General features: G+C 50.3%; 1 protein-coding gene across 4 annotated transcripts; it reads left to right on the top strand.

The window, feature by feature from the left end:
• The first annotated feature begins 15,819 nt into the window (after positions 1 to 15,819).
• Positions 15,820 to 63,189, top strand: RBM19 (RNA binding motif protein 19). 4 transcript variants are annotated; one of them, XR_016472046.1, is made up of 27 exons: positions 15,824 to 16,015; positions 16,764 to 16,946; positions 17,668 to 17,799; positions 18,024 to 18,062; positions 18,658 to 18,874; positions 19,387 to 19,667; positions 20,145 to 20,237; positions 21,013 to 21,091; positions 21,812 to 21,883; positions 21,977 to 22,042; positions 22,562 to 22,762; positions 23,248 to 23,378; positions 24,087 to 24,208; positions 24,952 to 25,048; positions 25,555 to 25,665; positions 26,146 to 26,346; positions 27,226 to 27,343; positions 29,744 to 29,892; positions 31,156 to 31,216; positions 32,951 to 33,030; positions 34,739 to 34,794; positions 36,069 to 36,185; positions 51,566 to 51,671; positions 55,992 to 56,112; positions 59,493 to 59,604; positions 61,419 to 61,545; positions 62,909 to 63,189. XR_016472046.1 is itself a non-coding variant. In XM_031592079.2 (26 exons), the coding sequence occupies exons 1-25, from the start codon at positions 15,980 to 15,982 to the stop codon at positions 59,582 to 59,584; spliced, it is 2,961 nt and encodes a 986-aa protein (XP_031447939.2). In that variant the 5' UTR covers positions 15,825 to 15,979; the 3' UTR covers positions 59,585 to 59,604; positions 62,909 to 63,185. The 4 variants fall into 4 exon arrangements, 3 of the variants coding, with proteins under 3 accessions (XP_090008592.1, XP_031447939.2, XP_031447940.2); XM_031592079.2 differs by lacking the exon at positions 61,419 to 61,545 and having other exon boundaries at positions 15,825 to 16,015; positions 62,909 to 63,185; XM_031592080.2 differs by lacking the exons at positions 21,977 to 22,042; positions 61,419 to 61,545 and having other exon boundaries at positions 15,827 to 16,015; positions 62,909 to 63,184.
• Positions 63,190 to 69,663: the final 6,474 nt, after the last annotated feature.

Raw genomic sequence — 69,663 nt, 5'->3', positions numbered from 1 at the left:
AATAAATAATTCCGTTATCTCTGATGAATTTCTGCCTTTGATCTGGTTTTTCCTCTCCCTCGCGCTGCCTTTGCACTCCCTACCTCCCCCCATCCTTCGTGGTGTGATTTATCCTGCGGCCAGCCAGGCTCAGGGCACCTGATGGGCGCTGATGGATGGGCACTGCCCCAGTCCTGCACCATGTCGGGCACACACTCCCAGTGCCCCACGTTCCCCACACCCGCTGTCCCACAGCACGTGGTGCACAGGCTGTGCTGGGCTGCCCTCTACCAGGGGATGGATGCATGGAGTGCAGCTTTCCTGGCCTGGGGTTACCGGGCTTAAAACTGACAGCTGCTAAATAATTGGGTGTTTCTTCCACAGCCAGTCCCTCCCTTTGGAGCCAGAGGAGGCCACATGGGTGCCTCTGATATTTCCCTGCAGTGTTGCCAAAAAAAGAAAAAAAAGCTAGAGTTCTGGAAGTGGGCACCAGCAGAGGAGCACTGCCAGTTACTGGGAATGATCAGGAAGGGATTACTACAGCCTTTGTGACGGACCAAAGCTCGCTCCACTCACAGCTCCTCAAGCTAGAGGCAGCCTGTGCCATGAGAAATGCTTCCCTGCTCGTGATGTGCTGGGATGAGAGGGAATGGCCTCAAGTGATGTCAGGGGAGGTTCAGGTTGGATATTAGGAAAAGCTTCTCCAAAAGAGCAGTTGGACATTGGCACAGGAAGCTGAGAGTTATGGAGTCACTGTCACTGGAGCAGTTCAAGAGCAGTGAAGTTTTGGCACATGGGGACATGGTCAGTAGGCATGGTAGAGGTGGGATGGGCTTGGACTTGGGAGTCCGAGAGGTCTTTTCAGGCCTTCATGATTCTGTGATTCTATGGATAAGGAATAAACATCTGTATTAATTTTAGAAATAAATAGATACATTTTTTATCCACAAATAAGAGATTTCAATCTCAATAAGAGATTAATGAAAAGTTCTGATTTAGGATGGAATATTTTTACCCCTGAATTTTTCCCTAAAGTGATCATTTTAAGACACCAATTAGCAGTCAAACATTGTATGGTAATGAAGGCCCCCACTGTGTTTCTGTAGCGTTACTTTGGTTCTTTGGTCTTTATTTGTCTATGCGAAATAACTGTAAGGTGTACATCATATGCAACAGGTGCAACATCATAGAACCAAAGAATGGCTTGGGTTAGAGGGGACGTCGATGACCATCTAGCTCCAACCCAAGCCATTCTGTGATTCTATGATGTTATATCTATTGCATAAGACATACACACTATGGGCAGGTTTGCCAACTACTTGATCATGCGCTAGTTTAGATTGGGAAAAAGTTTGGGGAAAAGTTGCAGTTTTCCAGAAACAGTCAAAATCATCCAAATGGTGTCAGCATAACAAACTGTTAGTATTGATCTATAGTTGCAAAGCTAATTCCAAAGCAACATGATACTTTACAAATCGTTTGCTTGAAGAAAGCTTGACCAGCTTTGCTGATATGAATCGATGGGGTTACTTATGCTAATATTATTCAGTGACCTAATAACTGGTGGTTAAAACAGGATGCCAGTTAACTCCAAGAAGCCCCACTGAGTGTGTTTGCTGTGAGGTATGTGGAGATTTGATTTTGTTTGGGGAGTGGGGTGGGAAAGTGCAGTTCACTTATTTGGCCTGTTTTGGGAAGAAAAGGGTTCTGCCCTGAGTGCTGTTGGTGTTCATTGTGCAGAGGGAGTGCCATGCTTTGCAGATGAAGCTCTGGGCAGCCTGATCTGGTGGTCGAGCCCTGCGCATGGAAGGGAGTTGGAGCTCAATGATCTGTTAGGTCCCCTCCGACCTAAGCCATTCTATGAGTCTATGATTTGTGGGACCAAGGGGCAGCAGTCAATCCTTCCCTGTCCTCAGGAGGATTACCCTGAGTCCCTCTGTCAGAAGCTGTTTCGAAGCTCTTAAAGAAGAGTGCTCCTGTTCCAGTCAGGGCAGTTCTGGAGCAGAACCAGGTGGGTAATGTCCAAAGCTCAAGAGAGGGCTTGGCTGTCTCCAGACGAGAAAGCAAAAAGGAGAAATGGGTCAGATCAGGTTTTTGGATCTTTATTTTTCTCCTTTACCTTAAAACAAGACTGACAAGGAGAAAATAAGTTGAATAAACAGTTTTCAGGTGGTCCTGCAGTAGAAGTGGTAGGTGAAAGAACTCCTCTAGTGTTCAAGGAGGTGAGCTGCGGGCTGATGTAGGGCTGCTGTGGGCAATGCTCGGCTCCCCACACCCTGCTGCACTTGCTGGCGTCTGGTAGAGCGCTGGCCCCTCTGCCAGCCTCAGGAACAGGGTGGGCTTGGGGGAAAGCTCTGGAATGCCACAGGTGAAGGAGAGCTTGGTGGGTGGAGCTCTTGAGGTTAGGAGCAGCAGTGAGTGCCCTGTACAAATAAGGGCACCTAAAATTGTAGGTGGCTTGTTGAGGGGTGGGGTGTGCATGAACAGCAATGGGAGGGTGACTTGAATGTCTCTGTGCTCCAGCTTTGGGCAGAGGCTGTGGGTGCAGCACGGCTGCAGGACCGGGTCTGTGCTGTGAGTGACGTGCAGGAACAGCCCAGGCTGTTCCCTCCTGCAGTGCGAGTGCGCCACAGCCTTATCTCGCTCCAGACATCAGAGGAGCAATCTTGCTCGTGAGGCCAGAACCTGACAGCCTTGTACATTAGCACTTTTTAAAAGTGATGTCCACTTTTGAAATAGTACCTGTCCCGAGAGTGGTCACTTCATTTGACAAATGCCAGTGATGACAGCTGGACACCGTGTTACAAACTCCAGCCTTCTGCTCGCCCGGCTCCAGCCCATCACGGGGAGTGGAGCACAGGGAGCTGTGTTCTCCTTAATGTCCAGACATGTCCACTGTGCCTTCCCCAAACATGCAGCTATGCTCCGAGGTCTGTTTGGACCTTGGGTTTGGGTTGCTTGCCTGCAGGGAATGTGTGTGAAGCATTACCAAAGAGGGAAGCTACAGGTAGGTGTGAGTTTTCCCAGAAGGATGGTGGTGTTTTGTCACCCTCTTCCCAATGTCTTCCCAATGCAAGGAAAAAAGCAAGCAGAGAAACACATTGTCTTCTCACTGTACAGAAAATCTTGCTTGAAAACTTCTGTCTGCAGCTCCTGAACTCATTGGTTGTGCCAGTGGTTGGTGCAGAACCTCTGCAGAGCTGTGCTTTTTGCATGGAGCCCACAGGAACCTCCCCCGCTGTATGGGGCTACTCCAGGCTCTGTGCTGAAAATCTGAGCCAGAGAGGGAAGGAGGAGACAGGGCAGAGGCTCCCTGTGAACATGCGGCTGAACTGGAGTGGATGGAGTTAGCTCTATGCCTGAAAGCCCTTGTGGGGCTGCTTGGGGAACCACTGTAAGAGTCACCCCAAAGATCTTCATTGAGATGACATTATTGAAACAACAAGTTAGGACGGCACAGAAGCTGGGAAACACTGGAACTGGACTGCTGAAGTGATTTGTGTTCTAGAGAAGTACAATGAGCTGTGTTGGTTTTTCTTCCATTTCGTGAATCAAAATGTGTAGAAAGGAAGGCCAGAAAGATATGAATCTACTTCTGTCACTCTCTACCACTTGGTCCCACCTCTCTGCTTTGCATAGCCCTCTCTCCCTGTCTTTAATATAAGTCCTGTTAGAGTCCTGGGGTGAACTGGGTTGCTCAGACAGGGTGCTGGGCACAGGGACAGCTGTCTGCAGGCAGATGGCACAGGACATCCTCCTGGAGAATGGGGCATCGTGGCCACTTGCTTATAACTTTTTTGGCAATTATGGGGAGAAGGGGAACAAACAAATCAGATGAATTCTTTATGTTCTTTGAGTGGCCCATGGGTGCTTTTCCCAGCCGATAACTTTACCCCTTCTAGCTATGTCTCTGCTGAATGCCTCCTGGTGCCTACCCAGCCCTGAGGAGTCATGTAGAGTTCAGACAGATGGCACAGCCTAAGCTGAGCCTGCAATTTCCTGCCCTATAAAATCTGAGTTTCCTTCAGGCTCAGGTCTCTGTCAGGTCACTCCCACCCAACTCCTGCACCGCTCTCCATGGTCCCCTTCCCACCCCTAGAGTATTTCATGATAGTAGCTATGAGCTTGGTTTTTATTGCCCCATATGTTGGAGATGCATGGAAAAAACACATAGGAGAAATCCCCATAGTGGGGGAGTGAAAAGCCACCGAGTTTATGGAGTGTTGCAAATAATCTGAGGCAAAACAAATGTTTAAAGCCGACCCCGCTGCCAATTGTTTTAAACATGGAAAAATGGGCCGAGGGGCAGTGGGTAATGGGCCAGTAATTTTCTTCCTTTCTGGACACCCCAAAGCAACAAATATCAAATATTCTTTGAGAATGGAGGGTGGGAGTTTTATTGCCCGTACCTAGGGGCAGCGCTGGCTCGCCCTATGGAGCAGGGCTTTTACAAGCAATAACCCGTTTGTGGAGCCAGGCTGGGGGATTAGTGTTGGTGCTGACTTTTATAAGACACTGTGGGGGCTCGCAACAGACTTGCTTTTTGTAAACCAGTCCATTAAACAATGCAACCTGAGCTAAACAGCAGCAGGGGACCGAGCCCCAGGGACCTTCTGAGCCGACCCCTCTGCTTCTGTAATAAACTCAGCAGCATCCCACTTCCAGCAGAGTGCCTGCACAGAGAGCCTAATGTACTGCTGCAGAAGAGGTCAAGGACAAAAAGACCCAGGCTGTTTTTTTCCAGAGTGGTTGGTTGTTGCTGCAGTGGACAAAATGCTGCTAGTCTGTATGGTTTTAGTGCTGGGCCTTGTCTTTTAGGGCTTATGGGATGCCCTTCTGGGAAGGTTATCCTTCTCCAGGATTTCGTGGGATGGTTACAGAGGTTGACAGCCCAGGTTTGACCTGCTGGACAGCTGTCTGCTCCCTGTCAGGGATGGGGTGGCAAATGGCCCACTTTGGCATTTATAGAAAATGCCTAAGGCTTGCTTGTGCTAATGCTGGGGCTGGTGCTGCTTGCAGTTTTCACCAATGTTTGTAGCTGGAACAAATACAGACATGGCAACAGAGGCATATTGTGGGCATTCCAGACCCTCTTGTACATTGATTTAGAAAAATCAGTTTCTCATTGAGTCAAAACTGCATGCCTCTCTGTATTTCCAGCCAGTCCTGACATTTATCTGGCTTGGATAAATCTTTTCTTTTAAACCTTTATTTCTTTTATTTCACTTAATCTGAACAAGAACCTCAGAACCTGTATTAGAGCAGAATATCTCAACGGATTCGTAGCTTACAGAACTTTCCAATTTATTTATAAAAATAGGATATATTGTTCAAAGTCAGGGTGATACTACTCTAACTTTGTGGTATTTCAGCTGAACATCTCCCTGCACAAACCTCCTGTTGTGCCCCTGAGCCAGAGAGCTTATCCTTCCAGCTTTCAAGCTGGCTTCTTTCAGCCCTTTGCAATCTGGGCTGCAGGACTCTGGATGTATGAGGACTTCAAGAACAATCCCCCGACTCCACAAGGAGGAACAGGGCTGGGACGGAGAGCACCTTCACCAACCCTGGCCGGCATTGCTCATCGGGGATGCTGCAGGCAGAGGGTTTCCATGGAGATGAACGGATGCTGAGCTGGGGATGCGGTCTGGTGTCCTTTGGTGCTTCGAGAGGATGAGGTGCTGAGGTGTGAGCACCCCAGAGAGGCTGGGGGGCCTAGGGCACGTTGCCCTCAGCTCACTCCACGCTCAGCCCTACGGGGCCTCCTGGGGGGCTTCGGGAGAAGGGTGCGGGTGACATCTGGTGGTGGCGGCTCCTCTGCAGGGCTGTGCAGCGATGCTGCTGCATTAGCAGAGGCTGCTCAGCCTTTTCGGCTCAGACCAGAGCATGCGGAGGAGAACACCTGGAGCTGCAGACAAATATGCTGGGACACCGCTGCCAGGTTTCCCTGCTGGCTGGCGTTCAAACCTGTTGTCCACGGTGTAAGGATGAGGTAATGGGAAGTGCTGAAGGAGCTGCTTGGAGCACGGAGAAATCACAGGTTCTGAGGCTTTCCCAGACCCATGATTTGCAGGGTTCGCCTACTTCAGTGATGCTCTTCAGTAAGGCTTTGTCCAACCCAAGTGAAACCCATGAGGACCTGCAGTTAAACCCAAGTTCACGGCTGCAGGGTGCCATGGAAGCTAGATATCTCGCTGGATTCAAAACGGGCTGGAAACCTTGAGGAAGAAGGTGGCTCTCTAGCAGACGATGTGAAACACTGGTTTGGAGAGAACTCTGGATGTCCCCAGACTGCTGCCCACCACCAGCAGCTGAGGCAGAAGTAACTCTATGCATGCATTCTCTACCCACCTGCCTGGGTGCCCAATGCTTGCTGGTATAAGGAGGAGGATGTTGAGTATTTGTCTTGAGTTCTTCTTCACAGAATCACAGAATTGCCAGGGTTGGAAGGGACCTCAAGGATCATGAATCTCCAACCCCCCTGCCACACGCAGGGCCACCAACCATCCCACCTAATGCTAGACCAGGCTGCCCAGGGCCCCATCCAATCTGGCCTTGAACACCTCCAGGGATGTGGCATCCACAACCTCTCTGGGCAGCCTGTTCCAGTACCTCACCACTCTCTCTATAAAGAACTTCCCCCTGACGTCCAACCTAAATCTCCCTTCCCTCAGCTTAAAACCATTTCCCCTTGTCCTGCAGTTATCAACCCTTTCAAAGAGTTGATTCCCCTCCTGTTTGTAGGCTCCCTTTAGGTACTGAAAGGCTGCAATGAGGTCACTCCGCAGCCTTCTTTTCTCCAGGCTGAACAAGCCCAGCTCCTTCAGCCTGTCCTCATAGGGGAGGTGCTCCAGTCCCCTGATCATCTTTGTGGCCCTCCTCTGGACCCTCTCCAACAGCTCCCTGTCCTTTTTGTACTGGGGGCTTTCTTGTACTGCTGGCTTTCATAAATTATAGTCATTGGAGACACTGTCCTGCCACCATCCCAGCCCTGCAAATGACAGAGACCAGCCTCCTCCCAGCTGTGGAGCAGCCCATCGCAATGCCCAACACACCCCTGTGTGGCAGTGCATCCAGCTGCAGAGCAGATCTCGTAGTAGGCGAGGAGTGCTGGCACCACAACTCTTTTTGGTGATCCCTAGCTTTGACATCCTTTCATTCAGCTCAGTCTCAAGTCTGCAAATCTTGTGCTGCTGCTTCCTTGCTGCTGGTGTTTTAAACCTTTGGCCAATGTAAACCTAGCATCATGCATTTTTTTGGCAGTGGCGCAAAGTCTCTGAGTCCCAACAGCTTTTTTGGAGTAAGACCTCCTGAATTCATCTAGCTCTGAGTGCAAGCAGGACTTGAGGTGCAGCTAGGATTTTCTGTATGGTGGAGCTGTAGATACCACAGTACTTTAGTTAAATGGGTTTTGGAGTGCTGTAGGGAAGGAGATGAGGGTGGATCCCTATCCTGGGGGTCACAACTCTCCTCCCCATGGATCCATGTGAGGTCAGATACAACCCACAGCAACCCCTGAGAGCCCCTCTCTAGGTGGCTGAGCTGCTGGAGGGTTAATGGGTCGAAAAGGCTCTGGCTTCCTTGGTGGGTGGAAAGGTTTAACTCTGCCCTGCCACAGCCACCATTTTTCTGGTCGAGTGGACAGGAGCCTTAAAATGCCACTTTGGCTGGCAGAAAGATGAGGGCCAGGAGAAGGGCAGAGTAGAAAGCTTTTTACTTCCAAAAATAACTGCAACAAAATGAGGAGGTCGGGGGGTGAGAAGAGAAATGGAGAAGCGCCTTCCCTGGGGGCCAGCACTGAAGTTTTTGCCCTCAGAGTAAACGAAGAAGGAAAGCTTAGCTACATGAAAGGCTTTCCCTTCATGCTAGGGCTGTAATGAGCTGTAAGGGCTGGAGTAAGAGCAGCTGGGAGACAGAGCATCCCCCTGTCCTTCCTTCCTGTTGGCCATTTGCAACCATCAAACTGTTTCCCCTTTGTCTAACTGCAGTTCTCTCCCTTGCATGGCTGGAGCTGGAACAAGGTGAAGTTGGGATGTGTTATCCCAGCCCCACATGCCAGCTTGCTGTTTTCCCAGGAACTGGCTGATCTCAGGATGGATGTACTTGTGGTTCTCCACCAGGGCAAGCTTTAGAGATAGATAATGGACTGGGTTCTGCTGTCCACGAGCCCAGGCAGAGGCATGAGGACATTGGGCCAGGCACGATCTCTTGGCTGGGGACTGACATAATGGACAGGGTTTGGTGCAGCATCCGTGAGCAAAGTCCATCTGCAAAAGCAGCATGCATGGTGCCCTCCTCTCAAGCAGTGGGTTTACAAAAGAATGCCTCACAGAGGGTGTTTCCCAGAGTGAGTGCTGGGTGGGCATTTTATCGCTGGTGGTGGCCGACGTGCCAGGAAATACTGTTATTTCTTCCCTTCTCGAGCTGGGAGATGATAAACACTAGGCTCTGCCTGCATTCAGCTGTGATCCATCAAGGCAGGGAGGGGGGACTTGGACCAGAGCGTGGGTGAAGGGAGGTCAGTGATTGTGTAAACAGGCACTTCAGGGTTCACCCGAGCTGGTATTACTGTAATTCATTAGAGGTGTCAGCCCTCTTTGTAGTCCGTGCTTGGAGAGCCCCTCGCCTGGCAGCTCCTAACATCCAGCATTGCCAGCAGAAAAATAAACGGCATGAGGTGTCCTTGTGGGAGAAGAGGGCTTTCCTGCAGCTGTGGTGGGGGTTTGTCTGGGGGGACCCCAGTCTCACTGGTGCTTCCTTACAGAGACACACCCAGAGCAACGTGCTGGGATCAAGCTGCTTGCACCAAACTGGTGATGCTGTTCCACCTGGTGTACAGCACAGGACGGTGCAGGTCTCGAGCAGGCTATGCACTCCTGTGGCTTGAGGCAGAGCTCCTTACCTTGTGTTAGCAGTTAGGGCTCTACACATAGTCTGCTGAGCCCTAGTGCTGAATGAGGGCTGCAACAGCTTGTTCCCATCCCCAAACCACTTGCTCTACTGCAAGGAGCACCAACACTCTGCTCCCAGCAGCCAGGAAGGCTATGCTGTACATAAACCCTGAGACTGGTGCTGGAACAATGTGGATGGAGCTTGGAGAAGTGACTGCAGCACTTGAGGCTGAGCTAGTGCTGCAAGATCCATTCTGTCCTCTCCTTTATAAGTGGGGTGACTGTCTCAGATATTATGCTGCAGCATAGGGATGCCCATGTACACCCCTGGGAATGCAGAGGGATTTTCAGAGCATTGAGATCTGATGCAGTCTAATCTGGTCCTTGCAAACCTAATGGCCAGCACTCAGTTCTTCTCCTGGGCAGAAGTGCAGTATCCTGGTCCAGTTCAGCATCATTTCCCAGTGTTCCTCTGTGGTGTGAAAGAAGTGGGCAAATAAGTGCAGAGAAAGCAAAAGTGGTCCTGGATGTGGGGGCCTGGGAAAGCCCTCTCAGGAAGGCTTGCAGTTGTTCATGGTCAGCTGGTAGAAGGCATGGGAGATGATTTCTGGTTTGCTCTGTACCACAGAGTTGAACCAACTTTCTGTTTGCAAGGAATGCTTGGGATGCACACAATGTGAGTGGTAAATATGTCATGAGGAAGAATAAAACCCATGGCAGAAATGTGAGATTTGACATCTCTGCAAAGCCCAAGAGGTCAGACACTGTCAGAGAAGGGTTGGGCTGGGTAGCAAGCATGCAGTGCCCCCTAAATGGTTCTATATTTAGTGTGAAAACCTTCTGTCAGTATTCCTGTGACTTTCCTTTCTTCAGCATTTTGGATTTGTGTGTTTTCAGGCCAAGATCTGCTGCACCAACACTGGAGCTCCTGGTCCTGAAGAAGACCTACCTGCTCCTGTAAAGCACAAAGACAGTGCAGTAATGATCGGACCGCCCTGGCCAAGCATACAGGGTTCACCCACAGCTGAAATTACAGGATTTCCTTATGAAAATAAGCATGAGAGCACTGGATGCACTTTGGCTTTCATGAGGTTGACTGACCGATGCAAGTCCATGGAAATGCTTGTGGTTGGTGCACTGATCCCAAGGAGGTGCTGCTAAGAAGGGCTGTGCATTGCCGAGAGGAAGACCCTGGGATGCAATGGAGCTGCAGTGGAGATCTCTGTGCTGGAAGATGAAGTGTTGGCCTGTAGCTCTGTAGCTGCTAATAAACCATCTGGCATTGCTTATTTTAATTGCATTGTGCTCCAGTTTAGGGCAGGTGAGCAGAGAGGGTGCCCTACATTTTTGCAAGGCGGCATTTGGTCAGCGATAATTGTGCTGGGTGAATATAGGATCCAGCACTGGGGCCTTTGACTCCCGGCCAAGGGAGGCAGGTGCTTTCAATATTAGCCCTGTTAAGTTTCTGATAGAGAAAGGTGTTTGAGAGATATCTACGGTGGAGGAGAAGCTGAGGAGGGGGTTAAGTCCTAGGAGCAGCCCCATCATTCACTGTGCCCTGCCCTTGCCATGCTGCCTGCCAGTGTGTCAGCAGTGCTGATGTGTCAGTGGTGGCCTGTCACCCAGAGCATCCCAAGCAGTGACAGGCTGTGCCACACACCCAATGCTCTCTTCTCCCTTTCTACAGTGGTATGCTGAGCTGTTCTTTCCTCTGCTCTCCTGAATCATTCATCCCTCTGTGCCCAGAGTCTGGCTATGATTTGTCTGGATGGGATGGGGGAGCTGGGGGGAAAAAGCACTTTGTGGCCTTTGGGCTACACTGGCAGGTGTTTGGTAGGTAGTTTTTGGGCAGTGGGACTTATACAGGGTTTGGCTCCCATGTACAACCTCTCACTGGCTGTCACCTATCCTGCTCTGGGCACATCTTGTTTCCCTGCTTGCCATGGCAATCCCATCATGGTGCAGAGCATCACTGCTCCCAAAGCAAGCAGGAAATGCATCCCTTGCACTGCCCATCCATTCACACTGTTCTTCTCCCATGTTCCCTCCCACGGCCTTTCTCTGTTCTGGCCCATTGGCTCCCACACCCCGAGACCTCCATCCTTGCACCAGGGCTTGTTCCTGCTCCATCTCCCCAGTCTGGCAAATGAGAAGACACCTTTATGTCTTGGTATTCCCAGGGTTTGCTGATAAATGCTGTCTCCACAACCCCAGCCTTCACTGACTCGTTATCAGGACAAGCACTGCTAGGAAGCGACCCATGACCCTGCCCAGGGAGGTCCCAAGGGAAATGCCCTTATCAGCTCTTTCTAAAAGCTTCCCTTTTCAACATGACAGAGGAGTCATGTCCAAGAAATATCCAAATAGAGATGGGGCAGGGTAAGGTGCAGCGTGCTGTGGCCAACAAGGGATTCTTTTGCTGTTTGCTGAGTGGGGCTGAGGCTGGGAGGAGCATCCCTCCCATTGGAGGGGCCAAACACTGTGGGCAGTGGGTCTTCACACTCTGCCTTGATGGGCCAACCTGCTCCATGCAGATGGATTTCCCAGCTTCATGCCTGGGGTTATCAGGGAAACAGACAGCAGATAAGAATATCTGGGGCAAAAGGAGTGGTGGGAATGTCTTGGGGGGCTGCATGCAGACTCACTCAACTGTGGGGTTTCCCCTCTGAAAGGGAGGCTGGACTATAACTTCTCCTCCAGTGAGCTCTGTTCAACCGTCAAGGATGATCCATTCTTCTTTTCCTCTAGAAGCCACCTTTCAATCCAGCCTCATCTTTATATAGGTGACATGTTGAGGCATTGCTGTCCCATTTTCCCTCTGTGTCACCTCTCCATTGGAGCAATCAACTGTGTATAGTATTTCTGCTACCAAAAGGCATGGTTGGGTTCAGGTGCCAACAATGAATTTTGGAGGCCACTCTCTAGCTTGGCCTCCCATCCCTTTTGACACATCAGCTCGTCCATTTTGATTGGCAGGCAGATGGACTGTGTGGGTTGCTGGTCCTACTCTAGCTCCCTACTGGGGATTAGCAGGGATGGGCTCTTGCAGGATCCTGGATGTCACTGACTTCCCACCTTTGATCAGGAGTCGGCATTCCTGAAGTGCTCCATCTCCCACATGTTGCACTGATCAAAGGCAGCTGTTGCCTGGACCCTCCCATGAGCCCATTTGCACACAACTAAAAATACAGAAACACGAAGGAAACCAAAGGAGGTGGGAATTGTGATGGATGGAGGAGAGAGAGGACAAGGGACAGCAGCAGGCGGAACCCTCATAGAGTGTCCCATATGCAGACACCAGGAGGATGCCAGTAAGCCTTAGTGGGTCAGGAGAGATGCTGAAGTCTGGCTTGGGGCCTTATCTGCCACCTGAAGGAAATGCTGTCATTGCTGGATGGCAGTAATTGCTTGGATCGGGAGCAGCTGCATGGCCAGCAGGATGCAGCCAACATCTCTCGTGGCTTGGTGGGTTCAGTAGGGATGTCAAGTGATCTTAGCCTTAAAGCTGATCCCTTAGCCTTAAAGAAGTTTGTTTGCACAATGCTAAGGTCTCCTACAGTCTCTCTGGAGGACCATAAGTTGACTTCTGCTTGGTTGATATGTTGCTGGAGTCCTGTATACCTGAATCTCTATGTCTGAATGCCCCATGGCAACCCTGGTTGGTGCCTGGGGCTCCTCTGAGCTCTCCCATCCTTATCCATCCTCTCACCTGTCTACTTGTTACTCAGAAATACAATTTAGCTTTCAGACTCCAGAAAGACACATTCTGCTTCAAAGTTGCAGATAGGAAGTGCAGAAATCAGGACCACAGGACACATTTGCCGACCATGAAGCAGGCAAGCCCAGGTGACAATTTGTCTGGATGAAAGGTGAATTCTGCCCATGGTGATGCTGCAGCAATCAGCAAGCAGGAAAACATCCTCTCCATGTAGCAGAGGATCTGCCCACTCTGGGTGATGCCCTTCAGCAAGGCAGCATGTTCTGCTTTTCCTATGGGCTCCATCTTCTTGTGCAGTCCGAGGGAGATGGATTCATTGGGCACCACACCTCCAAGATCTTGATGTCCTTCCTCTAGGATCAGGTCAGTTTGCTGATTTGAGGTGGTTCCAGCCATCTCTGCTCCGAAAGATGCAGGCTGGAGCTGACTGCAGCAAAATCAAACTTAGGGCAGCATTTCCAGCAAAGCTGTTCCTGAAATGTTCTCTGCATGCTCAGAGTGCCTATGCAGCAAAAGGAACTGGTGATTGTTGCTGGGTCATGCTCATCTTTGTCCTTGCTAGTACTTGTGGGTTTATTAAATTAGGTGAAAAAGGTCCTCAGCCAGCTCATAGCCCACTGTGGGAACACCCTGAGGCTGAATTTTGCTCATTACCCACATCTAGAAGAAAAGGGAGGGAGTGGAATACTTCCAGGGAAGCTGAGCACCTCCATTACCTGATGTCCTCCAGGGCTGCAGGCATGCTCAGCACCCCTGCACAGGCTCAGGCACCCTAGAATTCCTAACAGCATCCTGCTCTTGGTCCAGTGAGGGTGACCCCGGCTCAAGAAACCCTCAGCTGCCCTGCACTAGCTGTAGACAAAGTGCCCCTGCTCAGACAGGCATGAAGGGCTGCCCTCAGCTGTGCTTGTCCTTCTCAGGCAGGACTGGCGCAGCCAGGGTGGGCAAGCTGTGGGTGACCAGGGGCAAACATCTGGTGCCCTTTTGGACACATGACAAAAAGAAGCATCTCTCCAAAACTGTGCTAGGCTTTGCATCTGACCCCTTCTTGTATCCAGGGATGGACAGGACCTGCAGCAGCAGCTTCTTCCTTTCTCTCCTCCAGCCCTGCTTCCCAAAGTTCAGCTTCTTGGCTGCAGGCAGCCCATAGCAGTGTTTTACAGCAAGGTGACCCCTGCTCTTTGGTGCTGTGCAAGTCCCTGTCCGTCCTGCTGTTGAGCGTTCACCAAACACATTGTGACAGCTCAGCTGGAACCACGCAGGGACCGCGTCTTCTGCTGTTGGCGGTGGGCTTGGGCAGAGCACTAGTCACCCCCTGCCAGGCACTGGAGGACCTTGGAGGAGGGGGTGAGGGGGCAGGCAGTGCCTGGATCCTGGCACTACCGTGACAGCCCTACACAGAGCTTTCGGCAGGGATAGGAGAGTAGCCCTGCTCCTCTATCTGCAGACACCCAGGCTGTAGATTGATGGCACATCAATTTTGCTGGGTGCGTTGCCCACTGGGTACCCTCCTGAATTTGACTGAATGCAATCCCCCGAGGCATGTGCATGGGATCATCTAAGAGCAAAAAACAGGGTGCATTCAGTCTGTTTCTGAGGCTGCTCTGGTGTAGTTCAGTGGTTGAGTTGTTTGACCTGCACCCCATGCTATGCAACACCCAGTCTGTTCCCTACCCACACCGTGTGCCAGCAGCAAAAGGGCTAAAGATGGTCCTTAGGACAGATATTCAAGCACTGCAAGCTGCTTTACAAAGTATCCTTTGAACCTTCTCAAGCTAGGGCCTCAGGTTCCCTCCCACCTGCCTGGGGCTGGGGTCTCTCTTCAGAAATAAGCCTGCCTTGGGGCTTGCTTTGCAGGATCTTTCCTCGCTGATACAGCCACCTATTTCTGATGCCCCAGAAATCTCAGGTTTTGCCAGAGCAAAAAACCTTCAAAAATAAAAGTTGTTCTAGCTTTCACACTTGCAAACATAAAAACTGGATCTGGAGGCATTCTTGGGAGTAAAATGAGCAAAGGAAATCAACTACAAAGTCGGTGTTTTTTAAATCTTGTGCTTCTGTAGATATATCACTGCATCTGGGGAAGCTAAAATATGTTATTACTAAAGAAGGAGGGTTAGCAAAGATGTATATTACTGTGGTTCTGGCAAAAGCTATGTTTCCCCATGGGTACTGAGGCAGCCTGGAGCTCAGCTGTGTGGAGGACATGTCGCTGTGCCACCCGGAGCTGGCTTTTTGTGATTTGAGCCCCCTCAGAGGGGGCACAGATACAGCAGAAAGATACTGGGAAAGAGCAACCCCTATTGCAGGAGGAGCTGCTGGGAGAAACTGCAGCTCCAGGTGAGGCTGGGGCAGGAGATGTCCTGCATGGCACAGATCAGCTGGTCGCTGCCTGGTGGCAGCTCCGTCCCAGCAGTGCCTGCTTAGAAGGACAAGGACAGAGCTGTCCTGGGCACAGCGTGCTGAAGCCGCGCCCGCCGGCGGCCACAAGCAGCAGGTGAGAAGGAGATGGGGAGGGATAGAGGGGGACAGACATCCCAGCGAGGACAGGAGTGACAAGGGCACGGTCTGGATGTGTCAGTGATGGTATGTAGGGCCCTGTCAGTGCCAGCCTGTGTCCCAGTGAGAGGCTGACAGCCTGGCAAGGACGGCAGCAGAGGGCAGGAGCAGCAGGCCCTGCGCTGACTTCTCATGCCGACCCCTGTGAGGAGCAGGGCAATAGGAGCAGGCACGTCTCCTCCCAGGCTGCAGGAGGAAGGCTTCATGCTGCGCGCTTTCCCATAGAGCAGAGCAGCAGACGGCCATCCTGAAGCATCCCGCTCTCTCCTTTCTCCTGTGCACTAAGCTTGTCCATCCCTCCAGTTCTTCTTCCCTGGAAATGCAGGTGTTTCCCTTCCTGCTCACCTGGGTTTATGCTGCTCTCCCCAGCTACACTCCTGCTCTCTAGTCCTGGTGGGATGCAGAAGGGCCCTTCTGCCATACACTGCCAGGGTTCAGGGGATGGGGAAGCAGAGCAGCACTGGGCCCAGCAGCAAGCCCAGCACCACCTCCATCACCACCACCCGCACTTCTTCCTGCGGGCAGGGCTGGAGCTGCGCAGGAGTTGAGCCTCCTCTTGCAGACGAAGCCCTCCGCACGAGGCTGAGCTGCGCGGTTGGAAGCGAGAGGAGCCGTTGCCCAGTTCCGCCCCGTTGCTAGGGCCCGTTGCTAAGGCCCGTTGCTAGGGCCCGTTGCTAGGGCACGCCGCCAGGCACCGCCTCATCGCGCCTGCGCGCTGCCTCTCCGTGCTCACGTGATGCAGCGGGAAGATGGCGGCGCCCAGGGGTGGCGTGCGGGACTCTGAGGCGGGTTGGGCCTAGTGTCGTGTTCTGTCGGGCTGCTCTCTTTTGCCGACATGTCTCGGCTCATCGTGAAGAACCTCCCCAACGGGGTGAGTCTGTCTGCGACCTTTGTATGACAGCGTTCTGGGCCCAGGAAGAAAGATGAATCTGATGGCTGCTGGGATGAGAGAGGGCCGGGGGAGGAGAGGTGCCTCACGGAGAGGTCTGGGGAGGGGCGCACGGGGCGAAGAGCAGGTGGAGGTTCTGGGGGAGCGGGCGTTTTCCGGGAGAGATGGCCGTTGGTGGTTATGAGTTGTGGAGGTGCCCTGGGGCCTTGTGGAGGAGCGAGGAGCTGCCCTGGGGATGGAGGGCTCTGCATGAAGAACGATTCGGGTTCTGTGGGGTCAGGAGGTACCCTGCAGCTGCTTCCCAGCCCATGCCTCTGCACCCCGGGCACATTCAGCAGCTTCTAAGGTGGAGGAGAGGGGTAGTTTGTGGCTCCCTATCTTTCCCTTGTTCCCAGGGAGGCAGGAGAGGTATGAACGGTGCTGCTCCCTCCTGGGGATACTGAAAGTTACCTGTGGGTGGGCTGGATGCTCCACAGAGGGCATCCCAACACCTGGGTGCAGCTTTTAGTTATGGAGGTTTTGTAGGCACAGAAGCATACGTGTAAGGAATTCATGAATAAGAGGACAAACTTTCATAGCTGACATGCATTTCTTATCAGCCTTGCCACAACATAGTGAGATTTCTTCAGAAGTCCTCTGTGTTAGTAAATGTTTTGCTTTAGACTTATCTGTAAAACATCTCTATAGTTAAGTTGCTGACCTGCCTTCCTTTTCTCCTTCCCTTCTCCAGATGAAGGAAGATCGCTTTCGGAAGTTGTTTGCAGCCTTTGGCACACTGACTGATTGTTGCTTGAAGTTCACCAAGGATGGTAAGTTCCGGAAATTTGGCTTCATTGGCTACAAGTCTGAAGATGAAGCTCAAGCAGCACTGAGCCATTTCAACAGAAGTTTCATAGACACCTCCAGAGTCACTGTGAGTTGATATCTAAAAATACCTTCTTTTGATTCTTAAGAAACTTAGTCACTGGGGGATTTGATAGTCTTACAGATGAACACCTGAGGGCTAGAAAAGTCTGAAGACTTTTGCAGCAAAACTCTATCCCTGGAGGCATCCAAGGCCAGGCTGGATGTGGCTCTGGGCAGCCTGGTCTAGCAGCTGGCAGCCCTGCCCACGGCAGGGGGGTTGAAACTCGATGATCCTTTTCAACCCAGGCCATCCTATGATACAGTTCTATGAAAACAGCAAAGCTTGATGCCAAGACTGCTGCTGTTTCAGGCAGGTACTTGATACGAATGGACTGTCTTCTATGCACTAGCAGTGATTTCAGCATTGGTTGGAGCAAATGTCAGGTTTTGAGCTGTAATAATCTGAACTTTTTGAGCTGTAATAATCTGAATTTTTGAATTTGAGCTTATTTTTTCTTTCGTTTAAAGTGATTCATCTTACTGTACTAGATAGGAATTTTCATTCATTATAAGCGGGAGAGCTTATTTGATTCTCTGTAATTGAGTGTAACAAACTCCCATTTTGAGTAAGTATGAAGCTGTATACTTCTAGAAAGAACATCCTTAACCTACACCGTCCATTTTGTCTGGATTATAAGAAAGATTCTTTATTAAGATGCATCCTGCAGTTTCAGAACAAGACTGTTGAAGATGAGTTTAATTAAAAATTTGATTTTTTTTCTTCTCAGGTTGAGTTATGCAAGTCTTTCGGTGACCCTTCAAAGCCCAAAGCATGGAGTAAGCACTCTCAGAAAGTCCCTGCCTTGGAAAAGCAGCTTGAGAAACCTGTGACAATTGCAGATCATGCAAGCACAAAAAAAGTAAGTCTTGCTTTTTTCCTTGAAGATCTGACACGTGTCAGTGACTTGGCAGAGAGAAGGGTAGCCTGGCATGTAGAAAAGGGGACAGCTGATGTTGGAGTCCTGATTCTGGCATTTTCTGCCTTAGGAAATTTACCTATTTAACCTCCTATTGTTAGGTTACCTGAGAACTGTTACTGGCTCTGCTTCTAATAAGGCTTTCTAAAAATGGCTTCTCTTCCTAGGATAAAAAGAAGAAAAATCCATCAGAAAACTTTAAGGAGGTGAGTAGAGTTTCAGTTCCAATGCTTACATTAATGATAAGTTGTATTAAAAGACAGTTGAATAGCCCTTTTCTGTACTGCTTTCACCATTATAAATTCAGTAAGATGTATGATTTAAAGAACTCCATAGCAGTCCAATTCCACTTTAACAAATCATGATTTTAACAATCTCAACACTGAGAACTGATGTGTGTGTGTGTATATGTATATATATTAATTTTTATCTTTTTTTAATCATTAAATACTTCTCAATGAATAAGCACTCTATCCAGGACAGGTCTTTCAACAGTTGTGTCACATGCAAGTTGTGTCATATTTAGTTTGCACACTTTTTTCCTTCTTTAATATTTTCTTGTCTTCTTTAAAGTGTTTTCTAAACATTAAGTACAAGAAGGAATAGGGCTGAGAGACTGACAAGATGTTAGTGACTAAGTGCTCACTTTGTGAGTGTAAAGTGGACTGCTCTTTATGAATTGTTTTTTTTTTTTATAGTACTGGAAATGAGATTCTTTGAATTTTAACATGCTACTACTTCAGTTTTGTCTTCACATTTTTGTTTTTGTTTTTTTTTTTTTCTTGGTTTGTTTTTCAACAGCTGGAAGAAGATAAAACATTCCAGGAATTCTTGGTGGTTCACCAGAAACGGTCTCAGGTGGCCACTTGGGCTAATGACACTTTGGTGGAGGAGCCCAAGAAGGAAAAATCAAAGCCAGTGGCTGATTATCTGAACTTTGATTCAGATGAGTCTAAGGATCTGAGTGAGGAGGAGAAGGATGGGAGTGAATCCTCTAAAGATGAGGAGGAAACCAAAGGTACTAAAATGGACTATCACCCTTTGCTTGGTTTGACTTGGTGAATGGGAGAGCAAACATGCTGATGGGACTTGATTCAGTGTCCTGCTTACAGAGACTATAATCAGAAGGGTAGTTTCCCCATAACTCATGTGTGCATGTGTGCACTGTGGAAGTGCAGATGGCTTCCCCAGTACAGAGAAATTTGGGAAACACTCTTTCTGGTATTCAGGGGATGGCATTTGTGCTTTCTCCTGGGTCATTAATTCAAAGCCTAGGAAAAGTAACAGGGCAGACCTCTCTAATTTGTTTTATATGTGAATTGTTGCTTCAAAGAAAGAAAGAAAGAATCCAGGCATGTTAATGTAGAAGTGCTGGTTTAAAATTGCTCTACTGTTTTCTAGACTTCTTTTTAGGTGGAAAGTGTAGAGTAGAAGGTCATAGTGATTGTGCCTGCCCTCAGCTTTAACTTGGCTGGGGAGAGAGCAGCAGTATCTGTACACAAAACTTCTTTGGTCTCTTCTTTCTGACAGCAAAGAAACAACAGGAGAAGAAGGCAGCTACGAGAGAAGACCTCTCAGATATGGATTACTTGAAATCTAAAGTAGTGAGGGATTCCTCCTCCTACTCTTCATCCAGTACAGAGGAAGAAACAGATAGTGAGGAAGTGGAAGAGGAAAGCAAGAATGAGGAGGATTCAGGCATTACAGAAAATATTGTAAAGAAAAACACAGAAAAAAGGAGAAAGTCAAAACCCCAAGAAGCAGAGCAAGAGACACCAGCAGAGAAGAAGAAAAAAGGATCCACACTAGAGGTAGAACTGAATTACACTTTTATCACGCTTAAAGCAGGAGCTTCGTGGAAGAGTAGGTGTGTGTTGGTCACTCCAGGGATGTAATTGAAAGCTTGAAGTCTGTGAGACCCCTGGGTACCAGCTTTTTTGGCTTACTGAGTCGGACCCATTTAAAAAATGGGTTTGTCAGATCTCCTCTCAATGCTAGTTAAATTCCTTTTTCTGGAAAACAGAACTTCCTAAGAGGTAGTATTCGTGCCTCTTTCATGGGCTTTTCTCTCTTCTTATGTATGTCTGCAGGGAATACTTTTGCAGAGCTTGTTTTTAGCATCTGGGTTTGATCATCCCAGTCAGACTTTGCACCCTTACCCAAGTCCTCCTGCCCAGGCTGATTGAATTGTTTCTCCTCCTCCACTCTTCAGCCTCTTGCTTGCTATTCAAAATCACCTAGTTGTGTCATGATTTCTATGGTTTCTCAGTCAGCTTCTTTTTTTCCAGTCTTCTGTGCAGCAGAAGAACCAAGTCAGTTCAGCAGAAGCAAGCACACCACACACAGTGAAACTACGTGGTGCTTCTTTGAATATCACTGAGGTAAGCTTGGTTCCCGAGCTGAGAATTCCCAGCTTGTAACTCAGCAAGGTCTTTGTAGAGGCTGTGTCTTCACTTGGTTGAACTGTGCTGAGGATTTTATGGGCAGTTGGGGAAGCTTTTTTACCTGGCTTTGTGCAGAAATACTGTACAGGTACTGCTCCAAAAGTAATGCCTCCTGTTTTTTTTATGTTGGCCGGTGACATCAGAAGTGGATGTTGGTGTGGCACTAAGAGTTGGCCTTTCCCACCAATATTGCTTTACATTTTGTTGCTGTGCAACAGATGGCAGCAGAGAGACAAAATGGTATCTGACATGGAAGTGCATATGAAGCAAAGATGAGGAGTTGAGTTTCTCCTTGTGAAAAAAATTTTGCTCGTTTACATCTGTCAATGCTTGCTGAACATTGATGGAGACCAAACAGTGGATGTGAGCACAGTGAGGGGTGAGTGCTTTGTTTCAGCAGTGGCAACAGTGACTCTGGGTTACCTCCTCTGGTGCAGATTTTTACAAGCACAGCGTCCAGGCTCCTGTTCACTGCTGGTGAAAATACAGAGCTAATGGTAGTGACTATGTTGAAAAATAATATTTTCTGTCTCTATCAGATAATATTACCATGCTCTTTGTATCTACTGTAGCTTTCATGGAAATAAATAGGATGCATTACTTTTAGAGTAAGTAGGGTAGTGTTTTTATGGTACTTCTTTAAGAAAAGGTTGTCTGATGCCCGCTTTCTGTATCCAATAGCTCATTTAAGCAATTCTTATTCTTTCTGCAGCAAAAGATTCGAGAATTCTTCTCACCTCTGAAGCCAGTGGCAATCCGGATAGGAAAAAATGCCCAGAGGAAAAATACAGGTAATGTGTATTTGTGGAAGAGGGTTGGCTCTATGAGTCAGATGATCTCTCAGTCACACCTTTGCTCTTTCCATCTGTAGTTCTACATTACTGGCCTGTGTCCCAATTCTTATTGACCTTTCTGTGACTTTGCAGCTCACCTGCCCTAGTTGCTGGCCATAGGATGCTGTGGACGGAGTAATGTTGGCTGTACTCCCTTAGGGTATTGCAGCAGCATCACAGTAGCAGGAGCCTTTTCTTTGGTTTGTCTTTGAAGCTTTCCTAAACTTCCCAAACCATGCCAAGGAAAGGCCCCTTCCTCTGGGAAAAGCTGCTGCTGCAGATCTACCTTTAGCCAAGGTGCTCTCCTGGCTGGCTGTGACTACTGGAAGTACCTATCAGAAGGTGCAGGTCCTTAGAGCTGGCAGGGAACTTAGTTATATGCTTTCCTTTCATAGTCTAGAAGCAGATGCACCATTTCTTTGCTCTTGATGGCACCTGTGGAAAGCCTACTTCAGCTGTTAAGACAGGCTTGTTCAGTTTGTACACAGAGAGTGAAGTATTAAGAGGCAGCCTTCCAGTCTGCTACAGCCATTTTCAGGCTGGATTGAAAATTTAATGGGAGCTGAATGCCTTATCTGTAGGAATCTATATTTTAAAAAGCCTGATTCACCCTTAATTAGCCTATTAGTGACTGTGTTTCCTCGCATGATGCTCAGCTGAACCTTTGCTTCCTCCAAGGTTATATCTTTGTTGATTTGAAGAGTGAGGCAGAAGTGCAAAGGGCCTTGAAGCGGAAAAAAGAATACATAGGTAAGTGCTGTTTGTTCCTTCTTGTTCTGATGTCAGTGACAGAGTACTCAGGTGTTAAAGTGCTCCCTGTGAAAGAATCTCCCATTGCTTTAGTTTTTTCCAGGCAAATGCTGGGGGAGGTTTCTTCTGCACAGCTGCTGTGGGATAACCAGTTGCCATGTAAGTGCCATCAGGAGCAGCTTAGATTGGCTGACCTATGTGTGTTACTCTTTGGCTCTTGATATTTGTTATGTGCCCAATATGTAGCTTGTTTTTGGTTTTAAAAAAAAAAAAAAATACTGTAAAAATCAAGTTGGAATAGTGCAGGGGATTTGTACAAATGATTCTCCAAGCCTGCATTTGAAACCCATTCTTAGTGAAGTCCTTAGTGAAGCTACTTATACTTGGAAAAAATCCCATGTAGGATGGGAACATAGACTTAGAAGCCTGTGGATGAGGTTGACAGAATCAGAAGGATTGAAGCTGTCTGAAGGGAAAGGAGTCTGAAGATGACTAGCAGACATTCTGCTAATCCCTTGAATCTGTCATTCTTTTATTTAATCTGACAGAATTCTACTCAGTTCTTTTGAATTGTGATTGCTTTTGTCACTGTTGTAAGCCTAGACTCTTAACAATTTGGTATTGATAGCCCATGGCCTCAGGAAGCATCTAATGTGCCTGTGTATGTTTGTTGACTAGGTGGGCGATACATTGAGGTATCCCGATGTGAGAATACCCCAAAAGAAACTGTTACAGCAAAAACTCATGACCAGCCTTGGCAACGAATTAAGAGGGATGATGAGGAAGAGGAAGACTTATCTGAATCAGGGAGACTCTTTGTCAGAAATCTTCCTTTTACTAGCACTGAGGAAGACTTGGAGAAGATCTTTTCCAAGTATGGTACGTACTTGCTGTAGTACTGGGACTTGCAATGCTGTGTCTCCTTGCAAGCAGAGGTTTTCTGGGTGGGAATGGACATATGTATCTGTGCATCTCACACCTCTCAGACATAGACTCAAATCATCTTCACTGCTGGTGTGACAGCATGCAGCTGCTTGGTATTGAAACTGATGCTGTACCACTTAGCTCAGAGTATATTGTATATGCATCTGCCCTCATGCCTCATATCTTTAATCCAGCAGTTGAAACCATGTGTGCTACAACATATCCAGACTTGGATGCCATTGCTGGGCCCTCCTTGTTGGTCTACAGCTAGTGGCTCCTCACCCAGACTCATCACACACCTTCCTGCAGCGTTCAGAGCTGCTCTTCTCTCTCTGGCTCCTTTCCTAGCTGTGACCAAGGGGGATACCTGTTCAGAGTGCTGCTGGGGAGTGTGGTGGCTGTGTAAGTGATCTCTCACAGAAAGGCCTTTTCTCTTGCAGGGCCCCTCTCAGAGATCCATTTCCCTGTTGACAGACTGACAAAGAAACCCAAAGGATTTGCTTTTATCACCTACATGATTCCTGAACATGCAGTGAAGGCCTATGCAGAAATGGATGGGCAGGTGTTCCAGGTACAGTGACTTGAGTCTCATATGCTATCAGCCTAAGTGCTAAAGGTGGTTATTAGTGAAGTGGACAGGTGTTTGCTCCTATGTGCTGCTGAGCAGAATTCCTCTAGGTGCTAAGAGGTAGAGTCAATTCTGCTTTACTATCTGGGAACACCACTGCCTCTGGCAAAGCAGTCTGGTTTGAATAGTTTCACAGATACTGAGGTCTGAGTCTGTCTGTCATGCTTTGTATGGTTACTCTTAGCTGCAGCATGCCTTCTCTAGGAAGGAAGATTACCTACTTCCACCTAGTTCACTTGACTAAGAGAAATGTCTGAAAGTTTCTTTCCTCTGCTTAGTTCATGAACTTCTGAGAATTATTTCAGAGCTTCAGATCAGTATTTATAAATATCTAAAGTGCGTGTCAGTTGGATGAGGGCAGACTCTTTTCAGTGGTGTGTAGTGGTAAGACGTGGAGCAAGTGCCAAAAACTGAGTGATAGGAATTTTCACACAAAGAACTTCTTTACAGTGGTGGCAGAGCACTGGAGCAGGCTGCCCAGAGAGGTTGTGGAGTCTCCCTCTTTGGAGATATTCAAGACCCATCTGGACACTTACCTGTGCGACCTACTATAGGAAACCTGCTTTAGCAGAGAGGTTGGACTCGAAGATCCTTAGAAATCTCTTCCAACCACTGCAGTTCTGTGATTCTGAATTTTGTCTTTTCTTCTAGGGCAGAATGATACATCTTTTACCCTCTACAATCAAAAAAGAAAAAATTGAAGATGTTGATGCAGAAGAATCTTCCTCCTACAAAAAGCAGAAGGAGGCCAAGGACAAAGCCAGCAGTGCCAGGTATGGAGGTGTCTTGTAGCAGGGTGAGACAACACAACCTGCCAAATTACCAGATGGCCAGAATGCGTCTTTGTAGGGGCTGTATAGATTACCAAAGTCAGTAGAGAATTTGTTATGCAGCGTTCTGTTTCCTTTACCTCTTACCTACTTTATCCCTCTTTCCAAGTAGCTCTAGTAATTCAGCAAATAGCATATACAGAAAGAAACGTGGTTTTCATTGGCTTTGTGTATGAATTTCTCTGGTGTCTAATAAAAACTGATCTCATGTTGTAACTCTTCAGGGTAGTGGCTACAAATCAGTTACTTCTTTCACTCAGTCACCTGTATTCTAAAACTTTCAGGAGTTATCTTTCTAACAGATTGGTTTGAAAGTTGACAATATTTTCAGACCTTACGGGCAAGGAATGCAACTTTCCTCGCACAGGATTTGTGATTTTAGGAAACCACATGGAAAAAAAAAAACACGTTCCTCTGAGCCAGCTTCCAGCTATAACTGCATAGCTGTGGCCACTCACCTGCTAGGGAAGAAGAGCTAAAGTGCCAGCATTGCTGCCTTTGTTTGCTCACCAGTCATGTCTCTCATCCTGTCCATTCTCTAAGGATGTTCTACTGTTATTTCCCTCCATCTTATTCTTGTTACTAGTGGTGGCCTTGACAGCTCTTCTTTTCCAGGACCAGTGAACAGAGAGATGGCAGTGGAAGAAAAAACTGCAAGATTTGAATCTGTCTCTTTCTCTTTCCAGCTCTCACAATTGGAATACATTGTTTGTGGGGACAAATGCTGTGGCTGATGCTATTGCTCAGAAATACAATGCTTCCAAAAGCCAAGTGCTGGATCATGTGAGTTGGGTTACTGATTAAATGGGGTGGGGAACCATTTTCTGACCTCTTTGCTCATGGCTAATGCCTGCCTGGTCATTTTGCCCAGCAAAAGCTGCTGCACAATCATAAGCTCCACACAGACTGAAAGATCAGTGGTCCTGAAGCCTGTCTGTGAGTGACAGTCTCTGAAACTATAAGTCAAAACGACACTCCTATCCCTGCTCTTTTCCTTCTTGTTAGGCTTTTCTGTGGCTGAAGTTTGTATTTGCACGTGACTAAAAGTTGATGGGAATTCACAGACTAAAATTTAAGATCACCTCACTTTCCTTGAGAAGTTCTCTAACTCCAACAGCAAAACTCCCAGCAGCTTCAGAGGAACTGGAGCATTTTATCTTCAGGTTCTCTGCCAAATTCCTGTTGCTTCTAAGAGCAGCAGGAACAAGTGATCAGCAAGTTCCTGGACCAGGCCCTTTGCTTCCATTTTGAACACTTAACACATTGTTGACTGTTACTCATGCCTGCAGGAGAGTAAAGACAGCGTGGCAGTGAGGGTTGCTCTGGGAGAAACCGAGCTGGTCCAGGAAATCCGACGGTTCCTCATTGAAAATGGAGTTAGCCTGGATTCCTTCAGTCAGGTGAGATGCCTGCCATGAGGCTGCAGAGCGAGCTTGGTTTTTCTGCCCAGTCCTGACATCCTAAGCTCTCTTTAAGATTTTTAATTAACGCTCTGCATTGTGCAGGATTGAACTATTAAAACAGTTTTGAATTGTTCTGAACTCTTACAAATGAAGTCGTGCTTGGGATAGTTGAAGTATATGCTATAGTGTGACAACATGTTAGTAGCAGAGATCAAGTCCTGTGTCTGTAGCAGGATGCAGCTGGAACTGAAATCTGCATGTGAGAATTTGTATAATGGAGTTTGTACTGGGGCATGCATCTTTTCAGAAGAAATCCTTTGCTAAGAGGTTGTTGGCACTTCTGTATCCTGGAAAGGTGTGACATGGCATGAGAGAGCACATTGTGTTGAAAATGAAATCTTCAGTTAGTAAGAGATTGGTTTTTGCTTTCTGAAGTCCCATGTCCTCTTTCTCCTCTTCTCCCACTGAACGTGTCAGGCTGCTGGTGAGCGGAGTAAAACTGTGATCCTGGTTAAGAACCTCCCAGCCACCACAAGCACAGCAGAGCTGGAGGCTGTCTTCGGCAAACATGGCAGCCTGGGCCGGGTGCTGCTCCCAGCTGGAGGCATCACAGCCATTGTGGAATTCCTGGAGCCAACCGAGGCCAAACAAGCATTCACTAAGCTGGCCTACTCCAAGGTGAGTGTAGCCTTGGGAGTATGCAACTGCCTGCAGGAAGTTGGCTAATTGTGAAGCTCCTGGAAAGAGTGCAAGCTGAAATGTGACATAAAGATGGTTTTTGAGGGAAGTGAGCTAACAGCATTCACAGAATGGCCCAGGTTGGAAGGGACATCAAGGATCATGAATCTCCAACCCCCCTGCCACACGCAGGGCCACCAACCTCCCCATTTAATACTAGACCAGGCTGCCCAGGGCTCCATCCAATCTGGTCTTGAGCACCTGCAGAGATGGGGCATTCACAATCTCTTGGGCAGCCTGTTCCAGTGCCTCACTACTCTTTCTGTAAAGAACTTCCCCGACATCCAACCTAAATTTTCCCTCCCTCAACTTAAAACCATTTCCAGAAAAAAAACTTTAAAACCATAGCATTACTGTGTTACTCCCTCATTCTTAGATTTAGGAAGATGCCTGGTGCATCCATGTGCTGCAGTAGCTGAATAGGACTCTCAACTTGCAAAGAAATAAAAATTAAAAAAAAAAAAAAAAAAAGCTGGAGAAATAGAGCTGTGACAAGTGTCCAAAAACCTTCTGTGGCCTGGGAGAGGGTTTCTGATGCCCTTTGCTATGGAGGAGTTGGAAGCCTGGAGCTCTCCTTGGGAACCCTTTCCTAGCTGTGGCCTTCCTTGTTCCTTGTCCTCTGGTTTCCATAGACTTGTCCTGTATGAGGTTGGATACTGACTCACTTCTCTAGTGAAAGATGGTTGAGCCAAACAAAGATGCTGCATAGCTTTTCTTTTTTCCATAACGCGGTGTTTGAGGGGAAAATGGAGCTGAAAGCAGACTTTTCTTCAGGCCTTAACTTTTGCTCTTCACATCTCTCTTATGTTCTCTCCACAGTTTCACTCTGTGCCATTGTATCTGGAATGGGCTCCAATGGGTGTCTTCTCCAGCCCAGCCCTTCAGAAAAAAAACATAGAAGCTCTGGAGAAGGAGGAAAAAGAAAGGCTGGTACCTGGTAAGAGCTTTAACTGTGTCAGAGGAATCTGTCTTTGTTTCCACGCTCCTTTCCATGTAAAGTAGCAATGCTGATGTTCCTGAACTTTTTGATGCACTGGAACAGGTTGCCCAGAGAAGTTGTGTGGGTACCCTGGTGGCATTCAGGAGCAAGCTGGGGGCCTTGGGCAGCACAATCTGATGGGTGACAACCACCCAAGGCAGGACAGTTGCAACTGGATGAGCTTTAAGGTCCTTTCCAACTGTAATGGCAGCAGGACCAGTGCAATGAGGTGTTACAAAAAAAAGTTTCTAACCTGCCTCTGAAGATCTAGGCTTGCAGAAAGACTCCACAAAGGAGGAATCTCTGGTAAGATCCTCTGCTAGTGGCAGTCAGCCCTTAAATGAGGTCTACAAGAGGTGCAGCCAGGCTTCCCCTCCTTCCAGTCACACAGCTGAATTGCCTTCACCTGTGCTTTCAGGGCTGACTCAGTCTTTTCTCCAGGTGCTCAGTCAGTGGTTCAGGCTGTTAATCAGCAGCTCCTATACACTAACCTAAGCTATTCTGTAACTTTGGTACAGAACCAGCCTCATGACATTCTCTACGTGGTTCTTAGGGTCACTTAACTGTGCAGTGTGGTTATTGATGTTCCCACACAAGTTCTGGGCTCAGTCCTGTCTCACTCCTTGCCCCTTTAATGAGATGTGAAGAGTGTGGTACTGCCCACAGTACACCAATCCAATTTGGATTGGAGCTGATGCTCTGGACAAGGGCAGGAAATTTTTGGTCCGTTTTGCTCTTGACAGCAGCCACTGGGAGCTGTAGCTACTCTGTAGGCCAACACTAACCCCCTGAGTGCATGTGGTCACATGCTCTGCAAGGGCACCCTCCTTGTGCAAGAGCACCTGAGCAACTGGCTTGCACAGCAACGGGAGGATCTGGCAGCTGACTTGCCAGTGGCAGGCTTCAAGTCTCTATTCGTCTTTCTCTGTTCCTCTTGCATCAGTCCCTGCTGTGTGCTTTGTCTGGATGATTTTCCACTGCTGCAAGGGCAGAGCCTTCCCTCCACTGGTAACTGTCATTCTCCACATCCTAGGGGCTGTAAACATTAATTCTCACCTGTATATTTAAAACCTTTCAAGACTTTTAAAAAAAAAAAAAAAGAAAAGAAAAGGTTGGCTTTATATAGGTTTGTTTCACTGAAAGCTATTTCAGGACTGAGATTTTGGGAGGGAGGAGAAAAGCTGATGAAAAGCCTCTTCCTGGGCTGCTGTTCTTCCTGGGCTGCTGTTGTGCACGTGGGTCACAGGGGATGGCTGTATGGCTGGAGCCCGAAGGAGCTGGGGGGGGCTGCTTTATCTTCCTGTAACCGAGACCCTCACCTCAAGATAAAGGGCTTTAAGCACAGGAGCTCCTGGAAGGCTGTTCAGGGCTGATAATGGTCTTTTCTGCCAGCCTCTGGAGCTCTGTATCTAGGAAAGGGGAGGGAGAGGATGTGCAACTCATCGCTTCGTTCACAAAAGGGCTTTGGGCGGCAGCACATGGCCTCTTATTGTGCCAGCCACAGATGGAGGCACCTTTTCCTCCTGCCCTGTCTCACTAAATCTCTTCCCTCCCCTTCTTCAAACGACTTATCTTTAAAGGCTTGTTTTTTCCATACTGTGTTGGCAAACACCCTGTGGGTTGGGACAAGGAGGTTTTGACCACCCGACTGGGAAGGCTTGGGCTGTGTGGTGCCAGGGGTAGGGAGGCCAACTGGATGGAGCCCTGTGGGGGAAGTTGGCTCTGGAGGTAGAGCTGAGAAGTGTCTAAGCACCCCTGGCTCCATGCAGGTTCTCTCATACCAAATGAGAGAGCACTAAGCCTAGAAAAATCATTGAGGGGATGGTAGTAATGCCAGAGGGAGCTGCTTAGCTTGGTCCCCTTGAGCACAGCAGCAGCTATGCTGTTAGGGGCTGAAGTTGGTATGGAAAACTAGTTGTCTAGGAAGGGAAGAAGTTGGAAAGCCAGTGGATGACAGCTAGTGTGTCTAACAACAGCCTTCATGTGCTGATGGGGAAGTTGTGGTTTCACACCCTATAAGTATGTATTATCAAGAGATGAGGTGTTAGATCACTGCAGAATTGTATTTAAGCAAGTCCAGGGCTCCTTGCCTAATTCAGTAGGTGTCTGGCAAGGATTGATGTGGGGGTGTTTGAAGGCTGAGGAGCAGGTTTACAGACTTTCTACATTCAAAGGATTTTGTTTCTACAGGGACTTGTTCACATGTGCGTGCTGAGTCTGCCTCAGTCTCTGTTCACCCAGTAGAGGAGTGGTCTGATCTTGCTGAAGCAGTGACTGTCAGCTGGGGCAGAGGACGAGCTCACCCCAGATTTGTCTTGTTTGTGTCTTACAGCATTAAGTTTTCTCTTTCTGTATCAGATGGTGACATAACTATAAAGGGCTCAGAGGAAACATCAGCACGGGATGAGGAAGAAGATGAAGAGGAAGATGAGGAAGAGAGCATTCCAGGGTGTACCTTGTTCATCAAGAACCTCAACTTTACCACCACAGAAGTCACGCTGAAGGAGGTAAGCCATAAGCAAGGAGTGGAGTCTGGGTTTTGCTTAGTATAGGCAGGCTGCTCTGATGGAATAGGAACAGGTTGAGACCACACTGGGCCCCTTGTTGCTGGAAGGCCCCTACTCATTGCATGGCCTCGAAGAAAGGGCTCACCTGTGTTGTAGAGTGCAGGGGGAAAGGTGTTCTCCACCTCTAATGTGCTAAAGATATGGTGTTGAAAGGAGTTAAATTGTCAATGGCATGGTCTTAATGGTACATGAGGGAGCACTGTGAGTAATGGGGCAGGAAAACTCCACTTTTGAGTTTTAGGCTTCAATTAGACAAACATATCTGAAACAGTTTTGATGGATTTGAATTCTACCTTGGGACAGGTGGAGGCAGTAGGAAATCTTTTAAGACTCTTCGTTTCCCATTCTTCTCCTTGGAATTAGCACTTGTGCAGCTGTAATACTGCATGACGTGCTAAGGCAATAAATGATTATTTCACTGACATGTGCTTAAATTTTGTGCCAGTATGGAGCTGTCTGTGCTACTTTACCTCAGCAAAGCACTTAGGGGAGATTGTAGCATTTCTAAAACCACATAGAATATTAATAATGAGGCTGGGAAAAAACAGCTGGAAGTTCTCACCTCTGCCACTCTTTGTAGCCTTGCGACGTGCCATATTTCATGGTCCAAGAATGGTGGTGGAATGTCCATCCTGGACCTGTGCTGCTCCATCTTGGGATGGAGGTTCTGATATGGATTTGATCCAGCTGGCTGTGGGGACAAACATGTAATGTTCAGAGGACTGGGACTTTTTTTCTTTCTTTCTTTTTTCCTTCCTACGTTCCAGTTGCAGTTTTACAAGGGAATCATACAAATGTTGTGCCACTGTAGGACAGCCCATGCTGCCCTGCAGCACATCTCTTACAACTCTGGAAGGAGCTGTTTTCTCGGAGGCATCACAGGAGTTACCTGTAGTTGGGTCCCTGCCTGGGTGCGGACAGCTTGTAATCTGCTGTGGTCCCCCACAACAACCAGGGAGGTCAGCGGTTTCTGAGGAGTGGTGAAGGATTTCTGGGAACATCTGTGTTGATTTATTTACAAGTCTGTGTGTGTATTTGTGCAGAAATAATCTTGTAAGAGAAAAAGCAGCTGTACTGCCCGCTTGTCAGGTGTGCCTGGCGGGGAGGTAGGCTTGCAAACGTGCCTCTGGCTCTGAAAGAGTGCTGCACTGTCACTCAAACTGAGTTATAAGCCTCTGACAAAGGGTGTTGAATTCCTTGCAGACGTTCTCCAAAGTGGGAGCTGTGAAGAGCTGCACAATATCCAAGAAGAAAGACAAAGCAGGTACTCTAGATGTTACTGTTCAATTCCTTCCCGCAGCTGGTTGCTGAGGGCTCAGGTGTGGCATTGCGTTAGCATTCATCTTGATGAGCATTTGTTATGTTTGCATTGATGAAATCTTCAGTGTTTCTAGAAGTGTGCCTGTTGAAATGGCTGAAAACAGCAGCCAAAAACACACTGGAGTTCAGTCTAGAAGGTTAAGCTGAATTGTGGAATTTGTGGAGATGTGGCCTTCTCTTGAGATCAGGACAGAGAAGCCAAATCCTTCAGGATCATAGAGCAGGATGCAAGTTGAAAGGGACCAGTGCACTTAAATGATTGAACATGTGCACAACAGCAGCCACAGTCTTCAAGGGTGCTTGGATGAGTACTGTACTGAGCGAGTGTTGTTTGCTGCCTGCACTGATCCCAGCAGGATCTCTGCCTACCTCCCATGGGGTTGGACAGGAAGGGGATTGCATAAGGCAAGCATGGCTGGATGGGCTGCATCTTTTCAGATTTTAGGCTAGGGATTGCACAGCTCTGTGGGATTTTGCCTTGGGGAATAACTCCCTAGGCATCCTTTTGCATGGGATGCTTAAAAACTCTGATTCACTGAAAGAAAAAGAATAAAGTCAGTTCTTCAGTGCTGCTGATGTGTCTGGCATGCTCATGACTAGACAGCAGCATTTGAATCTGGTCTGAGCTCATACCGCCTACCAGAACTATTGGTTTCTGTTGCTGCAGGGTGATCTCAGTATCCTGCTGCCTCTCAAGTTCAGAAGTTAGAAATTTGGTGATGTGTTTTTGCTTGTGGATTTTTCCTTTCCTCTCCTAGCTTTATTTATGGGCTTGGAAATTGCAACTGCCTTTCCAGGTTCACAGAAGCATATTCTGCTTTTTGCCTGCATCACAGATGTTCTGTCTCTCAAATGTTGGGCTTTTGTTTCGTTGTAGTGGGAAATCATCCCATTACTAGCACATGACAGTTTGCATTTAAACAGATCTCAAATGCTTGATTCCCAGCAGTGGTCATTAAGTGCCTATTTGCTGTGTGTTAACCAAAACCAATTTCTGAATGGGTTGCAGATTAGAAAATCCTCATCTGGGGACCAGACTGCAACCTGCATATTTCTTTCCCACAGCAAAAGTCACACTTATGTCTGGGCTGTTTACAAATTTCCCCAGCGAAGGTCTTGTTTCGTACACGAGGGAAATGTCCTGTGTATAAGCAGAGGCTTGTGTATCTATAATAGGATCAGTCACCCTGACTACAAACTTCGGTTGTTCTATAGGACATACAGTTATTGTTTTATTTATGGAGGCTGTGCTGAAATCTCACAGAGCTAAAAATCAGTTTGGCATACAATGCCATCTCTGATATCAGCATCAAAACAAGCTCTTCAAACTGAGCATCCATTTTAGAGCAGTGTTTTGTTCCATGCAAGCTGGCAAGGAGTGCTAATGAGGAATATGACAGACAGGGCATGGACAGGCCGGCCCCTTCTTTGGTGTATTAGTTTTTGCTCCCCCTTTGTCCCCCCCCAGTTCTAACAGTCAGAGATTCAGAGAATTTTTGTGCTCACAGTTGTCCCTGGATCCTGTTGGGCACTGCAGTTAATGGTATGAATCCATGTAATGCTGTGGCAGTGTTAGTAGTTAGTATGCAACAGCACTTTCTTCTGGTTTATTTTTATATGTACTTTTTAGTATCCTTGTTTCCTGCTATCATAACAATTTTCCTTTCTCATCTTATAGGCACTTTGCTTTCCATGGGCTTTGGATTTGTGGAGTACAAGAAGCCAGAGAGCGCTCAGAAAGCCTTGCGACGGCTCCAGGTAAGCTGAGGTGTTGCTGGGCCAGGTTTATTTCCAGAGATAGTGGGCAATGGTGTAGATAAACTGTGAGGTTCAAAATTTAGTTGAGGAAGAGGGGTATGTACCCTCCTCCTACAAGTACTTAGAAGGGTATTTCGTACCAACACCTGAAGGAAACCTACGAGAAAGCAGGAGGGGGACACTATCAAGGAATGTCATGATAAGACAAGAGATAATAGATAACATATTAGGAAGAAGTTCTTTACTCAGAGGGTGCTGAGTCACTGGAACAGATTGCCCAGAGATGCCGCAGATGCCTCATCCCTGTGGTGTCCAAGGTTGGATAGGGCCCTCAGCAGCCTGATCTGGTGGGAGGTGTTCCTGACCATGACAGAGGAGTTGGAACTAGATGCTTCAAGCTCCCTCCTAGCTCAAGCCGTTCTGTGGTTCTGTGCAAGGGAAATAGCTTGTACAGAAGAACGTTTACTAGCACTGATCCAATGCAGAGATGGCAGAAAATGTGGAGTTATTAAAATTCAACAAATTTATTCTGCAAGGTTTCCGTTGCAGTGGTGACCCGAGCCCCCCACAGAATAAATATAGCTTAGTATTTGGTGTTGTGTTCAGTTTCATCTTCTGTGACTCTGCCAGTGCTTCAGGTACTTATAGCCTCACACTTTCTCTGTCACACATGCCATAGGGCTTGGATGCTCTTCAAGGGAATAAGTCATTTCTGCTGCCGCTTGAACAACACCCTAGTGTCTTAGTCCACATTACCTGGGTGATGCAGGCCAGGCAGCAGGAACGCTTCTTTTCTAGATAGACCTGGAGGAATTGCTCTGTGTATAATGGCCGTTTGCTCCATGACTGCAATCCACAGGTCTCACCTTCAACAGGTGGTGATTTTGCATTCCACAGCTGGTGTAGTCTTGAGATAGATGGGCGTTCTGCATTGTTTTGAACAGCAGAATCCTGGGGTGTAAGAGTAAGCAGGACAATGGAGATTTTGCAGAGGGAGTGGGCGGCAGGGCTCCAGGTTCCCAGCATAAAGCCTTTGCATGTCCTCTGCTGTTTTAGAACTGATTAGGCAAGAGGCTGCTTGTTTTCTGTGCTTTAATGTGTGGGTAGCAGGAGACAGAAGACTTTCCGTCTTGGCTACTGACAGCAAGTGAGTCATCCTTGGCTCATTCCAGAACAAGCAGTAAGGTGCTCCCTGCCTTGAAGAGTTTGCAGTCCAGAAGAAGAACCAGTAGCCCAGGTCAGGGAAGTGACTTGCCTTTGCCAGGTTAGTGGCAGAGCTGAGGCCAATGGGCAGACATCAGGGTGCTGGCTGCTTCCTCAGTTAGTCAGACTGTCTCCAACTTCATATCAGAACCTTGCCTTGTATCAATGAGGAAGAACTTTAGTTAGGAGAAGGGAAGGAATATATGGGAAAGAACAAAGATGTGAAATGTGAAGATTGTGCTGGAACAAGCTGCCCAGAGAGGTTGTGGATGCCCCGTCCCTGGAGGTGTTCAAGGCCAGATTGGATGGGGCCCTGGGCAGCCTGGTCTAGCACTGAATGTGGAGGTTGGTGGCCCTGCATGTGGCAGGGGGGTTGGAGATTCATGATTCTTGATGTCCCTTCCAACCCTGGCTATTCTGTGATTCTGTGAAATGCTGTGCTTGTAGTCTGGAAACCTGAATGCTGTTGTGGCTCATGTTTGTTTGTTTTCATTTAAACTTTTAGGGCTGCATTGTAGATGGCCATAAGCTGGAAGTCAAAATCTCTGAGAGAGCTGTCAGGTAAAGCTGTCTTTCTTCTGTAGCATGGTTACATTTAGTTTGTGATAGATCTTAGTAGGTTCTTCATTTCTAAGCTAGTATGTCTTCTTCATAAGGATGTGTGGCCAGCAGTGCTTTTGCTGTCTGACACGTCAGCCTTTGTTGCACACTGCGTGGAGTCACTTTAGTCAGTACTTGGAAAGGAAGAAGGAAAAAAAACGAGAAGAAAAAAAAAGCAGATGTGAAGGTGGTTGCTTGCTAAGAGACTGACTTCCAAGTGAAAACTTGAGCAGCATACACTGATGGGGTGCCAAAAGTGGGTCCAAAGTGAGACCAGGCACGTGATACTTGTTTCATATTTAAGGAAAAGGCTTCTCTGAAAAGTGCCTAAGGTTCTTTTGGTGGGGAGCCTCAGAGGCAGACCTTTCTGTGGAGTTACATTTCCTGATGTCATATAAAGAAGGTGACTGACTCAGGTTTATAGCTTTACTGTTGAAATCTATGACTCATGTCCACTGGGATTTTGATGATCTGTACCTATGAAGTTAAAAAAAAAAAAAATAAACCTAGTGCTTGAAGGTGATTACTGGCACCCTAAAAACTGTCTTGTAGACACTTTGGAAATGCTGTGAGAAGAGGTGTCTCTTAAATGGCATAATTCCTTTGCAAATCTGGTACCTCGGGCCCAGAAGGCTGACAGTTCACTGCACTCCGCATTTTGTTTGTTTTTTTTTTCTATAAAGCATTCATACCCATTCTGGATTTTAAAATCCAGCCTGTAATGTAGATTGCTTTACTCTAAGTTGCTGTTTTTTAATACTAGGTAATTTTTTATCTTGTTCAAATGCAACACAACCTGAGTAAAATAATTTAGCAATGTATTTTAGTTTTGTTTACTGTTTTCTAAGTCAGTAGGAAAAAGAATGAACATTAGCTTGCATTAGACTACTTGTTTAAATATGTGAAAATGGCTCATCACCTGATACTGAATAGACAACATTTGGAGTCAGAAGACAAGTTGGTGGCAGATGTGAGTACAAGCCTGCTGCCTGAACTCCATTGTGGCTGCACTCAGTAAGCCAGAAGCTCTGATTTTAAATTTGGGATTTAAATTACTTGCATTCATTCCTTCTCTGTGCAGCCAGTGAAATATCCATTGTCACCAGTATGAAGCCAGCAAGGATGTCATTGTTAGCTAGCTGGCTAATTCTGATGGCTGGCATTCAAGCAGACAACATGCCCTGGGCATGTTGATCTGCGGTGCCCCTTACCTGCCCTGTATGTTCACCTGACAGGCCTGCTGTGAAGTCCTCCCGAAAGAAGCAGACGGTCAAGAAGCAGAAGACTTCCAAGATCCTAGTTCGAAACATCCCATTCCAGGCCACCATCAGGGAGATCAGGGAGCTCTTCAGGTAGGAAAGCATTCTCTGTTGGGTCTGGGCAATGCCCTGCTCAGGAGCCAGCAAGGTTTTAATGCAGGATCTTGCTGTTGGATTGTAATGATGAATTTTGACTTCTTTATGGGAGCAAGTGAACTTGTAATGATGTAAAAATGATGTAACTGCTTTTTCTGCTATAGTTATGCTGTTTGTGAGACAGATGACTATGCCAGAGTTTTGGCTCAAGTGCTCTGATCTGCCACAGCTGGGTGGCCCATCACTCTGCAGTAGGCATGCACAGAGGATGGACATCTCCCCACATCCAACAGATGACACAGCCTTGGATATTTCTTTTCCCTCTTGTTTGTAAGGCTCGCAGCAGCATTCCTGCTGCTTGGCACACCTGGCTGGGAAGAGCACTGAGAGTCACTGCAGACAGCCTGCATTCTGCTATGTACTGGCTGCTCTCTTCTCTTCGTATTCTCAGCCCAGTTCTGCACACAGGGATACAATAAGCCTTGTAGTGTATTCCAGAAAAGAGTTGCAGCTGTGTAAAGTGCAGCTTATGTCATCTGCTGCTGCCAGGGTAAGAATCCGAGCGGTGGGCCCAGGCCATGCTCCCTGCTGTGCTGCTGGCTTACTGGAGGAAATCTGGGAGAATTGTTTTCCAGCCTCCGTCCATCCATTTTGCTGTCAGCAAGACCAAGGGCGACAGCATCCATCTGCAGGATGTGAAGTCCTGGATCAGGAGGAGGCTTTACAGTGGAGTTGGTGTTTGTCTCAGCAGCAGGCAGTGGTTCTGCCAGGTCGGGGCTGTGCTGTTCCTCAGCCTTGGAACCATTTTAACCCTGTGAAAGTTATCAGGCCATGCACCGAGAACTTGCCTTGCACAGAGCCGCAAGGCTTTGCTGGGAGCAAGGGAAGCTCCTTTCCCTATGTACCCCTCTATGAGCTGTGATGCTCTCCTGCCCTGACGGTGGTAAGAACAGTGGATAAGGACAGTAGGTCCATGCTGCTACAGCCTGTATTCTTGTAGGGTAGAGGAAAGCCTTGGTGGTGACAAAAGCTGTATGCTGCAATGCTGTTTTGGAGTGGGGTCTTTGGCTTTAAGTGGGTGCACACCATGACTCAGCCCAGACGTGTTCAGGAAGAGCGTGGTGTAAGGACTCATGTAGAAGAGCAAAAGGATTTTCGTGCTGTGCAGGTGTGGTCTGGATGCTTTTGTTTCAGCGTTGCCCTGAGAGCCCCAGTATAAACAAGGCCCAAAAAAGCCTGGGGCTTCCAGGGCAGCAGCGTGCTGAGGGAGCATGTTAGGCGCTGCTCATCCAGAACCCAGCAGTTGCAGAACCCAGTGGTTGCAGCCATGTCCCTCATAGCACCAGGACAAACAAAAGCCTGGAACCTATTTGCCTTTTTGGGTGCCGAGCTATGTTCATGGAGTGGGGAGAGTTGTGAACATCAAGAGAACAGACGAGTCCAGCAGAGAATGAGGGCTTTGCTGTGTGTTTTATTCTTCAGCCTTGTCTGACACCTGGGACTGGGGAGAAGCGGGGTGGCTGTGATTCACATGGCAGGGAGCACACAGCCTCCAGCAGCAGCGCTCTGGGGTGCACAAACATCCATTTTGTTTACCTGGACTCTGTGGAGGTGGGAGTTTGGTTCTCGAAACAACAGCGGATGGCTTGGGGGGGGGTCCACAATCCTCCCCACGCCCAGCCAGCCCTCCTGGCCTGCTGAAAGGCTGAAACCGAGCACAGCTGAGCACTGCCAAGTGCTTTGTCCTCTGAGACGGCTCTTTGACATCAGATGCCTGTGTTCTGGAGCTTCCTGTGTTTCTGTGTTCAGGAACCCGTCTGATTTTTGTTACTGATTTGAATTCGCAGACAATAGTTGGGCGGCAGAGGCGGCTCGGCCGGCAGGGCTGCAGGGGGCACTCTTAGCCTGCCCAGGAGAGCAGCCGGCTGTGCGTGGCACCGCCAGCCTGGGGACACGGGGATAGAGCCAGGGCACGGCCCCAGCACGGAGCCGAGCCGGGGACCCTGCAGGACTAGCTATTGTTTCACGTGCTCCAAAGCCCTGCAGCTGGTGTCTCTCAGCTTGCTCCCTTCTGTGCTTTTTTTTTTTTTTTTTTTTTTTGCCTTTTCTCAATTGCTTTGGCAGGAAAAAATGCATGTGTTTTTACCCCCCAAACAAATATTTACATGTTTTGAGCTTTTTCGAAAAGCTCTCTTCATTTCTACATCTCTCACGGGTGGGTGTTAATGGTGCTGAAACAGCAAAGCAAGGGAGCTGGATGTTTTAAATAGCAAATTGCGAAGGCTTCTGTACACCACTCGGGATTTCCTGAGCTGGCAGTGCTACCCCACTTGCTTTTTAGTGTCACTGATTAAGGATCTGTGGCTCGAACGCTTAGACCTACCCAGCGCTGCTGCTCTCTTTCCAACAGCAGATGACAATAGATGTGGCTGCTGCCTTCCTCCGATGCTGGCTGTGAGCAGGGCTGTGCTGCCGTGGGGCTCCGTGTGCCCAGCTCCATGCTGCCCATCCTGCCAGGGCAGCGCAGCTGTGCCTCATGGAGGTGTGCAGTGCTGCTGTAGAGCTCTGCCCTCCCATCCCCGGGTGCTGCCCTCTGCCATCCATCGGGGCTGGTTTTGTGAGATCTGATGGATGTTATTTTCTCCAGCGGGAGAAATGCTTTTCAATTATAGGGGCAGCTTTTGGGCTAGGTGTGAAGATTTAGCTTTTGTGGGTGTGTTTTTTCCCCATTTTTGTTCTTTATTAGATTCTACTGTTATCTTCACTACCTGGAAAAATAACAAAAGACAAATGGTCCTTCGTTCTTCCAAAAGAGCCATAGTTAGGGGGGAGAGACAAAGGCATTGATATCCCATGAAGACTGCTAATTTTTGCTACCAAATTGGGGGGCTTTTATGGTGTGACTTTTTTTTTTTTTTTTTTTTTTTCCAAAAGGAGCTCGAGATGTGGCAGGCTGAATTGGAGATCTGTGAAGAGCCACATTTTCACAGATTGGAGCTCTGGCAATTTCTGAAAATTAGTCTCCTTTAAAATCTATCACATTAGATCCATACAACCTTCATTGGATGTTTCAATTAACTGTTTGTTTCACAGCGTACTCTGCCATCCTCCTTCCCCCCACCTGCATCAACTTTCATGGATATCAAAGACACAGCTGATTTGCAGCTTGCCCATATCATTTCAAGGAGACACATGTTTTATTTTTGCCAAAAAGGATGTGGTTCGATTTGGAAAGAGTGTCTTACAGATCTCTGCCCCATTGAATGCTACCCGAGATATAGATGGAGACAGAGAGCCTGCCTAGAGTTGGACGTTCCTGCTGCTTTTGCCACCAAAGGAACTGCATCTTAAGTTGCATGTTCTGAGGCTGGCACTGTTTCATTTTAATTTCTTTGCAAAATATACCTGAAAGTATGGAGAAGGGTCCTAAAATTGCCATGACCTCTGCTTCCAGCCCTCCTCTGCCAATTGGGCACCAAAAATTCTGAGGACTGCTCAAGATGAGGTGTCAGGGCAGTTCCTGATTTTCTCCATCCTAACAAAGATGTGGCAGTTAATTCATCTGGCAAAACAAGTGCCTGAGCCTGATGAGGAGGAAGCAGATCTCTTCCCTCTGACAGAGGGCAGAAGTGAGAGCAGTGGTGGGATGGGGCATCAGAGTGAGAGCTCTGCTAGGAGAAGGAACATCTCTGAAGAGAGATGCAATGGATAAACTGGCAGGGAATTTTTTTTTTAAAGGCAGTCTTTATGAAGTTAATTTTATAAGATGATGCCTTTCACTTCTTCTGACCTATTATAATAAAGTGTAGTTATCAGAATGGGCTTTTCATTTCCCATTATGAAGGACACGATGGTATAATGAGTCCGTCTGCCAGACACACTTGCTGTTCACACCTTTCTCCTAGTAATGGAGCCTACATGGCTGCAGACAATTTCTTCTTCCTGGAGTAACGAGTAACATTGCCCTGTTGAAGCTGTGGAAATCTTTGCTACTGAAAGGCAGACGAGGGAAGAAAAGAAAAAGAAGAGTGCCTTCATAAACTTGTGAGTTTGTTAAGCAACTGCTGGGCAGTATTAATTAGGATGCACAGTGGAAATGCCCCTGGGATGCATGGCGCTGCAAACATCACTCTCTGAGCTGTCCAGTGTCAGCTCATTCTGTGTGATATTTTGCTTTTAAAGCCCTAGATGTTGTACTAGAAAGGTTTCAAAATCCATTGCTCTTCCTCCTAGTTGCTTCTATTTCCATCTCAGTGACTTGAGGAGCAGAGGTGGGATTGCTAGCTGTGCAGGCGCTGAGTGGGCTGGACCTCACTACTGGGGCAGGAGAAGGGGAACTCATTTCCCCTTTGTAAGAAGGGCTGCGGGGAGCTGCTGGGCTTGTGCCCTGCTTGCCTGGACTGTGTATGTGAGCTGCATTTCTAGGCCATTGTATCAAGGTGGTCCAACAGTCAGCTTGCAGCTACAGCTGGTCTGAGGGACTTGTGCACTGGGGAGGAGGGGACAGGTGTTGTATAGTAACAAAACCAAAGTGAAACTCTTCCTATCCGGGGTTGGTTGCTGTTTGGAAGCCAGCAGCTCCTGCTGCCCCTGCAGCAAAAGAGCTGTTCCTCAGGCTGTTTCTGTCCAAGCAGAGCCTCGTGTTCCCTTCCATGACCTGGTGGGCAGGGGATTCCCTTGGTGCACTCAGATTGACAACCCCTTTTCTGGAGCAGTCTACAGCAGTGGGGAAAAAAGCTCATCCTCACTACCTTTGCGTACGGGGGTTTAGGTGCATTGCAGAAGCAAACCCTGCTACTGAAAAGAGATCAGTATATGAGATGTTTGAATGGATGCTGCTGTGGCAAGGCCTGGAGGTGTCTGTGCAGCTGAGCTCCAGCTACTCCACAGTGCCTGTAGTCATGGGGCCAGTGTTGGACACCCCCCTGCCCTGTCTGGGTGCTGGGGGCTGGGGCAAAGCAGCAGAAGACATGCAAGAAGTGGGACCAGGCAGGAGCAGCTGAAGAGCAAGAGGTGAGACTTGACTGCAAGTGTGATTGCTGACAGCTGTGGTGAGGCCTTTGCATTCCTATTGGAATTCAGTGGAATCGGTGGGTTATGTCCTTGAGGAAAGAAGTAAGCAGTTTAAATAAGCAGTCAACCCTTGAGGACTGCAGAGCAGTCATAGGTGCCTGCGTGTGCCCTGGTGTCCCCCAGGATACCCTGGATTATATGCTAACAGAGCTTTTCCCCTATTTTGCTGATCTTATGGGGAAAAAAAATACATGCTGCTGATTCAATTTCAAAGACAGTTTCCTGAAACCTGAGTGCTGCAGACCTGGGCCTGGAGTGCTGTGCGGCTGCGTGCCCTGGAACAGCAGTGGGACTGGCTGAGAGCCCCATCCTCGGGGGGTGTGAGTGCAGGGGCATCCAGTGATGCTAGCAGATGATGGCACATCTTTAATGCAAGATTGCAGCTCGCTGTTAGGATGTGAGGTGTGCACACTGCACCTTAGGTGCGGACACCGTAGGGTGTCTGTGTAGGGCTATTGGGGCTGCACAAAGCTGCTCTGAGGTCAGTGCTTTCAGCCCAGATGCTCCCTTTGCAGCCCAGCCCCTCTCAGCCTTTGCTGTACAGGCATCATCTGCAGGTGAGATTGGACAGCATCTGGAAACAGTGCATCTTTGGTGCAGTTAGGGATTAGCTTGAGTGATGGCTGCCTCCTTCCTGGCTGAGAATCCTGCCCCATGGTGTCCTGCCCCCATGCAGGGCTCTGGGCACTGCCGTGCAGATCTGTGTGTTGAGAGCTGCTGGGATCTGTGGGGCTGCTTTATTTCTGGCGCTATCTCAAAAAGCATAAATTAATATATATGTGTATATATTTTTGGTCCTTCTTGTTCTGTGTTGGAAAACCAAACGCAGCAGTACTGGGCTGCTATTCAGAGAGTAGATACATAACCGACTGCTTTAATTTGACTATCCAAAACAAGCCATGGGGTGCAGGAGAGTGAAATAGGTTTTCAGTGCTGTTTTTCAGTTTGAATCAAAAAGGTGTTTAACATAGATAAGGAAATGTTTAACTCTGTGTTATCTTGGCAGGGCTGCTTTAAAAGGTGGATCTTTCCAAGAGCAGAAGGAAGATTTTTCAGTACATCCCTTTCCCTGCCTTGAATATTCATTTCAGCACTGGATTTTAATTTTTTTCCCCTCTCCCACGCTCAGTGTGCTCCACACCCGCAGGTCCCTGAGCCACAAGGAGCCTCCGGTTGCCTGTCCTGCTCAGTCCCGTTGCCCAGTATCATGCAGGGCAGTGCTGGGCTGCTCCCCTGCAGCAGTGCTTCTCATCGAGCTCCATTCATTTGTAGTCATCAGCGCAGAGGGGCTGGGGAGGTGAAGAGAGCTGGCAAAGGGGCTGCGTGTCACACGTGTGTCAGATGGGACCGTGGTATTCTGCTCTGGGGCTTTTGCAGTTTTTTTGTGCCATTGAGGATTGGCACAGGTGCGTGCACACATGTTGTTTTCTTGCTCAATAGGAAACGAGCAATGCAGCCCATAGAGGAGATAGCAGCCAGGGTTTCTGAGCAACCCGCTCTTACTGTTAGTATTATAAGGTCTTCTTTTGTCTGAACTACGCAGAAGTTTACATGCATGTTTGTATATAAGGAAGTGAAAACATGTACAACAAAAAAGCAGAGCCTCACGCTGTAGCTGCATTGGCCATTGGTCATCCCTCTAGGGCTATCAGCGGATTTGCGAGACGTGGGAAGTTGCAGTGATGCTGGCCTAACTTCTGAGCTTGTATCTCAGCTTTTAGCACATGGAGCAATCAAGGTGATTGTTTTCTTGATTTTAAAATTCTACTCTGTGTCATTTCTTTAGCTTGATGTTGGCCCAGCCACCTTCCATGTCTTTTGCTAGCATACATGTGAGTATTTTTCTGTCTCACTTCACAAGAAAGCCCTGAACGAGCCCCTAATGAATCACAGTTTCCAGCTCATGACGACAGTGTCCTTTATTTGCATGTCTATTTACATTGCTGCCCATTGCAGTGTTTCTTCCTCTCCCTCTCCTGTGGGTTTCCAGCCCTGGAGCTGATCTCTTGCTGCTCCGGGCAGGCCCTGCCCAGCTCTCCCTGTGCCCAAGCACTTCTGTTGGCTTCTGCTGCCCATGGCACTATGAGCATTTGTCTGCACTCCCCCCTGCACACTGCTTTTCCTGATGAAACCAAGCCAAGGCAGAGCCCGCTGCCATCTGCCTTCTCGCCTGCCTTTGCTCCTCCCTCAGCAGTACCTGAACCAGCTGAGCGCTTCCAGGCATCAGGCAGAGGGATCTGAAATGTGACAGCCTGATCCAAGTGAGTGCGGGTAGCTCCTGTGGCTCATCCTCCTGGGAGCAGGGTGCTGGGGACAGACCCCTGTTAGGCATCCAGCAGCTCACATACCACCCGTTACTCAGTGCCTATTTTCAGACCAAGGGGCACGGGGAGCTGGTCCTAGGAAGATGCTCTGCTTTCTGCATACTCAATGGTGGACGGACTGCTGCTCCCTCTTTGCTTCTCCTCAGCTTGGGTCTGACTTCTTGTCCTCTTTCCCTTCACCACATGGCTGTGTCAGCAGCCAAAGGGTTAAATGAGTTCGGGGGCAAGGGAGGGGGGTACAGAGCTGAGGTATTTCAGATGCTCATTACTCACTGCCAGCTTCCCCCAAAATCATATTAATTTCACGCTGTCACGCAGGACTGCGCTGTCTTTCCCGTCAGCATCCAGGAAGGGGGGAGTGCTCATCTCCGCCTGCCATGGGGATGCTAGTGAGGAGAGCTGCAGCCCCTGTCCCCATCGCCATGCCCTCCTCAGCAGGGCTGGGCTCCCACTGCCTGTGAGGGCCCAGGGGTCTGTGGTGCTTCTCCAGCCGCCCACTCCTGCTGATCATTTTCCACCCCACTGCTTGTGCAAGAACCCCATGAAATGAGGTGTGCTGCAGCAGGAGGGAGGGGAGCAGCCTCTGCTGTCACTGCACACCACTGCAGCCCAGCTTTCCTGCCACCTCTGTGCTGCCTGCATCACCTCCTTCGCTTTGTGATATTCTATTTTCTTCTTTTTTTTTTTTTTTTTTTTTTTTTGTGGGTTTAGGCTAAAAGGGTCAGGCTATCTCCTCCTTGCCTCCCATCACCCTCCCATAGCTGTGCTCCTTGCAGCACATGGCCCTCCCAGGTCACAGCACCTCAATTCCCGTGTGTGCAGCAGACTCAGAAGGACGGCTCTGCCTGCCCTTGGGTGGGAGCTGATGCTGGCCATCCTGCAACCTGCAGGACCTGCTTGCTCTCACAAGCCTTTTTCCTGAGGAAACAGGGCTCTCCATCTGCCCACATCACTTCTTACCCTTGAGACTGAAGAGGATGCAGGGCTGCTGGATGAGCTATGGTGGTGGATGGAAAATGGTGCACAGACCGCTGCTGCCAGCGTGCAGTGCTGCTCATTGCCAGTGCTCTGATACCATTAACCAGCTGAGTGGCAATGAGTCCAGCATTATTTTGTATTCTTTAGTCTTCCCCTAAGCATCTCACTCATACTTTCCCATCTCCTTTTGAGGTCCCTCTTCCTGTAGATGCTATCCTCTGAGGTGTGCCCTGCAGCGCACTACTGGCACACAGCTGTGGCCCTTTGTCAGCCGCAGCCCTGCAGGTACCCCCGCTCTGCTCTCCCCCCAGCAGCTCGCAGGGAGCTCCCAGCTCTCCTCAGCTAGAGCACTGCATGCAGCAGCCAGCAGAGCCAGGGTGCATGGTGCTGTGCAAGGGTGCTTCAGCTTCTCCTCCTGTAGCAGGGAGCTCCCGCTTGCCAGCGCTGCTCTGTGCTGCAGATGGAGCAGGTAAAGGGAGGAGAGCACACCCGGTACCCCCAGCCCCTTGCATTCAGCCTCTCACCTGCCCTGTGGATTTGACGCATGGGAGGCATCACCTCCCATGGAGGAGGAGCACTTTAAGGGTGCCTGCTTTGTGCCTGGTGTTGGAGCATGGGTTCAGGGCAGGAGAAAGCAGCACTGCTGGGTTGTGCGTGGTGTACACGGGCTGCTCCTGAGCCTGCAGCTGTGTCAACATGGAGCGCTGTCCCAGCAGTGCAGCACTGGGGTGGTTGGTTCCCACCCAGGGCTCTGCTGCTCTCTTTCGGTTGTTGTGGTGCAAGCTGAGGGAACACACAAACATCCGGAAATATTCCTGTGCTTACAGTGCTTCTGCAGTGCATCCAGCTGCATGCAACCTGACAGCTGGCGGCGGTGCTGCTGCTGAGCCGTGCTCAGCTCCACATCCTTTGTCTCCTCCTGGTCTGAGGAGCTTGGATGCGTCTGTGAGAGCTGTGTGCACTGTGCTGTGCACAGATCTCGCCATCCTTGCTGTATTGAGGCACCAGAATACAAGTGCTTCACTCAGGCTTCCGCGTTCTGAATGCATTTGCATGCATTTGATCTTCCCTACATGCTTCTCATTCTTCCTGATGAAAATAATTAATCTGGTTGTTTTTCGAAGTCGTCCTGCAGCTTTACAGGGACAAGGCTTAAATAAGGATTCTCTTTAAAGCAGAGCTATGTTAAAATAGCTCTCTGCCTATAAATATCTCCTTGCTTCTATATTTGTTCTCCAGCTTGGTGCAGGAGGTTTTACAGTCGGGTCTGTGCTGGTTTCTGCCTGTAGGTACAAGGTTGCAGCTGTGTACAAAGTGTCCTGCAGCATTGCTATTTTCCACACAGGGTGCCCTGTGCATCCCTCTGGGGGCTTTAGGACATGGCTGCATCTCCTTTCTCATGTTTAGTGCTTTGCCAGTTGCACGAATTCCTCTTCCCTCTTTGAAACAAGCTGACTCATAAGGAGCACAGAGCAAAGAAGATTTGTACCGGGCCCTCCTGCAAGACTATTTTTAGCATAACTTATTTCTGACCGTAGCTGCGCTCTGATCAGGATTTTCAAAAGAACCACGAAGAGATGAATCCCCAATCTCGGTGCTGTTTGGGCTGTGGGTTGCTTTGAAATCCCAACATGCAGGAGGTGGGTGCAGGCACCGCCACTCCTCAGCCCAGCTCCTGTGCGGTGCTGTGCTGGAGCTGCATGCTCAGGAGCTCCGCAGAGCACTGTGGGTGTAAAGTCTGTCCACAGATTCCAGTTCCATGGGTTTGGGATGTAGGGGTAGCAGCCTAGTTCTCCTGGTGCCTGCAGTGCTGTTCAGCTGGTGCCATGCCTAACCCATCACTGCACCTTCCCTCTGCCACCCCGAGCGCTGGGATGGAGAGGTACAGAAGAAGACCCGTTCATGCTTTCAGTAATGAATCTTTAAGCATGAAAATAATTGCAGATAATGCCCAGGTGTCCACCCAGGCGGTGTGAGCATGCTCGGTGAGTCCTGGGCACTTCTCTTTGGTCTTGCCAAAGAGAGGAGGAGTGCCTCCAGCCATGACATGAGGCAGACCCGGTAAGGAGCCGCATCCCAGCACCGTGCTGAGCCCCGTGGAGCGGGATTAAACGTGACAGCATTACCAAACCCGGTGCTAGCACCTGTTTAAAAATGACTTAAGTGGAGGGATATTAAAATTTTAAAACCTGCCACTGTGCTGCTGATGGAGGATTTAAAAAATAATAATTACCGGGCTGTTTTTGTCCCTCTTTTTGCTTGGTTTTCAGAATTGGTTTCTTTCTGTTTAGCATGCAGCCTAATTGCGTAATTACACGATAGACTGGAGTAGAATTTAGTGCGTGTAATACCAGTTATAAAGAAGAGCCCTAATTATGTATATCTTCTCAGGTAAATAATACATCAGGGGCACGGAGTGGCCTAATTACTGCTCTGAAAACCTGCCTAATGACTAATTTACTTGGAATTTCAGAAAGCTTTTGATAAGGTCCCTCATAAGCAACGTTAAAGAAAATAAATCGAGAAGGGGTAAAATGTTTTGCTACATTTTTAAGCAAGCAGTTGAGGCGAGGAGGAAACAGCCCCCATAGTCCTGTCGTGTGTCCTGGGAGGAAGGGAAGCTACTGGGACTCCCGGAGCAGAGCCTGAGAGCCCTTAGCAGGAGCCTCGGGAGCTCCCAGAGCCTTGGTGGGGTCCCATGTGAGCACTGAGCTGCTGCAGGAAGGAAGGCAGGAGGCAGCAGCCCGGTAATAGGAGCGCAGAGGGGCAGAGGACGTTTCTCCTAGAGCACCACAGCTGCTGGCTTTTGGGCTCCCCGTTCAGCACAGCTCTGCCTTGTGGGCACTGTATGTATCCCGCGGGGGTCAGCCAGGTGACAGCAGGCTGTCTGCTATGCCACCCTCCGCACAGCCCTCCTCTTTTGCTTTTGGGTTTCCTCTGTGTGTTCCCAGCTGCAGGATCCAAAGCAGAAGGAGGGAATGAGCACAACGGGTCCATCCATGCTGGGCAGAGATGGAGCATGGGGATCTTTGTGCCTGGCCAGCGACGTGCTAATTGGCTTTCTTTCCTAGCAAACTTTGCAAATGATGCTCTTTTAGTTGTCAGCAAGATAAACAGTTGCTGCAGCAGGTGTGCCAGAAGCACCGTCTGGATGTAATTAGGCATGCTTGCCAGAGAGCACCCAAGAAATGCAACAGAGCTGCTTGTCCCAGTCATGTCTGGGGGTAGGAACAGGGCTGGCAGTGCTTTCCTGTGAGCTCAGTGACAGTAAGGCCTAGGTGAGAGGTGGATGCTGCTGCTGCTGCATAGCACAAACATACAGAACCCTTCTGTGTATCAAGAGTTTGCATGGCAGAGAGAGGGAACAGCCTCCTGCAGGGCCCAGAGCATCTCCTCCCTGCAGTACAGCAGCATGGCACTTGTGGACCCTGTCCTCTTGTATTGGATCTGTGTCCTGGGTGTGGGCATGCTGCTCTGCACGGCCTGGCTATCGGCACCTGCCTGTGCCCCTGTGCTGCCGAGGGGTTCTTGCAGCTGCTTTTCTGCCCTGGATGCTTGCACAGGGCCTTGGCTCTGTCCCACATACTGAATGCTCAGGTCGTGTTGCACCGTTTCTTTTCTTAATCCCAAATGCCTTCACTGGCTGACAGGCTTTGTGTATCTGTGTGAGGCTGGTAAGCAGCAGCCATCAGCTCGAGCAGTGGGCAAGAGTTGGCTTTCCAAGGCCGCCAGGACAGGGAGCTGAGCCTCGTGGCCATCTCCAGACTGCAGAGTCTTTGGAAGTGCTGCTGGTGAGCTTCTTCTATCAGAGTAAGTCAAATGGCCTTCCCCGTGGAAAGGCTGGCTCCAGCACCTACCTCCTGGAGAAGCCTGATGTGTCCTTCGGCCCCTTCATTCCCTCACAAGCAGTGTCCCAGAGCTCCCCAGGACCAAGTGTTGGGGCAGCCCGAGGCTGGGAGCCATGCAGGCGGCACCATGCTGGGGCTGTCTGTGGTGGCATCGGGCATTGCCATTGCCTGGGTGCAGGATGGGGACAGCTGCCACTGGCTGCAGACACAGTGGGCTCCAGCTGTTGGTGGCTGGCTGTGCCCTGGAGCTGCTGTGCCCCTCTGCAGGTGCCCCCCCAGCCCTGCATGCCCCTCCCATCCCCAGCTGCAGGGTTACCGAGGAGACGGCGCTGATGGTGCTGGTGATAATGGTAATGGGGGAGATAGGTGGCAGATTAATTCCTGAACTCCCTAACAGGATTTAAGCTAACAAGAGAGGAGGGCTTTTTTTCTCCCTTCCTTTCCCTTCCTCCTTTCAGGTATTTCCTGTGCTGGGGATAACAACACCGAGGAGTGTTAAATTGGCTCTGAATGTCCACCCCTGGCTGTCCGCATTCTTGTAACGATTTCATTAGCTTGAATTATCCACGTTATTTTCTTGTAATGGGATTAGCCGAAGTGGAGTCAGCCCGAGTCCTGCAGCGGGGGGCGGGAGGGCCCTCCGTGCGGATCTCATTAACTCCCGCATGGGGTGGGCCAGCAGCTCACCCGGCACAGCCCCTGGCAGGGCCCTGCTTCCAGGGTGGAGGAACAGGAAGGAACATTCTTTTTTCCCTTTTATTCCTTTTCCCCCTGTAATCAGCACATCAGCACAGAAGCAGAGGTGGGCGTGGACATAATTGGGGGAGGGAAGGTCCTGTTTGAGGGTGAAAGGAGGGAGGGAAAAAAAGCAACTTGACAGTGACTGTGTATCGAAGGAATGAGTTTAAGCAGATGTGTACTGCAGGGACGTGGCTGTGTGAGGGGAAAGTTCTCATCTTGCTTGGGCCCTGTGTCCCCTTCCAGAGCCATTGCGGTGAGTGGGACCTCTGCCCAAGCTCTGTCCTGGACCTGTGTCGTGCATCCCCAGCCAACTTCCCATGCCATAATTGGCATTGGGTTTTTTTCCTGCTTTAGGACCATCCCATGCAGTGGGACATCAGTATGTATCTGAGGACATAAGAACAGTTTGTTTTGCACAAGGAGGAAGAAGGTTCCTGCAGAACATCCCCTGAGCCCATCCTCCACGTGTGGCCGTGCCAACGGAGGTTGCACAAACACCTCCAGAAAATGAGCACAGCCCAACATGCAATGTGCTGTCACCAAGTGGGAGTCTGCACCTTCGGTGGTTATCCTACAGCTGGTCACAGCCTCAGCCAGGACGTTGCTCTGTCTGGTGCTCCCACTGGAGAGCTGCAGGTTACCTCCTTGCATATCATCTTCTTCCTTCCTTCTTGTCACCCCATGGGGACAAACCATGTCCCTGTCCCCACTGACAGCATCGCTCCCAGGGGCTTTGCAGATGGCCCAGCCCAAGGAGCCTTGCTCTACAGGAAGTAATCGGGTTCCCCTGCCTCTGCTTCTCTCCCCCATCCTCCCCAAATCTGGAGGAAATAATTGGAAAAGAGAGGTGTGAGTCTCTGCCTGGCACTGGCGAGGAAAACATTAAAGGCCTGGGCTCTCCACTTCATTCACAGCTCCTGGGATGGTAATTGCTGTGTTGTGGTTTCTAATTAGCACCACAGCAGGGGAGTGTTTTGCTTCTCAGCCCACAGGGCCAGCCCTGTTCCCCACTGCCCTGGTGAGCATTGCACTGCTGCTCTGGGTGCTGCTGTCCTGGATCAGCTGCCCCACGGCTGCCCCACGGCTGCCCCACTGCTACCCTGATCCCACAGACTTGCTGCTCCAGGTTAGGACTCCACTGTTGGTTTCTTTGCATCTAACTTCTTCCCTCTGCTGTTCTGCATCCCCACGGCTCCCCTGTGCCCCCATAGCTGCCGTGCTGCCATTCACCGTGTGGTTCTCTTGTTCCCTGTGCTGTGCATCAGCTCTCAGCACAGTGCCCAAGGGAGGTGCTTGGTGCTTTCGTGCACAGAGCAATGCTTTAGCACTTCAGCCAACATTCTGTTCCCCCATGCCACACATCTCATTTCCCACAGATAATGCATTGGGGCTCCCATAGTGCATCAGGTGAGGGCTCAGTTCTGACTTCTGGCCAGGAAGTCTTCTTGTTGGCCACCCCTGTGCCCTCTCCCCAGGGTACCAAGCACCCGCAGGGACACAGAGCTCTGTGCCCCACGCACAACCCTGCAGCCGAGGCCATGCGTCCCCTCAGGGGAGTTTGTTTGTTTGTTTGCGTGGCAGTGGCCCGAAAGGGGCATGAGGGAGGGAGAGCTCAGGCAGCCCCGAGGAGGATGCGTGCAGATTCATTTTGAGGCTTCATCATGGTGCATTTACACAGCGCGTTGCCTCAGGAAATTGGGCGGATGGATGCCTGGTCATGCTGCCAGAGCGCAGGGTTAACTCCCAGATTTAGCTTATATCATTTCATGAGAGCATTTATGGCCTTTACTGTGTTTATTCCCAGGTGCTCTCTGGCACTGCTGCATCCCGGGCTCCTTTTGTATGTGCGCGCGTGTGTGTAGGTTTTCAAATAAAATAACACATCCAGTCCGACCCGGTCTGCATTAAATATTTATTGGTTGCAGTTTGTGCATGTGTTTGATAAATGGAAGCGAGGGGAGGGGAAGCAGGAGCTTGGACACCGGCAGAACATGGGCGTTATCCTGGATTGTCAGGGGTGGCACGCAGTGAGCTGTGCTGGAGTCATGCTCCTGGGACTGGGGTGGGGGCTGCAGGGTGCCCATACCTCGGATCTGGGTGCAGGCACAGCCCTGCCCGAGGGCCATGCTTCCTGCACATCTTTTCAAAGGAGGGGAGGTACAGAAATTACACCAAGGGAGGTGTTTGCTCTGTGAAGGTGTCGGCAGGACAGATGAATGGCCTTTGGGATCCAGCAGATCTTCCAGCTGTTACGGGGTGCTTTGGGGGTGCTTTCCCTTGCAGGAAGTGGGTGGCCTCAGAGCATGGATTGCTCAGCCTCAGGGCTGCCTGTAGCTGGAAGTGCTGTGGTCTGGGATAAACATGGCCCTCTCATCAGTCTCAATGTCCTCACTTCTCCCCCTCTTGTTCACAGCACCTTCGGGGAGCTGAAGACCGTCCGGCTGCCCAAGAAGATGGCAGGAACGGGCTCACACCGCGGCTTCGGCTTCGTGGATTTCCTCACCAAGCAGGATGCCAAGGTGAGGCTCACTCCCTTCCCAGCCCTTTCCTGGTTCAGGGGGATGCGGGGGCTGCTTGCTGGGGCTTATCCCAGGTCTGACATGCTGTTGGACTCACCACAGAGCTGCGATGGAGCCAAACCCCAAAATTGGGCAGCCCCCAGAGGTTCTTTGTGTCTGCATTTGGGACATTGGCATACTGTCACTCCCTCTGAAGCCAACATACCTACACCCTACAGAGGTGACTTCTGAACAGATCTTCTCTGTGGCTGTGGGGAAGGTCAGGAATGGCTGCTGGCACAGCTATGCCTTGCAGTACCATGCTTCAGACCTGCAAGCCTCTGCCTGTGGGAGGAATGGCTTCAGAGTAGTGCTAACAGCCACTGGACAGTCAGATGTGCGCTGTTGTTATGGAGCTGACACCCAGGGCTCCTGGGGACAGCTGGCTCTGGGACATGGCATGGGCTTCACCCCCAGAAAACAAATGGTCCCATGTGGTCCTGCTTGAGCTGGCTAACCAGAGGTGGCTCATGGGAAGGAAAAGAAATACCATCACAGTATCACTCTTTTCAAAGTGCTTCCTGGAGTACCTTGCAGGAGAATATCCTGGGATCCTGAGCTGTGCTGGTTGGGACTGAGTTCTGAGCAAGGAGTACCTGCTCAGAGAGCTGTGTGACAGCAGCCATATCCCAGCCCCTGTCTTCCAGCACTCCTGCAAGGAGAGCTGGGGAGGGTTTGCTTCTACCAGCAAAACATGTTTGCGGGAGGCAGGACAGCAGCTGGTGTGCGGGGCAGTGCTTCCAGCCAGCAGGTAGTGCCACTAGGACTGCAGACTGTGCAGGGCAGCTTTGTTTTGTGGTATGTGTCTGATGCAGTGGGTGCAAGTTGATGTGAAGGTGCAGTTTGGGTGTCCCTGCTGCTGGCGATGTGTGGGATCTGGAGGAGGAGCGGCTGTGGGTATGGGCCAGGGGTCATCACTGTGGTGTTACTGCCTGAAACCAGTCCCAGTTTTCAAGACCATGAGCAGAGGTGATAGAGGGAGGAGCAGAGAGCAGGCATAGCCTATGTTTATATTTTTAGACAGGATCCATTGATCCAAGATCACAAGGGACTATTAGATCATCTGTTTCAGCATGACCTCCCCTATAGCACAGCACATGGGCTTTCTGTGTTAGTCCTCTATTGATCCACATTCAAACCTCCTTTGACTCAGCACCATGCTCTCCTCTGGGCTGCGTACCTCCAGGACAGCTCTGTTTGGTGCACCTCTGCTCATACAGAGCCTCTGCCAGCTGCTCTTTCACGAGCAGCCCGGTGCAGGAGAGAGGTGCCCTGCTCCAGGTGCTCCTGCTGCCAGCATCTAGCAAGGACCAACACTCCCCTGGTCCCACAACACAGGGACAGCCCTGGAGCTTGAGCCCTGAGAAAGATCACTCCAAGGATTCCTCTTCTTTTCCAACAAAGCAGCTTTTCTTCCTTCCTTCCTTCCTTCCTTTTTTTTTTTTTCTTTCCTTTTTTTCAACCTCTTCTCTTTTAGGGATTTAATTGTCTCACAAGTGGCACATCAAGTACACTCCATTGGCCGTCTGGAAAAGGATGTGCTATGTATTGATGAATAGGATCCTGAATATTGTAAACACAGCCGTAATTGGCTGAGAGTTTATTGCTAAGTGAAATGAGAGAGGAGGGGAGTGGGCCTGGAGACCTCTGAGCTGAATGGCTGCAGACGATCAATGACTTTTTTTTTCCCTAAGAGTGGTAATTTGGAAATCGCTTATAAGCATCTTATAAAACATGATGCTTTTATAATAGAACAGTTACGGTGGCTTTGTTGGGCATTTAAAACCTGTGACCTCCCCGTTTGTCTTTCTCTGAGCCGTGACAGAGCACCTGCAGTGGTTCTTCAAAGCTGGGACAGAGGTGTGGGCTCCCACTGCAGTCCTGGGGCTGAGCCCGTGAAGTTTGCTTCCTGCAGCTGTCCCTGGAGCTGTGGGGTGGTCCTGGTGTGCACCAGGTGGGCACCTTGCATGCAGTGTCAACTCTGGGTACGGAAGTGTTAACCACGGGATACGTTTCCTGAAGTTCCCCATGCAGAATTGTTGTGGGATTGTTTTTATTTTTAAACTATTAACTGGGAGCCAAGTTTCCACTTTTCTCCCTCGTCAATATAAAAATACATCTGGTCTCCAAATAGAAATTGCCCTTTTGGGAAAGACAGCCAGCCCTTTAGAAATGTGCACACATGGAAGGAAAAATCCTGTGTGCAGCTGGCGGTGCTGCAAGCATCCTTGGGTGGGACTGTTTCTTGTGAGGAAGGGAAATGTATCAGTCTCCTAATGGTGGTGACCCTCTGTCCCTCCAATGCTGCCAGCCTGAGGCTCTTCAGCTTGAATGTTTTACAGAGCGAGGCAGGGGGCTGCAGGCAGAGCAGCCCTGTCCTCAAATTAACAGAGCACACAGGAATGGTCACAGCACCCCAGCCCAGCTGTCCAATGCAGCACGGTGCTCAGCCCACAGCAGGTGCAGCCCCCAGGAGCATCTCGTGCCCACAGCCCGTCTGCTCGTCCTCCCTTTGCACTTTTCCTGTTCAAATGTGTCTTTCTCCTCCCTGTTTTTTTTTTGTTTCGTTTTTTTTTTTTTCATGCAATAGAAGCAGTGGCACATTTCCCCTTCTTGCAGGAAGATGTTGGGCCTTTGGATGCATGGGGGAAGCTTTACTCCCCTTCACCCCTTTGTCTCTTAAATCACCAGCGTATCCTCTCTCTTCCCTGAGGTAGTATGGATCCCACTCAAAGCAGCAAATTCAACTTGTTTATTTTCAGTGGTTCCCAAAGGAAATGATGTTGGGTGTTTTCCACCTGAAGCGCACAGCTCCTCCTCTGCATCCCCAGCCTGGGGAACCCTGCAGCACTGGGTGCTTTGCTTCTCTGATGTGCAGGAGCACTGGGGCTGGGCAGGAGCTGTGCACCTCCCATGTCCCACAAGCAGGTTCCTCCATCACACAGCATCCCTCTGCATCATGGGTCCAGGGGATGCTGTATATACCTATGCCCTGTCCTACAGCCTCCTCTGCCTGGTGCTGCAGCTTGTGAGCAATCCAGAAGTCAAAATGAACAAATGAGAGCCAATGGTGAGCACTGCCGCTGTTTGCCAGGCGATGGCAATGGCTCTTTGTGCCAATGCAAACAGCCATCACAGCTCCCCACTGCTGCTCCCCCTGAGTGTTTGTTTAAGCCAACACATTGCTCTGCTAATTGGATCCCATTCTGAGTGGAAATGGGCCTTTAAAACAACAGCAGTGGCAAATAAAGGCAGCTGTAGCTGCAGAAGGCTGCAGCCTCTCATAGGGAAGCACAGCCCCCCAGAAATGAGGCCTGTGTGGGTCTGGGGGAGTGGCAGGGTGGAGAGATGGAGAGCACTGATATGGCAGCAGGGTGCAGGGAATGGGAGATGTGTTCCTCTCTTCTGGATTGAATGGGAGTTGTGGGAGTGATGGAGAGTCAGAACCACTGAATTGTTAAGGTTGGAAAAGACTTCTAAGATCACAAGTCCAACCCCAATGCATCCCCACCACGCCCACTGTCCATGTCCCTCAGTGCCACATCTCTGTGGGGCTTGAACAGAGGGGCGTGTTTCTGTCTGCTGTGCCTCGAGTGAGCTTACAGACTTCATGAATTTACTTAATCCTAATCCTGGCTGAGGGTTTTTAAAGAGCATGCTGGATTCTTTGCTTTGCCCCATGCCTAGCCATATATTGCACAGCTGTGCTGGCCAGCTTGCTTGCATTCAGTGTCAGCAAGATATAGCTGCTGTATGGCTGATTGTGAAGACAAAGGGAAGTCAGGGAGAAAGCAGGGGGAAGGCAAGGGGAAGGCAGACTTCCTGGCACAGGCTGAGACTCGTCCTGCTGATGGACTCAGAGCAGCCTCTGCTGATGTTGGGTTGTGCTTTGCTGTGCCAGCATGGAGTGGGAGGGTTCCCAGGTGCACCAGGCAGTTAGTTGCATCTTTCTTTCCCTTCTCAAGGGCACGTGCTGCCACAGTGCCAACAGGCACCAGGTGTGACCTGAACCCCCTGCACTGCCCCCCACCTCACCGGACAGCAGCACTGCTGGCCCCAGGGCTGTCCCAGGGCTAGAGGGTGGTGATTGCTCTTTGCAGATGTGTGGAAGATAAATGATCAGGCCAGAGGTGCTGATGGAGACGATTCTGCCCTGTCAGAGCAGAGTGCCCAGAGCAGGGTGCACTCCCTTTCAGATTCAGGGTGGAGGGAGGGAGGGACATCTTTGTTTTCCTTTACTTCTTATTTTCTGCTTTTTTTTTTTTTGACTTTGATCTTCAGAAAGCATTCAATGCCCTGTGCCACAGCACGCACTTGTATGGCCGCAGGCTGGTCCTGGAGTGGGCAGACACAGAGGAGACGGTGGAGGCCCTGAGGCGGAGGACAGCTGACCACTTCCACGGTAAAGCATCCTCCTGGCTGCTGGCACACCCAGCTGGCACCGATTCACTGGCACACAGCCATGCTGCGCCGGCCCTTCCCCACCCAGGAGAGGTGGACACACTGCTGGGAAACTGCTGCGCTCAGGGAGCCCAGCATGCAGCTCTGTGCAGGTCGAGCAGAGGGGTGCAGGTTGGCTGCTTCATCTGACATGGCCAGGCATATGTGCCATTTACCCACTGCACTGGCAGCACTGGGGCTGTCTGTGCCAGCTGCAGGCTCTGCTGTGCCGGCACCCTGCAGTGCTGTGGAGATGGGAACAGCAGGGGATGAGCAGCCCTGTTGGCACTGTGCCACACAGATAACCTCCAAGCAGAGGAGTGTGGGCAGGGATGGGCACTGGGAGGGTGATGGGGTCATAGAGAAGCTTGGTTACAAAGAACAAATAATGTGACCATCGGGTGGGATCCAGAGAGTGCTGTTTGGATCAGGTGCCCGAGAGTGACAGCTCGGTAGATAGCAGCACTGCAGGCTGCTATTGACAGCCATTGACAGCGCAAACACTTGGCTTGGCAAATATTTATGTAGGAAGGGCTCCCCTGGGCTGGAGGACTGAGCTGGAGATCGATGCTCTCCTCCCGAATCCCCTGCAGCATCCCTTACCTCTGCCACACACCTGCCTGTCACCGGGGGTGGCACAGCACCGTGGGGATGGGCAAAGCACTGTTCCCAGTGGTGAGTGGGAGCTAGATGTGTGGTGGGGTGGGACATGGGCTGAGCACCAGCCTGGGCGCTGAGAAGACCTAAAGGAGCCCAGTGGTGTTTGCCATGTATAACAGCTGCAGGCATGCATGGGGAGCAGGGAGGACAGGCACTGCCTAGAGGTGGATGCACCCTCCGGAGTGTAGCTCCCAGTAGCAGTGTGGAGCCAGGCTCCAGGCAGCACAGCTCATAGCAGAGCCCATGGCCAGGCTCTGGGCAGCACTGCTCCATGGCACAGCCCGTGGCCAGGCTCCAAGTGGCGCAGCTCATGGCACAGCTCAGGCCAGGCTCTGTGCAGCACAGCTCTATGGCATAGTTAAGAGCTGCTTGCCCCTCAGCGGTTCTGGGGCAGTGTCAGTTTGGTCTTAGCACAGAAGTGCTTCCTGATGCCCAGAGCTGAGCTGCAGGAGGTGAAGCATTTCCCATTCCAGCTCCACCTCCCCTGTGCTGCAGTCATGCACCTTACTTCTGGACACTGCTTACACAAATTTGACCCCTCAGGTCTTGTTTGTTAGGTTGGAGAGCTGTGGACCCCAAGTCTCGTCTCTTGTCATAGCAGACAGGTCATATCTGAGTCATCATTTGCAAAGATCCAGCAGACACAGCAGGATGGAGCAGGGCCCCTTCCCTCACTGCACAGCACCTGGTGCTCTGCAGTCCCACCCAGAACTGTTTGTGTGCATTCATGAGCATCCCCCTGTTCACGTACTGTCAGTGTGCAAACCTACACAGCCATCCATCTATCCATCCATCCATCCATCCGTCCATCCATCCGTCCACCTCCTTTTGTTTGTATCCCTTTCCCTCCATGCCCACCGCAGGCAATGCGGCCGCACCACGTCCCGCTCCCATCCTCCCCATTGCCATCGACCTGTGTTGGGAGCACAGTGCCAGCAGGCCGCCGGCCTCCTGCCAGCGCTAACGCGGGCGCCAGCTGCGCCGGGCGCTCCTCCTGCTCCTCGCCATCGATCAGAGAATTAACTGACAGATGGGAAATGCTGCACCGAGCACAGGAAGGGGAAGGGCTGGCTCCTACTGGGGGGCGAAGCAGTGGGAGCCGTGGGGCTGGGTCCGGCCCTTGTTTGAGTAGGAGAGGGCAGAGAAAGGAGGGCAGGGGCTAAGCCCCCGCTTGCTTCCCTGCTCAAGCTGCAGCCCCTGAGCTGCTACTTCCCCATCGGTTGTGGCTCGCTTTGTATTGTCTTTCTTCCTCTTTTCTTCTTTCTTTCTTTCTTTTTTTTATTTATTTTTTCTTTTTTTTCTGAGAGCGCATCTGTAACTAATGCAAACACATGCCATAGCCAGAGAGTAAACCCCGCAGGATTAGCATGGCATCCGCAGCCCCGCCACGGTGTAATCCCGCCGTAATCCCTGCCGGCCCGCCCCCGGCTTTGGCTATTGTTTAAAGGGAGTAAATGGGATCGTTAGTGGCAAACCCTAACCAGCCTGGAGCAGCAGAACGGACCTACGACCGATCCACTTCCACCCTCCTCCTTTTATATTATTTCATTTCTTTATCCTCTTTTGCCTCCCTGTTAGGTGGCCGTGGGCTGCCTGGTGGCACATGGCATGGCATGGGTGTCCATGCACATGGTGTGGGTGCTTGTGCATGGGGTGTAGGTGATTGCACAGGGCAGTGCACAAGTTGCCTCTGAGGGGCTGCAGGGTTAGGATGTCCCTATGCCCCAGGTTTGTTTGCAGTGGATGTGAGGATGTGGGACCACGCTTGGTGCTGTCTCACCTCAGCTCAGGGCAGCAGGCAGCAGGAGCTGGGTTAGAGCCTTCATCTGGCCTCGGCCATCCTTTTTTGTGTCTGTAAGTGCCCTGATGGGGCAGAGCTGTGCATGGGGCCTGGGGTGGCTGCTGCACAACCCCCAGGAGCAGGCGGGCCCTGGCACTCTGACAAGGAATTAATTGAAAAATAAAATCGTTAGGTGGGAACTCCAGAAATGCAAAACTGTTCCAAGCTGGGGGAGGCAGAAGAGGGGGATGTGAGCTTTTGTCAGGTTAATTTCTTCTGTATTGATGTTTTGTGACATTTACTTGTTGTTTATCTCCCGCAGCAGCTGTAATACTAAAAGAAAACGCACAGCTTGTTCCATTTATTTATTTTACACCTTTTCTTCAGTCCTATGGTATGTTTGTTTGTTTGAGAAACCCGGCGAGGCTTTTGATGTCTGAGGCAGGATTCAAACAGCTGTTCTCCATGTGCTCTGCAGCCGCTGGCAGGAAGTGGGGGGGGGCAGCTTTCTGCGGAGGGCACTCTGTGCCTGGTGGGGGGGACGTGGCACTGCCGTGCACCCGGCATGGGGCAGGCAGATCCAGCACTGCAGGCCTGTAGCATCATCTGAACTCCACTAGGACTGGGGTCTGGCCCCAAGGGACCAGCCTGGTGTCCGGACAGCTCCTGCGGCCACTCTTGGACTTGGGATGGGTGAACTGCATTTAAGGGCTGGCATTGCCACGTGTTGGCTGGAGATGAGCACATGGCTTCCAGCAGAGCCTTGGAGTAAAGATGCTGTGGGTGTGGAGACAGCTCCTCAGTGGTGCCCATGGGATTGGTGGGTAGGACTGGGCTGCATGTGGTGCACGTACCCCTTTGTGACCCTTGTCTTCATTTTTCTCCTACCTGTGCCTCTACAGATTCCCCAAAGAGGAAGAAGCGATCAGAGGTGTTGGGTGAAATCCTGGAGCAGCTAGAGGAGGAGGGGGGCAACAAGGATGAGGCCCTCTAGCCAGTCTCCAGCATGGTGAGGTAGGTATGGCAGTGCTGGCCCTGCAGGATGTGCTGCTGCTGTGAGGAGGGACAGCTCCTGGGGGCAGGGACGTGGGTGGCTCAGAGCCATGCTCGGTGTGTGCTTCCTTTCCCCCACAGGGACAGGAACAATTCCAGCAGGGTTACATGGCTGCAGGAACAATCCCAGCAGGGTTATACTGCTGCCCACGTCACGCAGTTGCAGTGTGTACATGGCCTCGAGATAGCGTTTGTTCCCCTGGAGCTGCTCAGCTGAAGGACACATCCAGTGGCCAGCAGCTCTACAGCATGCAGCTGGAGAAGGGATGGAGCAGCAGTGTCCAGAGCCAGGCAGACCCAGCTGTTTGGACACAGCCTGCCCCAGCAGGCTGTACCACTGCCCACAGACAGTGTCTGCAAACCTCCCCAGCTCTGCTCTGCTACTGGAGCCAGTGCTCCCAGCTCTGCTGCTGCTTCCTGGAGCCACACGCTGCACCTCTCTGCCCCTAGGAGTGAGCACTGCAGGCACTGGGACTGACCCCCAGACTCACTCACAGGCTGTGGGGTACTAATGCCTGCCCTTTGCAGCAACCCCAGCACAATGCCCAGGCCTCAGCCTTGCCCTGGGACAGGTATTTGTGCCCATAGTACAGGTGGAAAAACAGAGGCACGTGATGAAGCAGCACTATCAAAGCAGCTGTCAGTTGAATGGGGATGGTCACTGTCATTGAACACTGTCTGAACACTGTCACTGAACTCAACTAGGGATGAGTTCAGTGCAGAGTGCTGGAATCTCTGGGGTTTTTTTGTTGTTTAGACTTTTTTTGCCTGGCATTGATGAGTGACAATCCTGGCAGGGCTGGGAGGGTGACAGCAGGGGAGCAGCGTGGGCAGCAGAGCCCCGTGTGTCAGGGGGCTGCCATCAGCTCAGCCTGGGGGAAAGAGACATCTCTGGGGAAGTGACAGTGAAAGATGGGGAGGGATGGGAGGCACGTGGCACTGCAAGAAAAGATGAAAACCATCCCAAGATCCATGGGAAGAGTGCTGCAGGGTAATAATGTATATACAAATCGCTAGGTAAAACACAAGGGTCGGACAAGGATGCTCAGCAAGAGGGAGGCACCGGCAGCACAGTGCAGCCAGGACTGAGCTGGGCCCTGCCCACACACTGCCCCCAGCACTCAGTTTCAGCAGAGCCTCGCAGGGCTACAAGTTTGGGTTGGATTTTCCCGTGCTGGTTTTCTTTTCTTTTTTTTTTATTTTTTGTCTTTTTCCCTCCCTTCATTGTCTTTTGTGGCAGGGCAGGGTTCTTGCTGCGCATTTCTGAGGTCTGCAGCGGCGGCGAAAAGGATTAGCGCAAGCTGAGCATGTAGGCTTCAGAGAACAGAGCAGAGTTTGGTTTCAACATCTAATTCAATTTGTTCTGCCGAGATTGAAATATGAAATGGTTGCCAGTCAAATGTTCAAAGGGGGGAGGAGGGATGATAGGAGAGAGGGAGCCTTCCAAATTTAAATTTTAATGAAAATTAATTTAACCCTTTGATATGTTTTAAAACATGTTATTTCCCTGTCTGGATATGGGCTGGAAAACATTCACAAGGGTTTTTTTCCATACCTTCAAACATAATGAAGGTTTTCTTTTTCCCTTAATGATACTTATCTCGTTGAGCAGTTCGACACTGGTTAATTTTTCAGGCAATTTGGTATCGGGGAAATCTGTTTGATGTGTGCGGGTGGGGGGGCTGTGTATGTACACAGCTCTGTGCCCATACATTAATTATGGAAGTGCTGATCGCAGCTCTGGAGAACAGTTGGAGTTAATTCCCGCTCTGCAGGCAAGGACCCGACTTCTTTGTTGCATGCGGAGGATCCCACACAACGCACCCTAAGATGACAGCAGGTGTAACAGCAGCGTTCTGAGCTGTGGGGCGGCTCTTGGGTGCTGGCTGCAGCTGTGCTGGGGTAGGGGCATGAACTTCTCACCTCTGCATGTACTGCTCGCCCCGCTGCTGCTGGGCACAGCCAGCAGCCCCTGTGCCCCGGAGCACTGCGTGACACGGACGCGCTGCCTCCTGCTTCCCGAAATGTATGCATCTGAGAGGGGGAGAAATCGCATGGCAGGGCTTGAGATTTCAGACTTATCCATTCATGAATAATAATCAGGCTCAGTAATTCACAGTAAATGGGTATCCAAATTGGCTAATAAGGGAGGCTTTCACCCCAAACTGGAGCTGGGAAGAGAGGCAGAGAGAATATCAACAAATGTTGGCTGAGGCATATGTGCACGATGTGACCTGAATTGGAGAAATATGCAAAGCGATGGGAGCGGGAGCACGGCTCTGCCAGGGGTCCGTGGGGCAGAGGGACAGCAGCAGCACTCTGCACCCTGCCTGGGGCTGGCGCTTTCCCATCACACATTCCAGCAGAGCCTTGCAGGGCTGTGGGTTGAGGTTGGATGTCAGGCCCGTGGGACAGGTCGGTGCCTGTGACTGCTGCCGCTCACTGCACAATGAGGCTGTCCTGAGGGCTGCAGGACCTGGCAGCAGGCATAGAAGCTTTGCCTTGCGCCTGGCACGGAGCCTGCAGGTGTGCAAGAAGCAGCTCGCGAGCATCCGGGTGCGTGCGGGATGCAAGAGGAGGAAAGGGGGAAAACCTGCATGGGGCTTTATGGGGTGGAAGGTGCTGAAAATGAAGGAAGCCACAAAAAAAAAAAAAAAAAAAAAAGGAGAGTGGAGAAATTGGTGCATGAGGATGAACTCAGGATGGATGCTTGGGGCAGCGAGCCAGGGCCAGCTGGGTGCTGGGACACAGGAGCCAGCATGCCCTTCCCAAATCCTGCTTTCAGGCACTGGCAGCACTGTGCCCAGCCCTGCAGGCGGGAAACAGAGCTGTGGCTTCGTTAGGATGCAGCCCTCAGATCTCCACTCTCCCTCTGACGGCTGAGTGTGATTGACACTTACAAATTACCCAGCCAAAAGTGTCGAGTCTTTGACCCCTGAGTAACATCTTTGGCAAGCCTGAGATTTGCCAGCATTTTGTCATCTAATTACTACAAATCCCTTGAAAATTCTCTGGCTGGTGAATTTTTAATGCAGGACAATCTCAATGTGATGCATCGCCCAGATGGGCACACACACACACGCTCCTGCCATTCCCCCTCACCCACCCACTCTCATCTTTTCCCTTCCCTCTCCATCACCCCCCTGCCCCAGCACTGCAGGACCCAGGGCTGCACCTCAGCTCCTCCAGCCCCACCACCTCCTGCAAGCTGTGTGGCAATGACTGGTGGCTGCTTCATGGCATTGCCTTTATTCTTTTTTCCTAGGGCTGATGGATGGAGAACTGATGGATTCTCAGTGAACACTCACCTGTTGTGTACCCACAGTCCATCCCCAGAGTGCAGAGCTGTGCTGCTGCCCCAGGACCCTCCTCCATCCACAGCACCAGGGCAGGAGCCAGCACTGAGGTGGGAGTCCTGGCCAGCCCCAATCAGTCTGGCAGATTTGCTCTTCATGTCTGAAGTAAATGATCATTTGTATACATTAAAAGCCATGCATATATTTTTAATAAGAGCTTTACGAAATCTCAAGGTTTGCTTGGATGTATTTCTGAATTCGTGGGGTTATTCTGTCCTGATGGGTGGATAAGGGTGATAAGGGAGCGGGGCGGGGGCCGTGGTGCTTTCGGCTCTGCCTGTGTCACTTCTGTCCCCTCTCGCAGGCAGCTGCCTCCCACCTCTGCCTGGCTTTCAAAGGGAAAGAGGCTTTGCTTTGCAGCCAGGCTACCACGTTACATATGTACGCAGCTGATAAAGTATTTTCACTTCACCCCTTTCCCCTCTGGGAATCGCTGTCTTACGGCAAAACTGTTTTGTCTGACAAGGGCTGAACAGATTACACATGTTGGCTGCAAACACGGGGCCTTTTTTTTTTTTTTTTTTTTTTTTTTGAGAACCATATACCTTAAAAAAAAATGATCCTTGAAGCACCTCAGTGCCTGGGGTGCCATCACACTGCCTGTGCATCTCTTCAGGTCTATGTCCACTGTGTGTGTCACGTGGTCCCATCAGAGCCCCAAGCCACTGAAGTGCCCTCAATGCCATTCAGCGCCTGCATCAGCCTGGCCAGGAGTTCTGGCTGCAGTTTAGGGTAGGATGTCCCAGCACCCCTCACCTCCACTGACAGCAGTGAGATGGTGCCCTCATGAGGAAAGCATAAATGTTTCTTAGGAATTACGTAGGAACAATCGTGTTGAACGTCAGAATTACCCCACTCCATTGCAGCAGTGCAACCCATTGGGTCCCACATAGCTGTGTGCGTTGCCTGCGGTCCCTGGTCCAGGGACCCCTGAATGAAGCCCAAACAGCTCTGCTCTGTGATCGCGCTCACTCTTTTTTTTCCCCATTTCACAGTACTAATGTGAGATCCCATTGAAGCAACAGGTCAAGGCCCTGGGAATGCTTTGCTTCCCCCAAGTCATTTCTGGAGATAATTAACTGTGTGATCCCCCGGCTGGAACCCACTGTGGCTGTGCAGAGTGCAGGGAGCCCAGGTTGTGCAGGAGTCTGAGGGCTGAAGCCTCTGGGCTGAATAGGCACTGGGCTCCTGCTCCTTGCCTCAGTCTCCCCTGCTCTTTGCCTCATTTTCCCCTCCCAGACTGCTTGCAGGGGACTCTCCATACACAAACACACGTGGCTGCAGCCCCCTACAGAGAAGAGTGCTCATGGAAAATATTGAACCTGAGGGGTTGCAGTGGTAATGCCTAAAAAAGAAGCAAGGGGAAAAGTGACGACCGTGTGCTCCCCCTGGGGAGTGTTCTGCTGAAATTCAGATCTTAAAAATTCAGATGAGAGGAAATGGGATTGAAACAGCGCAGCACCTTTGAGATGATTGAGGGCTTGGATAGAAGCAGTGGCTAAGGAGGGCCTGGGCCCCTGTCAGCCCCTCCTGATCACTGCCCAACATGCCCTTGTGCCCTGCTGGTCCTGCCCTGTCCACCATGGGGTAGCCATGATGGGGCCGAGCAGCTCTTCTCTCCATCCACACACCAAAAGGGAAAGGGAGGGAGAGAAAAAACGGGAGGGTAAGGAAATGTCAAATCAATCATATTTAAACAAAAGCCTCTTCGGCCCAAGGGCCCTTTTAAAAGCTGCTTATTTAATTAAAAGTCCCATTTTCCATATTTATGGCTCTTATTCAGTTAAATATTAACCGCCTGGGCCAGGGCTGGTTAATTCTTTGGGAAGAGGCAGCATTGGAGTTCATTAGGAGTTTGTCAGGTGGCCGGCACACTCGGCAGATGGAGAGTGGATGGGTGAATGGGGGGACAAACAGACGGATGGATGGATGGGTGTATGAATAGATGGATGGATGAGTGGGTGGATGGGTGGATGGGTGGATGGATGGATGGATGGAGGGAGGGAAGAAAGGAGGGAGGGAGGGAGGTAGCGGTGGGTGGATGGATGGAAGGATGAATGGATGGATGGATGGATGGATGGATGGATGGATGGATGGATGGATGGAGAGAGGGAAGAAGGGAGGGAGGTAGGGAGGTAGCGGTGGGTGGATGGGTGGATGGGTGGATGGGTGGATGGGTGGATGGGTGGATGAACAGATGAATGAAGGGACCAATGGAAGGATGAATGGATGGAAGGATAGATGGATGGATGGACTGACAGACAAATGGGTAGACAGATAGGTGGATGGATGGATGGATGGATGAAAGAATGAAAGGATGAATGGATGGGTTGATGCAGGACAGCTCACGAGTACAGAAGAACAGAACCATCACCAGCCCAACTCACCGGGGCCATCCCTTGTCACCTTCCCAGCTGCCATTCTTAAAATGGGATACAAGGAAATGGGGGGGGAAATGGAAATTTTGGCTGTTTGGCCAAATCCTCTTGAGCTGAGCAGGAGGGCAGAGGAGGTTTGGATGTGTGTGGATGGGGTGGAGGTGGAAGACATTGGGGTGCAGGGACCCCAGGGAGCAGAGCAGGGGAGATGGCTGTATCATTGGCTCTTCAACCAAGGTGACAGCACAGCCACATTCCCACACTGAGCCTGTCCCAGGGGATCTGATGGGATAGAGGCCACCGTCCTTCTTCCTGGAAAGGTTCAAGAGGGTTTTTAAAAGGTCATAATGGAGAAACGAAGAGATCAGTGATTGGCCTTGGAGAGATGCAAGTCTCTCGGGAGCTCAGTGCAGGTGTGGATGAAACTCACTGTGTGCCAGCATGAGAAAGGGCTGAATGCAAGGAGCTGGCAGTTCCTCCAAGCAGAGTGGCAGCACAGGGAATCCGAAGCTTCTGTAGGATCCTCTTGAGGAGAGGTGACATGGCTCCTGGGCTCAACTAGGTGCACCAACGAGCAACAGGTCTCGGCTGTGACAGAAGCACTTGCTGCATGCCCAGCTCTTGCTGCATGAAATACCCATGTCCTTTCTAGTGAGCATTCTCCCTGCTTTGGGTGGCTGTTTTGGCCACTCTCAGATGAGTGCTTGGCTCATCTTGGTTGTGACCTTAACGAGTGCTTGGCTCATCTTGGTTGTGACCTTAATGAGAGCTGTCTGCTGCTTTGCTGATGCCCAGCTGCTTTAACCTGTGTCCCTGTGGCACTGTGGAGAAGGCCAAGGGCTCCTCCTAGACTCTCTAGTGTGTAGATAGTAATTAAACACCTCTCGTATGTCATTTTAGAAGACAATTACAAAGTCAGAGGGATGAGCTGGGCTCCATAATCTGGCTGGAAGCTGGTGGGAGAACATGGCACAGCATGGCTAACCTGTGGGGCATGCAGCAGGTGACTGCAGTGGAGCAGAGCCTTGGGAAGGCTGCTGGGAGCAGGGCCCACTTGGGCAGTCACAGTACCTTGGCACAACCCCTTGGTGTTCAGCACATCCCCCTGTTGCTCTCTGCCTCTCTTTAGGGAACACGGCGCGTCCCCACGCAGCCCTCAGTACCACCGTGCCGATGTGGTGATGCAGCAGGGTGGCTATGGGAGCATCTCCCCTTCCGACAGAGACGCAGTTCTTGCGGGGTGGGCAGGGGGAGGAGGTGTTCTCCGGGGACGGCGGGCGAGGAGGGGGAAGGCTGGCGGGAGCTGCGGGGACGGCGGCGGGAGAGGGAGAGCCACCAGGTTATCAGAGAAGTGTGAAGACAATAATGCAATCTGACATTTCTGAAATGAGACCCCCTGGTTGCCCTGGCAACGGCTCACGTGGGAGCAGTTCCCGGGAGACGGCTCCGAGATGTACCATAAATGATGTTTGATTAGAATTTAAATCATTTAGGCGGAGAGAAGATAGGCCTTTTGTCAGCGAGGGACCCGCGGGGGTCATGTTGCCTCCCACCCCCCCGCCACGAGGCTGGGTGAGCACGGCATGTGTGTGCTGCAGGAAGGAGGAGGAGGAGGAGGAGGAAGAGGAGAAAGATGCCTTCGTGCCCTGGGAACGGGGCTGACACGGGGGCTTGGCTGCTATTTGCAGCAGTGCTGACCCTGATAGGTGATGGGTTAAGCCCAACACGAGTCTGCTTCCTGCACCTCTGGCTGGGGGAGCAGTGCCAAAGGAAAAGCTGAAGCTCTGCACGGAGTTTCTTCCTGCAAAATTAGTCAGTGGCTCCTTCATGACATGGTTTGGGTCCAGGGAGCCTGCAGGGCTTGCTTCTCAACTTCCGGAAAATGCCATCTGATCATGAAATTAGAGCTAAACTAATAAGTCTCCACAAATATTAATCTAATGAATTTAGCTTCTTTCTGTTTGTGGACTAGCAGTGAGGGAATTGCAATGTTCTCACATGTAGTAATTGTTTGAATATATTCAAAAAACCTTTATTGACTGCTTCAACCATATGGCTTTGGTCATGAATATTCCAGCTCCAAGTTTTCTTTCCTGCTTGTGATCACTCTGTAAACTGAATGACAGACACCCTTCAATGTGTGCTAAGAATTAACCAAGGGAAGTGCTGAGTCCTGAATGTAAACCACAAGTTCTGATGGTGGCTTTGCATCTCTGGAAAACCTCTGCTCTCCTTTGGTGTGCATACAGACCAGAGTCCTTATAAGAACATGGGGATGGACCAGGACCAGGGAGAACCTGGACAGAAGGAGTCTCTTTGCCCTGTAACCAAGTGCAAATTCTGCAGATGAAGTGAGGTTTGGAAGGTGGACATCGTGCAAGGTGTGAGTTTGTTCTGCTCATAGTGCTCACAGAACATCTCTGAGTGGGCTGTGGATGCTGTGGATGTGGTGGATGCAGGGGATGCCATGGAGGCAGGGGATGCTGTTGTCAGCTCCAGGGACTCAGCTGCGGTGCTGATGGTGACATGCTGTTAATTGGCACGTGCTGCAAGTGCAAACCCTGTACAGGCCCAGGCTTGCCATCAGCAGGCACTGCCCAGGCAAAGTGCCCCTGGCTCCCTGCATACCGCATCGGGGTGCTGGTTGCTGAGGCTGCCAGCAGCAGAGAGCTCTGCGTTTGGTGGGGCTGCACTGTGCCAGTTTGAGCACGCCGGAGGAAGGGGCTTGGGAATGTGTTGCTTTTTAAATTAGCACTGCATTGATTTGGTTTGGGAAGCAGGTGCTCCACTGCACGCCAGCACTGAGACGTGCAGGATGGAGGCACAGGTCTGGAGCCCGGTTCCAATGTTCTGTGATGGGGGGGAAGGATGCTCAGGCTCTGCAGTGCTCAGTACTCACCCGTTTTCCCTTGGCAGCCACTTGCAGCTTGCCCTGCTGCTACATGGGATGAAGGGAATCGGACTATTTTAATCGTTCCATCTCCAAGGGGAGAATAATGGTGCGGGCAGCTGAAGAAGCCAGCAACTTCTTTTTCACATAGAGCTCTTGACTTTAGCAGAGAGCTGCTGCCTCGCGCTGGTATGAAAACAGGGCTTGTGGTGACAGCTGCCAGCAGCTGTGGCAGTGTCACACAGCAGCTCTGCAGGGTTGGGATGCTGCGGGTCCTCCGCACCGCTGTGGCTGTTCTGTCCCCAGGCCTCACGCTTCCAGGCTGAGGGGCACCAAAGACGACAGCCTGCAGCCAGAGGCTGCCAACCTGCAGTGATGGTGGGAAGGAGAGAGCGCTATCCCTTCTGTTCTGCTCCTGATAGAGGTGGAGGAGTGGCGGATGGAGTGGGGAGCAGTGGGGAAATGCTGCCGGATGGGCTTGAGGAGCTCTTCTGCTCTGGTGCCTCTCCCTTTCCCCTCCAACAGCCATGTTTTTGCATGGCTCTGTGTTTAACCCCAGCAGCGTCACGAGGAATCCACCCTCCGAGACCTCACATCTTTGGTTTTGCTTTCCCTTGTCTCTGTCTGTTGCATTGCCTTGTGTTAACAGAGCAATTAAGTCTGAACCTCACCAGACAGGGACAGCGGGGACAGCTGGGTGTGACATTCGGGGACACTGCCGGGTTTGTACAGATTCCCACACCTTGTGCTGGTGGCATATGGTTGGGACCAAGCACTGATGTCCTCAGAGGGGTCTGGTATAAAACCAACCTGGAGGCCAAGGATCACGGTGTGGGCCCTGTCCCCGCTCCCTGCCTGCACCACATGGATGGACGGAGCCCAGAGGGGTGACATGGGGGGGTGTGGCTGTGCAGCCTTCCCTTCCAACGTCCCGTGTCTCCTCCTGTCATCCCATGCTTGTTTTATCCCTGTTCCCTGCTTCACGCACTGCTTGAGTGGCTCTTGTCTGTTTATTTTCTCTAATGGCATCAGGCTACAAGTGGCTGAATGCTTAAAATGAACACCATCGGGCTTTTTTTCTTGCATTCACTGAGGAAGGGGGAATCTTTGTTCTGCTCAGGTTCCTAGGGAAGGTGTCAGCTCTTCTCCTGTCCCTCTGTCTCTCTCTGAGCCCGGCAACCCAACTTCTGCCAAATTCAAAGAATGCGGAAAGAGCTGGGCACAGAGCTTGCAGAACCCAAGAGACCTTCTGCGTATGCAGGGCTGATAGAAACCCCAGCACGGTCTTACGGAGACACATAATGCTGCCAACCCACAGCCTTGTGCCGCCTGCTGCTGCACTGTTTCCCCACTTTTACCCCCAAATCGTGATGGACTTCCCAGCCATGAGACCTGA

The sequence above is a fragment of the Phasianus colchicus genome, chromosome 18, assembly GCF_987193195.1.
Source record: "Phasianus colchicus chromosome 18, bPhaCol1.hap1.1, whole genome shotgun sequence".
Classification (NCBI taxonomy): Eukaryota; Metazoa; Chordata; class Aves; order Galliformes; family Phasianidae; genus Phasianus; species Phasianus colchicus.
Note: the sequence above shows the minus strand (reverse complement) of the source record. Positions and strands in the feature narration are given on the sequence as shown.

Coding starts and splice junctions, on each gene's coding strand:
- RBM19 (XM_031592079.2), top strand. CDS start 15,980: ATGTCTCGGCTCATCGTGAAGAACCTCCCCAACGGG. Junction 21,884..21,976: donor GCGGAAAAAAGAATACATAG/GTAAGTGCTGTT, acceptor CCATTGCTTTAG/TTTTTTCCAGGCAAATGCTG. Junction 23,379..24,086: donor TGGATGGGCAGGTGTTCCAG/GTACAGTGACTT, acceptor CTTTTCTTCTAG/GGCAGAATGATACATCTTTT.